Genomic DNA, 72,089 nt, shown 5'->3' with positions numbered 1-72,089 from the left:
TATTTAGTTTTCCTCTTGACAAAAAGGCCATTGGTACAAAGTGGGCTTACAAGTTGAAACGCAAGCCAGATGGTGAGATTGGTCGCTATAAGCCTCGACTTGTTGCAATGGGTTATGAACAACAAAAAGGCATAGATTTTGAAGAGACTTTTACTCCCACTTGTTGTATGACTACCATCTATGTGCATTGGAAGCTCATTTTGGTTGGGATGTACATCAGTTTCAGACATTGTTATTGTTGTCTTGAATGGTGACATATTTGAGGAAGTTTATGTAACACAGCCTCGCGAGTTTGTCAAGAATAGACACGAGGATAAAGTGTGAAAATGTAAGAAAGCTTTGTATGGGTTAAAGCAATCTTCTCATGCTTGTATTAGAAGGCTGACACTCATTTGGTCAAACGAGGTTTTTGTAACAGTCCAACAAAAGCACATTGTATGTAAAGCGTGAGGGTGATGTACTTCTCATTGTGGTTCTCTATGTGGATGATTTGTTGATCACTGGACGAAATGAGAGACTTATTTTTTAATTTAAATCTGATTTGAATGCTACTTTCAAGATGAAATATTTGGGGTTGTTGCATCATTACTTGGGTATACAGTTTAAGCAGTGTAATGGTGGTGTTGCCTTGTGTCAAACAAGTTATATACATTGCTATGTAATTTTGGACTTGAGGATGGCAAACCTATTGCCACTCCCATGGAAATAGGTTTGAAATTGAGTCTTCATGATAATGGTGATCCTGCCGATTTCACTCTTTACCAAATTGTTGTTGGCTGCCTTATTTATGTATGGCACATAAGGCCAGATATTCAGTTTGCAGTCTCACAAGTCAAAAATTCATGCATAGCCCAAGGTCTAAGCATTGGCAGGCTATCAAGAGGATTTTTTGCTACTTGAGTGGCACGTTACATCTCTACTTGTTTTATCCCAAGGGAGGATCATTGCCGCCATATTTACATGCTTTTTCGAACTTAGATTGGGCTGGTTGTTTTGACATGCGAGTGTCCGAGTGGTTTTTGTTTCATGCTCGATACTTCATGCATATCATGGTTGAGCAAGAAGCAACCTACTATGGCCACTTCCAGTTGTGAGGCTGAGTACAGGGCAGTCTTCACAGCTACGGTTGACTGTGTATGGCTCAGACGCCTCATGGTTGATTTGAGTGTTGGACATAACACTGCCAACACTATCTACACTGCCAGTCACATTGGCAGTTGCAAGGAACCCAGTTTTTCATGCTTGCACAAAGCACATTGAGGTGCATTACCACTAGGTCAGGGAGACGCTCTCAGCAGGAGATATCAACTTGGCTTGTGTGCCAACACAGGACAACCTTACATATCTTTTCATAAAGGTATTATCTCGTGAGAAGTTTGAAGCTTTCTGCAAAGCTTTGGGCTTTCTCCCCTTTGTGGACTGATCATGTCCTCAGGGCATGGAACTTCCCTATATTCTAGGTGCCAGCTCTCGTTCATCGCATCACTCCCATGGAGGATTTGTTACCATATACTTGTGATAGTGATGTGTGTGAACACACTTAGGGCCGTCGAGGCATTTTTTCTCTCACTAGGAGGCTTTTTTCCCCCGTGCATTGTATATACGTTTATCACTCTAGGGCTATCTTATTTTTCTATTGAACACTAAGTAATACACTCTCTGTTGTCTTCATCTTCTCCAAGTTGTGTGTGTTTTCTTGCAACCCTAATCCCAACAACATGCACTACTTGCTCGGGGATTTTCAATGTCTTAGGCTGCATTAGAGCTTGAGCCGTCTCTATGAGCCTTTTGCACATTTTCATTCAATTGGTTTCTATTTTTGGATTTGGATAGGCAAGCAATCTTTGGTCCAATGTTTGATTGCTCTTCAACCTCACCTCATAAGATTGCAACATGGCATCTAAATGCTCGTTCACCTTTTAAACCAAGATTGGTCCACTTGTTACAGTCTCTGACTATTCCGCTCCCTTGGTGTTTTCCTTATTCTCTTGCTCACATGTGAGCTATTCCTTTGTTTGGTTTAGTTGAGTTTCTAAGTTTTTCTTCTCCTTCAGTCTCTTCGCTTTCATTCTATCTCATTTTTCTTTCCATGATTTTTGTTGAGTCCTCGCTGACCTGCTTTCAAACTCAGTTTTTTCTTTAGGTTTCAACTCATCTGCCACTTGCTTGTTTTTGGCTATTTCTTAAGCTTGAGCTCTTGTCACCACTTTGATCAGAATTGTCGGCTCTAACTCGGATCCGCTTGAACAAGGTACAACTTCTATGACATTCACAGTCGCTTTGTTAATGTTGTCTAGATTTTTAGCACAGTGTTGGAGTAGGTGATCCTTTCCACACCCCTCACAGAATCTCCACATTCATAGCATGGACCTTCCGGTTGGGCAGCTAGTGGTGCTCCATCGGTTGTCCTATTCTAAGAGGATATCCTCTAGGTTTGTAATTTTGGTTTGCTATGAACATGAGCGTATTTTCATCCATCTTGAATTAGTTTCTAGATGTTTGATCCACATATGAAGGTTCCATAGCTTCATCTGTGCTTGCCCAAAATGGACTATCCTCGATAGCATATGCTGCCCCCTGGGGTTCTCCCACATGGGTTTCTACAAGCTCCTCGTACTAAACGGCTGGTGGCACCATTGGTTGACTTATGAATGGTTCTGCCAGCTATGTGTATCAAAAAATAACTCGATTGTCATTAAAAAAGGAGATTGTTGACCCAATAAAAGTTGTGGTTTATCTCCTCCTTGTGTTGTATTATTGGTTCCAATTTGGTACCTCAAAGGTGGTGGGAATCTTTGCACCACTGGAGGTCTTACGGCCTTTCTCGCACATAATTTCGGTTGTCGAGGCATTCACTCATATCACGATTGGTGTATTTTTGCTCAATGGTACACCATTTCAACACTCTTGGAGCATTTGCTGCTTGTGGTGGCTATGTTCTTGGATTGGGATTCTATATGTATGTTTGGTTCATTCTATGGATCACTTCTTCGACCACTTGATCCACGTTTTGTGTGATTGAAGCAGAAGCACTATGTTTTGTAGCTGACTCGTTGGTTTTAGAAGAGGCACTACTAATGTTTCTGTCTACGTCCTCCGTTACCTCTCCATATGTCTTGCAATTGTCGGCTAGATACAACACTTCTCTAGTGACTTATTCAAATGTGGTGCATGCCTCAACTATAAGTCCTTTTTGAGAGTTTTGTTTCTCAAGCCCTCTATGAAGAGAACTAACAATCGATCAAACTCTCATAGGCTCAATGTGTTGTTTGAAGTGAAGCAAAGCTTCCTTCACCTTTTTGTTCTCCTTTTTCTTAAACACATAGATTTGGGAAACTCTGTTGTTCTTTATTCCTTTTTTGGAGAATTCCTCGGAAAACTCTCACAATAGTTGATCAATGTTTAGGAAATCGTGACTATTTAGTGGTTGGAACCAAGTCAAATCTGTTTCTTCCAAGGTCAAACCAAATCCTTCGTACTACTATGTATAAAAATCCGCAACTTGTTCCGCTCTTAGGACTTGCTTAAATATGGAAACATGTACATATGGATCTCTGTTATTGTACTTATATAAACCCACATGCATGTTGTCAATGTTGACTCAAGTAACCACATTCACTCGCCTAAGCTTTGCACTAGCAATGTCCAACTTCGGTGATTTTTCCTCAGGCTCGACATCAACCTTCTCCTTCGCGTCTATCAATCCTCACTTGTCCACAATAAAGGGATGTGCACCACTAAATACATCTTTCCTTCCTCATCAAAGTATCGATTGCCACTATAATTTACAGGCACTATGAGCTTGAGCTCACTATGTCTCTCTTTTATTTTCATGCAGTAACGATCCATAACATCTTTGTATATTTTGGCACCCTGTTCATTTTTGAACCGGTACTGTAGGTCCAAAAGTTTCATGTTTGGTTTCTATTCTGATATAGCTTGTCTGATTGCAAATGCATCAAGAAAATTACACTTGCAAAATCCTGACATGCTATCTTTTATGGTGCATCAAACCTTCCAATCAATAGCAATTTGAACTGCAAACTTTGATCTACACAACCTGTATAAAAAATACTTTGGTGGCTATAAGTCTACGGCTGCTCTGTTAGTCAAATTCTGCTCAAATCAGAAATTTATTGCACTTTCGACACAAAATCTTATTTTGCTTATAATTTTCACAAATCAAATCCAATTTGATTTCTGAAAAAACCACTATGCTTCTAGGGATTGGTGCTAGCTCTCGTATGAATCTGGGCTTAACCTCCGACAAGACATGGATCACAATCCATGTATCCCAATGTCAGAATGCACTGAAACTTGGCACACACGTCCCTCGCAGTTCATTGATCTGTGCTATGTGGTTTTTATGTGGATTGGATCACTTTAGATCACCCAAAAGTCAAACCTTAGGTTTGTTTGCCGGTTTTTGATATTCAATGGCTTTTGCCCTGTTTAGACCCACTTCTTGAAGTTTTTTGGTACCCTTCCTTTTTAACAAATTGTTTATATTGGTCTCTGCTACAAGACTATGTGGTCTCTATCCAAAAAATCAATAGGGGGTCATGGATCACGATCGATGTCCCATCAGATCTGGACTCAAATTTGGCTTGGTGATTACTATTAGTCTTTGCAACACTAGATCCAACTCATTTTTTAATTTAAAAAACTTTTTGTTGATCAAAAACAAATTTTTGTATTTGCCTTGCGACTTTTTTGATCTACAACTGGTCTTTTGGTGATTTAGTCAACTTTTTGTTGTTTTTTGTTATGGTTCCCTTTACAAAAGTTGTCCCAAATGTTGTCAGCTACTCGCTGCTCAAATCTCAGCTCCAAATGATCAAGGGGGACATGGACCGCGATCCATGGTTGACCACTTTTGAATATGAAATTTGTTTGAACATGAAATTTGGTCAACTATATGCTTGTACCCTATAGAGATTAGATTTTCACTTATTTTTTATTTTGGATTTCAAAAAGCTCAAAATTTTGGTCATTTTCCAAGGACTTTGAAGGTTTTATCCAATTTCTTAATTTGAATGTTTTTTTTGTGTCAAATTTTCACCAAAAGTGTATATCCACCAATGATATGGAACCTCATTGGACCAACGGTATCGATTTCTGATCCAAATGTCACTAGGGGTCATGGCTTGAAACTTTCCAAATTGATTGTTTTGGGTTTGTTTATCCCTTTTTGCACTTATTTTTGGGTCTGTATCAATTTTTGAGTTATGACCATCAAATTTTCAAAATTTCAAAGCTTATAATCTTTGCTACTAAAATATGATTTTGACAGTTTCTTCTCCGATCTTTCCAACCCAATTTGATGGTTTGTGAGATCTAGGGCTTAATTGGCTAGTGGCCGGCTTTACAAGGCTCAGACTTAAAATAAGACTTTACAACTTGAATTTTACATAAACTAACTCAAAAATTATCTGACTAAAATCAGAGACTTTCATATAGTTACAAATCTTTTCTACAAAGATAATGATGGGATATCAAAATTTTAGCGCACATAATGAAGGGGTCGACTAGGAGGGCGCCCGTCTGGTACATCTGCCAAGAATTCCCCTGCTTACTTTCTCTAAATTGGATGAATTTTAGTAAGTATCTAGAGGTTTAGTAGTTTGGGATGGCCTATAGAGCTTGGTATGTTGAGAATTTTGATTTGGGGTCATTTCAACCTCTGTTTTACTACAAGCACTACTATTATGCAGGCAATTTCTTCATTTTGTGAAGATTTTTTGTCGATTCAATTTTCTAGAGAACACGTTCCTTACGGTCCACTTCGGGTTGTGATACATAGCACATGTTAATCCTACTTCATTTTTCCTCTTTTGAAGTAGTTTTCACATTAGATGCGGTCACTCATCATGGCTGAAAACGAAACAGATGTTTTCAAGATGTTTATTGCTAAGGAGATGGGGATAACTACTCAATGTGGGCTTAAATGATGACCGCATGCTCTTGTGTTAAAGGGTGTTTGGAATATTGTGCAAAATTCTACGTCCAAGAATCCCCATTCATGAACAGTGAACACATCACCTTCAAAATACTCCAAGATAATGAACTATTGGAACACATCCTCTCTATAATCCGACCAATAACAATGGATTGTTGCATTGATCCTTAGTGTTTTAGATATGTCTAACTTGTTCCTTGCCAGATGCATGTGCCTTGAACTCCAACCCACACGTTCAAACATCGATAACTTGAACTCCAACACAAGGATCTAAATTCATTATATGGAGCACTTATTGCCAGATGCATGTGCCTTGAACTCCAACCCACACGTTCAAACACCGATAACTTGAACTCCAACACAAGGATCCAAATTCATTATATGGAGCACTTATTGCCCCTCTCTGCCACTCACAAGCCTCTCTTTGGCTGAAGCTAGCGGCGGCAACTATCCTTTGGCTAGAAATCTGGTGTTCTGATCACTATGGTCGCCACCACGTATGCCATGCTGATCTCCTCTATCAAACCTTTATCACACATATCTTTGTCCAACTTGCCTTTGCTTTTGTCTCTTTGTGAGTTCTTGTTTTGTGTCATAAATGCAACATCTCGTGAAACAAAGATACGGTTTGTTTGCAAATAGTATAATTTGTAACCTTTTCTTTGAGGACTGTAACCAACAAAATGCATTTGATACCCTTATCATCCAATTTTTCACGTTGCATTTGTGGCACCAATGCATAGACTAAACAATTCAAAACACGTATATTTGGTCAATAGGGTTAAGAGTTTTGGCATCTCAAGTGAACTTTCCAAAGTGATTTTATTATTTATTTGGCTTTTGAGGATTTATTTCACTTACTTGTCAAAGTCTGGGTGGGAAAATATATTGAGGTAGCTATATAAGCAACCCTCAGCCCCCATTGTATTGTATCAGTTAATCATTGCCAAGTTTGTGCAGTAGAGTATCTCTCTCTCTCTCTCTCTCTCTCTCTCTCTCTCTCTCTCTCTCTCGTGTTCTCCTCATTTCTCTATGCTTCCGCATCGTTGACTTTGACATGGTACCAGAGCTTGGTGCTCATTGATCGTGGGAGAGGGTGTCGCCATGAAGAAGAGGAATAGGAGAAGAAGATTGGACAACAAGTGAAGCAACTTCGAGAGTAGCATTATAAAACGCTCCTAACATCGATAATTTTTGCTTAATCTTGTGTTTTTCTCTTGGCTCTATGTGAAATGTTTTGAAACAATAGCGCATTTGTGGCAATTTTCGGATGTAAGGAGAGGCAGCGTTTCAAAATGCTCGGTGCAAAGACGGTTTGCTTGCATTTTAATATGCTTGCAAGGTTGGTGTATGCTTTGTGGTCTAAAACAATTGCCCGCAAGAGGAGTCCGCGAATGCCGTTTCAAACGCTTGAAAGCGAAGCTAATACGTTTTTGCATGCAGCTTGAGATGCAAGTTTTATTAGAGCTGATGTGCAAGCGAAAACCGCCATTGAGGAGGGTTGCCAACTGTTGCATGCTGTGGACTTCATGGCCTATGAGCATTTTGCTATGCTATCTAAAACGCAGGGTGAGAGGATTTGACATAGGAGGCAGCATCTTGTAAGGCGAGCAAGCTATACTCTTGGCAGTGACATCTTGAGATGCCCCATTATGGCAAGGTCCAAAAATGGCTCCAATGGCCATGCTTTTGGCAGCAAAAGCACAACAAGCGGATTGTTCTTGTGTAGCCTCGGCATTGACAAGAACCGAGACCAACTAAAAGCTATGAATAGCTTAGTTAGCAGCCTATTCTCAATCACAGTTCTCAAGGAAGCCATGGATTTGTTTGGCTCGGAATTGTGAAGCCAAAAGCAAATGGATGAGTTCTCTAGAGGACAAAGGCAAAGGAAAGCTTGACAAGGATGGCGGTACTAGTGTTGTCCCAAGACGGGCACCACGTGCCAATAGAAAAGAACAGACTAGACATACTTTTATCACTTCAATAACTGAACTGAGAAAGAGAGAGAGAGAGAGAGAGAGAGAGAGAGAGAGAGAGAGAGAGACGACACTCGACACGGAGTGGCGAAATTCCACCCCAGAGAGTATTGGCCCCAAACCTTGGTGCCCCTTTTGGTATTTCTTTATATTGCATCAACACAGTACAAATCGATACTCCATACCTTGGTGCCCCTTTTGGTATTTCTTTATATTGCATCAACACAGTACAAATCGATACTCCAGACTCTGCACCTTCGCCAAGAGGCATGCCAGAGAATGAGCCCTAACCTCATATTTAAAGGCCCTAGGCCCCAAAAGCAGTTTACATGAAAAACCTTCAAACTCAAAAGCTTCTAGTCCAAAAGCAATGCCAAAAAGCTGATCACAAAAATCCGTACAACTTGCCACATCATCAACCAACGCAAAATGTGGAAATTCGTACCGCATGCCACATCATCAGCTAGCGCAATTTTTGAAAATCTACCACGTCATCAGTTTGTGTGTGTGTGTGTGTGTGTGTGTGTGTGTGTGTGTGTGTGTGTGTGTGTGTGTGTGTGTCCTGCTTTATTTTAATCCTTAGTCACTTGGGGCCCCATCGAACGGGGTCCCCATAAGTTGGTAGGACTTCTTCTTCTGTTACTTGTTCTTCTTAGGGTTTAGGCCCCTCGGCCCACGCTGCAAGTTGGCTCATTCTTTAGGCTTTGACATGTCAGCAGTTTGTTACATCTCCCCTTCTTGAAAGAGAATAATCGTCCGTGAATACAGCATATCTGCAAAACAACTCAAGTTAGCTCAAAAAATTTCGAGGGACAATCAATTTGCTCTTTTTGTTAAGGAGTTAGCTTCTCTTTTTGGCTCTTTTGATCAAGGAGTTAGCTTCTCCTTTCGGCTTTTTTTATCAAGGAGTTAGCTTCTCCTTTCATCCAGATCGGAACTCTTGATATTCCGACATAGTAAAATTAGCCATCACACGCAGATCGTATTGATCTTCCACGGGTGTCTTGATGCCCTAGACTTACATACCCAGGCAATCTCATCCAACTAGGAATATTCAGTAGTTGGCACATCACAATGCAACAAAAATGCTTACATATGCATGTTACAAGACATAGAAACATAAAGTCGTCGATGAACACTCCTCCCGCATAACCTAACAAGGTCCGGGCCGAGAGATATTCAACAACTGTCACAAGACGGGCATCATGTGCCAATAGAAAAGAACAGACTGAACAGACTTTTAGCACTTGAATAACCGAACAGAGAGAGAGAGAGAGAGAGAGAGAGACGACACGCGACACGGAGTGGTGGAATTTCACCCCAGAGAGTATTGGCCCCAAACCTTGGCGCCCCTTTCGGTATTTCTTTATATTGCATCAACATAGTACAAACCGGTACTCCAGACTCTGCACTTTCCTCGGGAAGCATGCCAGAGAATGAGCCCTAACCTCATATTTATAGGCCCCAGGCCCCAAAAGCAGTTTTACCTAAAAAGCCTTCAAACTCAAAAGCTTCTAGTCCAAAATCAATGCCAAAAAGCTATCAGCATAAATCACAAAAATCCGTACAGCCTGCCACATCATCAGCCAGCGTAAAACGCGGGAATCCGTACAACTTGCCACGTCATCAGCCAACGCAATTTTCAAAAATCTGTCGCATCATCAGTTTGTGTGTGCAGATCTTGCTTTATTTTAATCCTTTGTCACTTGGGATCCCATCGGACGGGGTCCCCATAAGTTGGTAGGACTTCTGCTTCTGTTACTTATTCTTCTTAGGGTTTAAGCCCCTCGGCCACATCTACAAATTGGCTCCATTCTTTAGGCTTTGACACGTCAACAATTTGTTACATCTCCCCTTCTTGAAAGAGAGTAATCGTCTACGATTACAGCATATCTGCAAAACAACTCAAGTTAGCTCAAAAATTTTCGAGGGAAATTCCGCTGTCCAACCTTTGTTATCATGTACCAGAGATAATAATTTAATCTCATAGAAAACTTATGACACTTTGTTGCCTCTTTTTAATGCTGGCAACTCAAACATAAGTTCCATTGAGCCACATGTACCTATGGGTGTTTCTGAAAATATTAAGGATTAGTAGTGATGTATGTATACATGATGTACTTCATGTAAAAAGGGCTCATAATGAAGTGTCTAGGGGTATGCCAAAATGGCTGGTGCACACTTTATGTGACAATAAATTGGATACACCTATGTCTAGTCATACTTGTTCTGGTTCTCGTCATGCAACATATGCGTCAAATTGTTATGTTGTGGTTGTTTCTAGCGTATGTGATGAAGAGAAACCTCTTTCTTTTGATGAAGCACAGGTATTCAAAAAATTGGATGGCTACAATGCAATCAGAATATGAAGCACTTCTAGAGAATGAAACATGGACTTTATGTGATTTGCCTCCAAGCAAAAAGGCCCATTGGTATGAAGTGGGTTTACAAGTTGAAACTTAGACTAGTTGGTGATATTGATCACCACAAGGCTAGATTTGTTGCAAAAGGTTATGCATAGCAAAAAGGCATTAACTATGAAGATACTTTTTCTCCCACTTGTTGTATGACTATTGTTCATTTTTTATGTGCATTGGCGGCTCATTTTGGATGGAACCAATGCACATTTTGGATGGAATATATCAATCAGACATTGTTATTACTTTCTTGAATGGTGATATATTTGAGGAAGTGTTATGTAACGTAACCTTGCGGTTTTGTTAAGAAAGGACAAGAAACAAAAGTGTGCAAATGCAAGAAAGCTTCGTATGGGTCGAAGTAGTCTCCTCGTGCTTGGTATAAGAAATCTGACACTCATTTGGTTAAACAAGGCTCTCATAATAGTCCATGAAAGCCCTTTGTATGTCAAGCGTGAGGGTGATGTATATCTCGTCGTCATTTTGTATGTAGACGATTTGTTGATTACTCGTTCGAATGAAACGCACGTCGTTGAATTCAAGGTTGAATTGAATTCTACTTTCAAGATGAAAGACTTGGGGCTTTTGCATCATTACTTGGGCATATAGTGTAAGAAATGAAATAGAGTTATTGATTTGTGTCAAGCAAGATACATAGAGATATTACTACTTAAGAACTGCAAGCCTATTGCTACTCCAAGGGGAACACTTTTGAAAGTAAGCCTTCATGATGCTGCATATCTTGCTATTGTCACTCTTTATTTGGATGCCTATTTATGTGTGCGATACAAGGTCAGATATTGAGTTTGCAATTTCACATGTCAACAAATTCATGCATAGCCCATGGTTTAAGCATTGGAAGGCTAGTTCAGCATGAAGCACTCTACTCTGGCCGCTTCTAGTTGTAAAAGTTGAGTACAAGGTAGTCTTCACAGCTATTGTAGAGTATGTAGGGCTCAAGGCGCCTTCTGGCTAATTTGCGTGTTGGATGCAACACTACCAACATCATCTACACTGACAATTGCAAGGAGCCTACTTTTTCATGCTCGCACAAAGTACATTAGGTGCATCATCACTATGTCAGGGAGAAATTCTCAACAAGAGAGATCAGCTTGGCTTATGTGCCAACACAAGATAACCTTGCACATTTGTTTACAAAGACATTGCCTCATGAGAAGTTCAAAGCTTTTCCCAAAGCGTTGGACTTGCTTCCCTTTGTGGATTGATCATGTCCCCATGGCATGGCACTTATACACTACATGCCAGCTCCCGTTCACCCATCACTCCCAAGAAAGGTTTGTTACCATATATGTGGTAGTGATGTGTGTGAACACACTTAGGCCCGTCGAGACACTTCTTTCCACACTAGGAAATTTTTCCCCCGCGCATTGTATATACGCACATCACTCTAGGCCTAACTTATCTCTCTATTTGCACACTAAGCAATAGACTCTCTATTGTGTGCGGGTTAATCTTCTTCATCTTCTCCGAGTTGTGTGTACATCCCTACAACCCTAATTTCAAGAAAAAAAATCTTGACAGTCGATCAACACACGATTGAGTTCATCACATTGAGAAACAAAATCTGACTTTATAGCTTCTCATACAGAAAGAGTAAACAAGCAATAACACAAATAAATATCCTTTGTTTCATTTGATGTTATAATAGAAAAAGGTTTCATTTGTTGTACATATAATAGGAAAGAACAGACAATGCGATCTCCAAACAATAACACATGATTGACATCCACCTCAAACTGTAAAGTATTGTGTTGATAACAATGCTTTAAAGTAGGCCCTAAGCTATATAACCATTTCATAACTTGAAAATTGATGCTCATAGAGAATGGCTTTGGACTTCCGGTGGCATATCCTTAACCATAGTGTCCATATAGCAATCCCTTGCCCTTACATAAGAGAGACCGTATAACTGTGAGTTCTCTTTGTTTGTGGAAGCTTCAAGCATTTCACCAAAGCATAATTGAAAAAATTATGCATTGCCATATCATCAATGAGCCTACACACGTGGTCATTGATATAACCTTGTAAATAATCCACTTCATATGAACCCAATGACTGCTGCCACATTGAAATTGTTAGTAAGCACTCATCTGCTTCGATGGAATGAGAAACTTCTACTTGAGTATACTTTGCAAAGCAAACAGGTTTAACTATAGTAACTAAACAAAGCCTTATTCTTACCTTTGCTTGCATCTTGTCATTGCCCTTGGCTTTATCCTATTAATTATTATGCACGTTCAGCAAGCAATCACACTTATTATGTTTCGTCCTCCAATAAGCATTCAAAACATAAATTATCCTTCATGGCCCTAGCAAAATCTAATGTCAATAGAGGAGAGGCCCACAAGGGCCCTTAGCCTTCTTTGGTGTCTTTGAATCATGAAAGGACGCTTTGCAGTTATGGATGATTATTGTGAGAAGCAGGGCGAGTATCTAATCCCCCTTCGCATCCACAGAATAAACTAACACTTCATATATGGCATCCTCCAAAGTCTTTAAATACAAATGGATAATCTTAGCTTTTACATATGGGTGCTAACATTGTAAAGAATTGTGTACCTTTGATATTCGTTTAGGTTCTCAAGTTTAAAGATGACTCTCAATAGAAAATATATATAATTGGTGAGGGACGGAGAATGCATGACACATACATCCCAAGCTGCCAATTTTAGTCATCTTTGTTGTTGGGCAAAACTCCTTTTGGAACATGACTAGGAAACGTCCGCAAGTGTTGGTATTTCATGTGGTTTGAGAGACATCGACCACTTGTAGGCCTTGCCTTCAAGTGTTGACCTAATCATTAAATATCTGAAAACATCGAGGTTGCTCGTTAGCTGATGAACAGCAATCCATTTATGTAAAAAAGGTGTTTATTACATCCTTGTTAAACTCTTTATCTTCGCCCCTATACACTAGCGGCTTCAAGTCCTTCATCCAAGAAGCAATCTTCAAGCTTGTATGCCCGCACAAAGTTGACCATGAGGTGGAAGCCCACCATGAACACCTTGATTTGCCATATGATGGCTTTGATACCTCTCGAGCCATTTGCATCGTAAAATTATTGATGAGCTTTATGAGTATAGTCAAATTTGCAATAATGGCCACCACATTACGCTCCATTGATGTGTGTAACAAACCAAAGCATTGAGTTCGTGCACGTCAACAAACCCATAGTCGCTGTTCAATTCATCCCCCTCTAAAGCCCATACATCTTCCATAGTTTCTTTCGTACCCCAAGAGGCGCAAATTCAAAACCAAAGCGTTGATTCACTGGTAAGCCTTAGTCGGCCAACACCATGCCATAAGATGTTACAAAAATACTAATGCAAAATTGTATGCCTTGATTGGAAACTGCTTACCATGCACATTTATGATCCAAAATTGAATGAGAAGACAAGACACAATTGTTGAAAAACCAAAAAGAGCAAGAAGTCGTACAATAATTTTTTTTCAATCCTCCTATCAAGAACGTGAAAGGGGACGGTCCTTTACTCAATTCCCTTCGAACTTACTATTCCTTGGATATACGAATGGCTTTGCTACCTTCAATGCGTGAGAAGTCCCTAAGACAGTGGCCAAATCAAAGCACCCAAGAGACTTTTAGCTTGACCTCCAAGACTATGAATGTGAAAAGGCCAATCTATGGCACGTGCAGAAAGCAAGCAAGTAGCGTGGGGAGATGGAAACGCTCACAGCACTCCAAGTAGAGCTTCTCGACGCACGCATATGGAGAGCCCTTCACAACCCTATAAGCCTCGCCACAAGATCTTTGTGTGTGTGTGTGTGTGTGTGTGTGTGTGTGTGTGTGTGTGTGTGTGTGAGAGAGAGAGAGAGAGAGAGAGAGAGAGAGAGAGAGAGGTTATGTTGCATGCATGCAAGCATGCAAGGCTCCACACCCCCCCTTCTACTCCCTCTACTCCTAAGCTCTGATACCACTAAAATGGCATGCACGGATCTAAGGTTGCCTTCCCAACCCAACCATCTCCTTACACAGGCTTTAAGAGGTGCTTATCCCTTCCAAATAGTAGCCATGTTACATGGTTGGGCAAGGACCGCATACCATCGGGCAAGAGCCACATGTAGGCATCACCATGGCCACCATATTGTCAATTCATTCGTGATTTTCTATTTAGTATTTGTTATAGAGCGAGTATCTCCTCGCCAGTTCTATTTTCAATATGTCAGTCATTCTCATTCTTGTGCCTTTTTAGGGCACCGTGCAAACATAAGTCCTTGTTCCCACATTCAAAACACTTTCCCGTTTTGAAATATTCATCTTTTTGTTCTTTTGTCAATCGAGATCATGTATCTTTATGACATTTGTATTCTTCTATCAATCGAGGTCATTTATCTTTCTGACGTTTGCCTCTGGTATGACTTGTTAAAGGTTCATCTGATAGATAAGTCAAGTTACCCGAATGCATACCAAAGCCTCGCTTAACATGTCCCATCAACTTCTGTATGGACTCAGATTTTTGTAACAAGCAGTAATCTCATATCTCTTTGGGCAATCCACAAGAGAATCGCTCGATTTGCTGCTTGAAACTGATCTTCTTAAAGGATGTAGGTAGAAAAACATCCCAAAATCTCTCACAAGTACGTATCCAAAGCAAGTAAAGAGAGGAGAGAAGTTTTAGAGTCGTCAGAAGAATCCCAAAAGAGGATTTGAAGATTGTTCCAACAACTCAAAACTTAGAGAGAGAGAGAGAGAGAGAGAGAGAGAGAGAGAGAGAGAGAGGCTTCTATATATTGAGGACTATTGGGACAGACAGATATATATATATATATCCCAAGAGAGGATTTAAAGATTGTTCTGAAACTCAAAACTTAGAAAAGAGAGAGAGAGAGAGAGAGGGGGGGGGGGGGCTTTGAACCAGGTTCAAAAGTAGCCCTTAAACTCTGTACATGTTCCTCAATATACAGTTATTTTCTAAAACAAATATGTACAAGGAAACCTAGCCCTCTTCAAAATTGGATGTGCAGACACTTGTGGCTCCTCATTGAACATGACACTACTTGACAAACAAGATCAAGGGTACCTGTTATTTTTCTTCCATTTTTAATCACTATGTCTACTGTGGATATTGAAACACCATTGCCTCTGCTATGCTTTCAGCTTTTTCCTCTCCAAAATACTGTTCAACAATTGAAAGAGCAAACTCCATCGCCGTTCCAGGACCTCGACTTGTGATGCTTAAGCCATCAATCACGACCCTGGACTTTGCAGCACTTTGGTCTGAAAGCCTTGCCACAAAGCCGGGATGGCAAGTAGCTCTTTTCCCCTACCATAAATAGAAAGGTGAAATTTTGCCAAAATTGCTTTTAAACAACTAGGAAAGAAAATGCTGAACAAATGAGGTGTGCTTTGGAAGCAAACCTTCAGAAGGCCATAGGCTTCAAGTACAACAGCTGGTGCTGCACAAATGGCACCGAATGCTTTCTTCTCTTCTGCTTGTTTTGTAAGGAGGGTTTTCAGTGTCTCACAGTCTCGTAACCTTTCAGCCCCTGGCATTCCTCCCTGTTGAAATTACAGGGCACATTTGTTAGAGCTGTCAAGCTCCTTCATTGCTGCTTCCATACATCTGAAAGGTCTCTTATCAAAACAAAAAATTGACTAATGCACGGGTGACGGGAGGGTGACTCAAGTGTCGGATTATGACCCAAAAGCATTTCCTCATTAGCTTTAGTGCGCCACCAAGCAAAGGGAGCGCGGAGTCACAAATGAGCTACCAAGCAAGAGGCCAGTATAACAGGACAGATTATGAAACAGAAACGTCCTCCACATTCAAGGATGCCGAGGGTCATGTGCAAAAAAAGTGGAGAACTCAAGGCTTGTGTCTTCATATTTTGATTGTGTGACATCTTATCATCTCCAAACAACTACTTTACGGCACTAGCAAGTTCATTATGATGCAATTGGAATACTCCCTTTGTTTGTCAGCAAGATCATGAAGGCTTTACGATAGGCACATATGTGGGTGTGAACATGTCTAAAACAGGCTTGTTTTGTGCACGAATCTTTCTGTGTGCGCTCATTGTCCCTCTGCTTCTTTATAGAAAATATTTACACACGTTAGTCCTTGTACTGCCATCATGAAAAATTGCAGGTGTAGATAACTAGGAAGGTCTCCACGAACAAATGCAGGATTGATCAACAGGAAGAATTTATAAGAGGGGGGAAAAAAAGATTCAGAAAAAGAGTTGTATCTTACTGGCAAAACAATAAGATCATAAGAGGTGTCCTTAACATCTTCAATGAGCTTATCTGCAACTATCTTCACTTTCCTGGAAGCTTCAATCTGCAGAGTATTCTCTACTGAAGCCACAGTTACCATCATGCCAGCTCTTCGCAGAATGTCAATGATCATAACAGCCTCCATTTCCTCTGATCCATTGGCAATGGGGACTAAAACCTGAAGGACATAACAGGCAAGTAAATCAGCTTTGAACTCACTCCAAATGCAGGAACAGAAGTCCCATTTCACAGAAAAGGCCTACCAAAATTACAAATCTGAAGCTATCATGCCATTAAACAATATGAGGCAGCACACAGAATGCACCTCCAAGCAAACTAGAACAAGGATACTCATTATGCTAAATAGTACGAATATCAGAAAGATTTCCTGGTTTGGAGAGGTTTACAGGTCACCAAATTTGTCCTTTCTATGTCTTCCCAGAAGAAAAAAAAGCTTGGGGAATGCATTCAAATGGCACCACCTGCTCAATGGATGACCATACAAATTGTATTTACCAGCGAGTTACAGCTTTCCAAGCTTCAGAGTTTGATCATGGACATCATACCCATAGCTAATAAAGACCTAGCATGTGATATCAAATTGTCGCTTGTAGCATTTTGTTCAAATAGGTAAACTATGATCGTAATAACAACCACATAATCTATACGGTGCTTGCTTCATCTCGGAGATCATGTACACTGCCTTATTAGCCATTTGAGCCCTTACTCTAACAAGTTGCACGTGCACTTGTCCTTTTGATTCCCCAATTTCTCTCTCTTCCATCACTTGTTTCGAAGTCCCAACCCCGCCCCCCCCGGCGGGTCCGTGGCAAACACAGGCACCTTCCCACATGTGTGTGTGTGTGTGTGTGTGTGTGTGTGTGGGGGGGGGGGGGGGGGGGGGGGGGGGGGTTGCAAGTGTGTTGCTTGTCAACGTGTGTGTCACGAGGCTGTGACAAGTTACAATGTGACAAACTTGGGCACCCCAAGTCTAGATTCTGTCGCGACACGAGAGAGATTCACTTAAAATACTTCACAACTTTAAAATCACGGTTCAATTTGGTCGACGCGGCCCGCCGTAATTCCATGCCCAGAGAGATTGGCCCCAAAAACTGGCGCCCCTTTTGGTATTTCCTTTATATTTATCTTTGAGCGAAGTACAACTCCCACAAGGTCCTCCGCTCTCAGAGTCTGCGTCCAAATGCTCTGAGAAGTGAGGCCCTTAGGGCTCTTTTATCCTTACAAGGGATGCCAAAAGCAGAGCCCCAAAATCAGTCAAACTCAAAAGCAAAAGTTCCAAAAGCTTCAAACTTAAAAACAAATAAGCCCAAAAAGCTACTGGCTCCAAAAACTACCCAAAAAGCAGTCAATGCAATTGACGGAATTTCCGTACAGCCATCAGCGCAAATCGCAAAAATTTGTACAAGCTGCCACGTCAGCATGTCAGTAGAAAATCCGGGTTTCCGTACAACTACTACGTCAGTCTGTCAGCACATAAAGCGGGCGTCCTTGCAGTCTGTCCGTACTGCCACATCAGCAATCCGCGTGTGTGTGTCCGGGGGACATGCCACGTCACCAGTTTGTGACATACAACCACTAATTTTATTTGTTGGTCTCCTTCCCTTGATATTTATTTGATTTTTGGGACCCTATTTCTGAAATCACAAATGGCCCGGACTTTGCATGGCCAGTGTGAAATGGTTGTTGGCCGAGAGCTTCACCCACAAGAGTTAAGGCCAGGCAGCCACGAGATGGTTGGGCCGATCGGCACTGAAGTCCAACTAGTAAAGAAGTGGCTAGGCTCTTTTAAAGTCATTAAGGTCCCTTGGTAGGACTTTATAAGTTGGTGGGTACTAGGAATTAAACCAAAAAAACCAAACTGGACAACATGGCACTAGGAGAGCAACCTACATGCCAACTCAACTTCCAGAAGAGCTCATCCCAATTGGGGTGCCCAAAATTCAAGAGAGGGCTGATTTTTATTCATTGTGCTCTAGAGTATGTGTGTGAGTAGTGGATGCACGTGATCACAGCTTTAATCAAAAGTCTGCCTTCTCCCTTGTCTCATGTAGCGATACGATTTTCTCTCGTGCCTCTCTCTCTCCCCTTTGCACATATGGTAATGCCCCACTAGTTGGGCTTCTCAGATCACCATGTACAGTTCTGGGGTTTTAAGCGCGTTTGTCAAGGCAAGACCCTTCTATACAAGAACCGGATTAGCTGATTGCTAATCCCCCACAAATACGCACAGTTCCATCACAAAGAATTGTTAAAACAGAGTTTTCTCGTGTGAAACTCATCCAATTCAAAGGAGAACTGTCCCATTGCGTGCGGGAGCTTCTGAGACACACGTAGACCTATTTGCTCCGCTCAAAATGATGCAAAGCAGAAAATTACAGCCTGCTGTGTTAATTTGCAGGTTTAGGGTTTCGCACCTAAACTGCAAGATAACACCAATGGAGCCTCGGAAAAGCCTTGGGAGCTTATACAAGAAGATTTAGAGAGATTTCTCGCCAAGAAATCTCGTCAAAGGGCAAGTAGCCCTACACTTGCGGAAGCTCAAGGGCTACCCACATGACTGGTCGGCACGCGAATCGGAGCACAAAACAGAGGAATGCAGCTTCAATTTTTTGCAGGTTCAGGATTTTGGCCATTTTTTATGCCTACAAGTCCCAGGAGCTTCGGGGAAGCTAGGGAATCACCGAATGAGTGTTTTTGTCTAAATTGGAGGCCAAAAACAAAGAATTCAACGTGTTGTAATTTGTTGCCGGGGTTGGTAAATTGCTCTAGAGTGCGTGGAAAATCACCGTTTGCTTGATATTTTGTCCGTGGAGACTTCTACTACCATTATACTATCGGGATTGGGTTAAAGTTGGGGAATTTCAGCTCGATAAAAGTGAGACAGCTTGTAGAAGTTTACAAGTTTTTCTCCAAGTTCAATAGGAATAAAGAAATTCCGAAAGGTACGTCTTTCTTTGGGGCCAACAGGGTGTCATCATCTTCTTGGGGAGCGCTCTAGCTACCAAGTCGTGGATTGTCTTGAAGTGATGAATTACAATCACAGGTTTATTCATGAAGTTACTTTGTGTCATAAAATACAAGTAAAGTTAAACAACATATAGATCGGGTGAAAGCGAAAGTTTACCGCCCTTTCGTGAGGCTACAAGCCGGTTTCATGGTTCCGTTGCCGGGACAGTATAACTTTTTCCTCAAGAAGTAAGCCGTGGTCTGTTTTGGGGGAAGAGACAAAGTACAGGAACTTGGAATTTGACTATGGATGACAAGACGAATGACACGAGAGGAGGTGTAACAGGAGAGCACCATGTGCCAATGGAAAAGCACAAGCTGAACAACTTTCAACACTTCAAATAACAGGGATGCACGACACACAAGACGCGGAGAGGCGCAGTTTCACCCCAAAAGAGCACTAACCCCAAACCTTCGCGCCCCTTTCAGTATTTCTTTACATTGCTTCAACTCAGTACACGACAACGTCAAGGTTTCGGGCCAGTGCTCTCTTGGGGTGGAACTCCACCACTCCGCGTCTTGTGTCGTGCATCCCTTTCAGTTCAGTGTTATTTGAAAGGGGCCCCAAACCTTGGCGCCCGGTATTTCTTTATATTGCTTCGACTCAATACACGGGGGTGTCACTAGTCTACTATTTCACCTAAAAGAGTGCCAAACAATGAGCCCTTGCCACATATTTAAAGGCCCTGGGCCTATCCAAACGTAATACATGAAAAGCATTAAGTTCTAAAAGCATCTAGTGTCCAAAAGCTAGCGCTAAAACAGCTAGTGCAAAATATGAAACAGTCTGCCACTTCAGCAACCAACAGCACAAAAATCCAAACAGTCTGCCATGTCATCAGTGCAAATTGCAGGCATCCGTACAATTGTCACGTCATCATGTTTTTTTACATAAGATAGTCAAGAACAATTGCTTCTCAAGTGAAAGAGGCCAGGTTCGACAGTGATGGACAACAGCATAGCCAAAAAGATCCTAAGTAAAGATAGAGTCGTCACCTGCATCCTTATAAACAAGACAATAGATTCATTAGCTTTGAATACGTATTACAGGTGTCAACAAACCTACCAGTTGTTATCCATGTCCTACTTAAAACCTTTTTCATTTATACCTACCATCCATGTAGTGTTAAATATCAGCAAATATCCATTCTCAAAACATAAGCCACAGATGAAAGTGACACATATGTGTGTGTGTGTGTGTGTGACACGCGCACGTTGGTCTTGCTTTGATTAAATGCCTTGTCACTAGGGCCCATTGGACGAGGGCCCATAAGTTGGTGGAAACTTCTTTGAAATTAGGCCACTAGACAAGGTTCTGTAAGTTGGTAAAACTTCTTCTGCTGCTGCTTCTTAGGGTTTAGACCCCTCGGCCAGCATTTGTAAATTGGCTCTGTTCTTCAGTGGCATGACATGTCAAAAGTTCGTGACATCCCCCCTTCTTGAAAGAAGAGCAATCATCCGCAATTACCATATATCTACAAAACAACTCAAGTAAGCTTAAAAAAATTATAAGGGTCATTCTGAGGGGTATTCCAAGGGACAATAAGTTTTCTCATTCCAAATCGGAGCTCTTGATATTCCGGCATAGCAAAATTAGCCATCACACCCAGACCGCGCCGATCTGTAACGGGTGTCTCAATGCACTAAAATTCCATACCCAGGCAATCTCACCCAATTAGGAGTATATTCAATGGTTGGCACGTCACAATGCAACACAAAAACTCACATATGCATGTTACAAGACACAACAAACAACACCGCTAAGCACTCCCTCGAGACAAATCGTCTGCAATATGAAGCTACTCAATGACTAACTCCTCACTACCCGCAAATAACCTAAAAAGGTACGGGTCATGAGCTCTGAGGACTGATACAACCAAACGCTCCCCAAACCGTAACCTGCGTCGCTTGGAGATTCCAAGCGTACTACCAAACGTCCCCCAAGACATCCCATCTGCATCATTCGCAGGTTTTCCAGTATACAACGAAACACTCCCCAAACATCCCGTCTCTGCGTCGTTCCGAGGTTTTCAAGCATACAACGAAACGCTCCCCAAACATCCTGTTTACGTCGTTTTGAGGTTCAGACAATATTAAAACAACACTTTTCACTACTCTACCCAAGAGTAAATCACGAAGCATTGAAACCAGTATTAAAATCAAAGTCGAAACAATTCAAATCGGTACCAAGAGAGGTTTAAAACAAATGCTATCCATTTCAAACACACTGTAAACAGTACGTTCTCAAACAGAGTTCAAAAGTAACTACAAAACATCTAGAAAATTCATTCAGGTTTTGTTCGGACAGCCGAACTTTGAGGACGACTGGCTTGTCCTTCTGCATCAGGATAATGGTTCAGTTCCGGATCTCGAGGGTCGCATCATTCTTGTCGTGCCAAGACATGCCCAAGAGAACATCGCAATTGCCCAACTTCATAATGTGGAAATCGGGTTTTCCATGATATCCTTGAATAGTTACTGGAAGAGCCCCAATGAGCGGTATCACTTTCTGAGTTTGTTTGATAGCTAGCCGAGTTCCCAACCTTGTGAATCGCAATCAAAGTCCATCTGCTTCAGGAATTTTGGATGGATGAAGTTCTTTGTAGCTCCACCAGGGTCGAAGAAGTATTTGTACTCTCAAAGTTTATGCCATAAATATTAGGTACTAGTTCAATAGCGAGTCTAGCTCAGTTAGCCAAAGGTGGGCCTAGAGATCTTTCTGCCGTCAGAGCCGAAGGTTTGCTCTGAAGACGTCGAGGCTCGTTGAGGACATATATTAAATGTATGCCCTGTTTGAAAACACTAGAAGCATCGGCCTTCTTGTAACACGGTTTCTCGTTGACGTTGTGTCATTCGAGGCCTTTGAGGTTGGGTTTCACGAGATTTGCTCATTGTTGCTGGGAGTTTTGGTTTTGGTTAGTGGCCGAGGTTGCTTCTGCGGTAAACTCCAACTTTCCTTTCATGAGTTTGTAGCTGACCACGGCATGGTCCATAAGCTCTTGCATGGTTGAGACTTGCTTGGATAGACAATATTCCTACAATGGTGATGGTAGTCCAATGATGTATCGCTAGCACTCGTCCTCAAGGGAATGAACTTAAAGGACACTGGAAGGTAGACGTCAAGAAACATTTAGTTATAATCGTCCATGGCCTCTGTGGCAAGCAGTTGCCCCATTCTGACAAGATATAGACTTCAAACTTCAAAGAGAGAAACCATGTACCTGCGTGCAAATACCGTCTTGAAAGCTTGCCAGATCCTTGAGCATACGGTGGTGTCGCGATTGAACTCTACAATTGCAAAGCATTATCTTTAAGAAATCCCGTTGCTCGAGAAATCTTGGATTCTTCTATATAGTTCCCCAAAGCATAGATGTTGTCGAATTGTTGTAGGAACTATAGTGCTTTCTTCCCATCTTTTATCCTAGAAATAAAAAATTTACTATTGTGGCACCATCTTTGAAATCCTTCCGCTAGTTAGGCACGTACCCCGGGTGTGATTTGTAAGGGTATCCATATGGGCTCCAACCATTGTAGCCTGGCGGCAATGGTGGTGGGGGAGGTGCTGGCAACACCGGTGGCAAAGGCGGTTGCACTGGATCGAAGTCAGATGGCTACACCATATTCCTGAAGACAATTTGTGACAATAGTGCTAGGGTTCATCTGTGCTCCCTGGCAATTAGCATTCTGGCTGCAGGTTGGAAAAACCAGCCATACTAAAATTGCCTTGTGGCATTCCAAACTGGCCTCGTGTGCACTGAAACCCTAGCTGTAAGCCGATATTACCATACATGGGGTTTGGCATCATGCCTTGTATACCCCCAAACACTGTTCCTGTCATGTATTGTTGATTTCCACGCGCATAACCAGCCATGCTCTAAAACACTCCAAAATACCTAGGATGTACCGTGGGTGGTGAAAATACCTGATGCATAGCCAGGAAGGTAGTTCCCTGTCCATTTAGAGCAACACTTGTACACTCAAAGGTGGTTGGCTGAACTGGTATAGCCGACCTCAGGACCTGCCTTTGCTCTTCCGACTTGCGAGGAAAAGGTCTTTTCCCTTTCTTTGCTGGTCCCTTTGCTGGTTCAGCCGTGGCTTTGCCTTTCCATGCTTTGGCTGGCTCCTAAGTCGCTCTAGGAACCTCATTGAGAACGTACTTCTTCGCTAAATTTTTCTTGGCTGGTCCTTCCTTGACGCCAGTATTGAATTCACAATCTTCTCCCTTGAGCAAACCATTGCCAGTGTTTGCTATCTCGATGAGCTGCGTCAAAGTATTGACTTTGGTCTTCGTGCAGTACTTTCTCAATCTTTTGGGTAGGCCACAACAGTATTTTTCAATCTGTTCTCTCAATGGCACAAACCTATAGGAAGTTACTGGAAGTAGAGCTTTCCAAAACTTCCGATTGAAGTCGTCCAGATTCTTGCATGTAGCAGCATTAAGCAGGTGCCATTCTGTCATGACATTTGCTTCAAAGTCATCAGATAACCATGCTGATGCAAAAATCTGCTTGAAGTAAATCCATGTGGACGGAGCTTGCCCTTGAAGCAATAAAGTTGTCCACCATTGTCCCGCATTCCCTGTCAAGAAGGTGGCTGCCTTGTGGACCTTTGAAGCCTCTGTAAAGTTTCCTCCTGCATAGGCCTTGTCAAACTGCTGGAGCAATGAGAGAGCCTTCTTCCTGTCATCAAACCCTGTAAAGGTCGTGAATGTCACACCTTTGCCACCTTCTTTGTACGGAGTTGGCTTCTCCAGCGGCGTTTAGTTGTCATATGAAAGTGACTGAAACATGGGAACACTGTTAGGGTTTATCTGTGTTCCTTGGCCGCTATTAAGTTGACCTGGAGAGGCCATATTTGGCGATTTGTAATTCCAGCCATACCAAAATTTGCCTGTGGCATCCCAAATTGGCCCTGAGTGCTTTGAGACCCTGGTTGCATGCCAATGCCACCATACATGGGGTTAGGCATCATCATTTGAGCACCCCCGAACATTGTTCCTAGCGTGTAAAACTGATTTCCAGGTGCATGACCAGCGATGCTCTGGAATACTGATCCACCTCCAAAATAGCCAGGGTGTACTGAAGGTGGTGGGAAGACTTGTTGCATAGCCTGTAGGTTGCTTCCCTGCCATTAGAACCAGCTATAGGTTGCTGAAAGGTGGCTGGCTGAACTGGTACAACTTGAAAGACTGGCGTTTCAGCCACCTGTTCTTGCACCTTAGGCACAGGTTTTGGAGACTGCATGGTCTCCGTCAAGTGTACAGGTGTTTCCATTGATTCTGCAGTATGAATCACCTGTGCTTGAGTCTTAACAGGCTGTTGAATATGATCCAGTGACCCAACTTGCTGAGACGGAAGAGGAGGTTGCAGAAAGGCTAAAAACCTCGGGTTCTGCATTACCTGTGTGAACATAGTCACAGCAGTAACCAACTGGGTCCTGAATATATCATCATCCGTCTGTGGTGGTCTTGAAGACTCACCCACTTCATGTGTCTGTTGACCCTGTGAAGAGGAAACCTCTTCAGTCACATCATCTGGTCTGTCAGCCATAATTGCAATTCCCTGTGTCTGGTCTATGATCCCCTGTGTCTTCAAGCCCAAACTGACCAAGGCTCACTTCTATGGGAAAAAGTGATTTAATCCCGCCGATGGAACCATGTAACCGGCCTCTGTAATCCAAAAAGGACAGTAGACCTTAAACTTAAACTTTATTTGCTTTCACCCATTTAATTTGTCGCCCACTTTACCTGTACTTTCAAGACACAACAAAGGGGAAAGGGATACAGGTTGCTAGATTGCACCTGTATGAGAAGACCAACACCAGATTAGCCCCTAAATAGGCGCCCCTTTCGGTATTTCTTTATTCTTTAACAGTTAAGAGGAAGTACAAAGAGTGCTTATAGCACTTAACCTGTAACCCGCAGTTCTTAACCTGTGTGTGGGAATTTGGGCAACATAACGGTGCAAAACCTTGCCCAAATCAGTCTGCAAGTAGGGAATCTTAAGGAGACCACTGTCCTTATCCCTAATCAACCATAAACTGAGCAAAACAGAGCAAAACCAGCCTCTGTAATTTCTGGTTTTTTTCTGATTTTTCACTGTTTTCAGCTCCCTGTAGCCCATGTACTGTCCCCTGCACCTTGGGGTAGCTGTCCCTTGAATCTGGAGAGTTTTAGGGCACCTAAACAGTCCCAAATCAGCAGCCCAGCTGTGCTGAATTTGCACCTGTTTGGTGAGGTATTTAGCCTCACCGGTTCCTGCTTTTGGTGTAGCAGTTAGCTACACCTGTTCCTGCTCAAGAGGCTCTTGCCTCAGCACAAAATCATGAACCCAGAACTGTATACATTGGTCAACTAAGTAGCCCACTAGAGGAGCATCACATACTGCTCATAGAGGGGGGAGAGAGCAGTGAGTAGCGTGCAGGGCATCACTCCTGGCACCGCACTGTACATAAGAGGGAAAGGAAGCACTCCATAGCTCTTAATGAAACCGGCCTGCACTTTCAAAAAGGGCGGTAGACTTTAACTTAAACCTTATTTGCTTTCACCCATTTAATTTGTCGTCCACTTTACCTATACTTTCAAGACACAACAAAGGGGAGAGGGATACAGGCTGCTAGATTGCACCTATATGAGTAGACCGACACCAGATTGGCCCCTAACTTAGGCGCCCCTTTCGGTATTTCTTTATTCTTCAAAAGAGGGAATAAACGTTGTGGTTCCCTACAAGCTGCCCCGCACAAACTTGGCTGAATTTCAACTATTCCGGCCCGATTTCGGCAACATAATTGTACTAGGACCCTTCACAGTCAGTATTCCCACGCATTGACTGACTTTCCCGACGCATACGGGCACTTTGCAAAACCTGGCGAGAATCTGCAGCACGCTGAATTCTCTGTTTTCAGCCCCGAAAATGCGCCAGATCACCTGTACAGCGGTCCCCTCGCGTCCCCGAACCCCCTGGGGGTATTAGGGACCGTTTAGGGCCAAAACCCTAAACCTGCAAAAATACACAGCAAGCTGTAATTTACTGTTTCGGGCTCCGTTTCGCGTGCCGGACGCATCCGTAGCAAGTCCTCGAGCTCCCGCACCTGTAGGGCTACTTGCCCTTTGAATCGGACGAGATTTCTGGCGTGAAACCTCTCCGAATTCACATGTACCTGCGGGGGGATTAGCCGCTAGCTAATCCAGTACCTGTGCAAGAGACTCTTGCCTCGGCAATCGCGCATGAACCCACACAACTGTACATTGGTCAATTGAACAACCCACTAGTGGGGCATAACATACTGCCATAGGGAAGAGAGAGGGCAGTGCGTAGCGTGCAAGGCATCACTCCTGGCACCGCACTGTACATAGGAGGGAAAGGAAGCACTCCATAGCTCTTAACCTGTGGACCAAAGCTGAAAACTGAGCCTTCCTTCTCTAAATTCAGCACCAACTCCTCCTTGCATTGGAAAGTGCACCAGAATGTGCCACTTGGCGCATTTACGAGCATTTTCCCATTCCGGGTTGCCGCCTAAAAATCTCCCAACCGGTTGCCCAGTTGACTTCACGGCAGAGTAAGAAAATGTTCTCCTTGTCATTCCGGAGGTAATGACGCAAACACATTTTCAGGTCCCAAAATAGCAGTTCCCTAAATTTTAGGAGATGCTGCCATTGTATCTTTCTAGGTCATCTGACCCCCTTTGTACCCTACAGCCACACCCAAAACTGAAATGTAGCCTCTGTAGCAAAGGATTCCACTTTGGCTAGTCAATGACCCCACTTTGGCTAACCATAGTCCTTGTCCAACCTTAGTGCTCTCTTGCCCTTAGGCCTGGACTCCCTCTGGACAGTTCCACACTAGCTATGCAACGCAGGGCAACTAGATTTCTCGAGGGGTGTTTCCAAAAAGTGAAAGTAAATAAATAATAAGAAAGAAATCAACAAAAAGGATAGTAGTCACATGCTGGTGACACTTAACCTGTGACAAAGCTACAAATGAGTCTCCTCTCTCATTTTAGGCACCCCCTCTCTGGCAGGAGTAGCGGAATGCTCACGGAGTGCCACATGGCACACTTTCCGACTTTGGGCATTCCCGACTAAAAATATCTCAACTGGTGCATCAACTGACTTTGCAGCAGAGCAATAAAATGTTCCTCTTGTCATTCCAGAGCTAAAACGCGAACACATTTTCAGGTCCAAAATAGCAGTTCCCTAAATTTTAGGAGATGCTGCCATTGTATCTTTCTAGGTCATCTGACCCTCTTTGTACACTGCAGCCACACCAAGAATTGAAATGTAGCCTATGTAGCAAAGGATTCCACTTTGGATAGTCAATGACCCCACTTTGGCTGACCATAGTCCTTGTCCAACCTTATTGCTCTCTTGCCCTCAGGCCTGGACTCCCTCTGAACAGTTCCACACTAGCTATGCAATGCACGGCAGGTAGATTTCCAGAGGGGTGATTCCAAAAAGTGAAAATAAATAAATAATAAGAAAGAAATCAACAAAAAGGATAGATAGTAGTCACATGCTGGTGACAGAAGCAGCACAAGTTCTCAACAACTTACATATCCTCGCTGAGTGGGGCAAAGTTCTAAAGTTCAACCAACTTAAAGGTACCCATCTTCGGGGCCTATTATTTAGGCTTATAATAAATAAATCAAGACCCCTACAGACACATAAAGACATTGCGTAGCAAACTGATCGGATGTGGCAGCATATCTACAAACGCTACGTAATTTGTGTTGACAGGCTGATGACGTTGCAGTTGTACGAATGCTTGCGTTTTGCCCTTCAGGCTGCTGACATGGCAGCTGTACGCATTTGCGTTGGCAACTTTGGAACTAAACGCTTTTGGACCATATGCTTTTGACTTTATGCTTTTCATGTAGCTATTCTTGGGCCTAGGGCCTTAAAAAAGACCCATGGGCTCTCGCTCTGGCAATCTACCCGCGAGGAGAAATGCAGAGTAGAGCCATGGGAGTTGTACTGAGTTGAAGCAATATAAAGAAATACCAAAAGGGACACTAGGGTTTGGGGCCAGTGCTCTCTTGGGGTGAAACTCCGCCACTCTGTGTCTCGTTTGATGTGCATCTTTTTTCAGTTTAGTTCTTATTTGAAGTGCCTAAAGCTGTTCAGTCTATTCTTTTCCTTTGGCACTCCCGTTACAGTGGTATCAAAGCTCCAATCGTGTGCTTTTCTAAAAGCATACCGGTCCTATAAAAGAGTAGACAAAGCAAGATGGCACTTCCAAATTTTTATCAAAGAATCTTCGTGTCCCTACCTTGCACTCACTAGCCACTCCCACCCAAAGAATCTTCGTGTCCCTGCCCCGCATTCACTAGCCACTCACACCAAAAGAATCTTTGTGTCCCTACCCCGAAGTCACTAGCCACTACCACCCTTTCTCCGTCGCACATTGAGAGCGCTCCCGTCTTCATCGCTCTGTCTTAAAGAGCATAAAGAACCCAAGACCACTTGCAAGAGAAGGGTTAAAAAAAAATTCAAGCCACCGTTTTTCTCAAAGGTAGTACCATGAAGTGGTGGGTATCAAGCTGCACACTCCAAGGACTTGGCAAGCTTTCAAAAAAAAATTTGCCCGAAGTTACCTGCCTTCAAATATCTTCCTTCCGAGTGCAACTTCTGGCAGAGTGGGGCATCCTAAAATGCTTGCCACGGAAACCTAGCAAAGTACAACTTGCAGTCTTTGGATATCTTTCAACAAATGTCTCTTCTCGAGCTGATAACCTCTGAGGTCCAATGTGATTGCTATGTCTTGGGACTACCATCACTGCTACAAAAACACTCCTGTCCAAGAGCTTATGGACTATGCTACGATCGGCTACAACCTTGTGAAAGGAATCTAACCCTAATTTTTGGTGCAAGGTTCAAAACGGAGTGCCCGTCAACTTTCGAGCTCAATTGACGTCAAGAATGCTTCTTCAGTTTGATTTAGCAATTTTTTTAATTTTATTTCAGAACTTCTTTGGTGATGTTGCTTGGAATTTGTTTGAAATGGATGGTATCTGCTTTAAACCTGTCTTGGTGACAATTTGAGTTGTTTTGACTCTCGTTTTTATATTGGTTTCAATGCTTGGTGATTTACTCCCCAATGGAGTAGAAAGAAATGTTGTTTTGGTATTGTTTGAACATCGGAACGACACAGACGGGATGTCTAGGGAGCGTTTCGTTGTATGCTTGAAAACCGCGAAAAGTTGCAGAGGGGGTGTCTAGGGAGCATTTCTTTCTACGCTAGAAAACCTTTGACTGACGCAAACAGGATGTCTGGGAACCATTTAGTTGTATGCTTGAAACCTCCAAGCGACGCACGCTACAGTCTGGGGAGTGTTAGGTTGTATCACTTCTTTGAACTCATGGCCCGAACCTTCTTAGTTGCGGGGGGAGTGACGAGGCAGTCGTTGAGTAGCTTCATACTGCAGACCATTTGTCTCGGAGGAGTGCTTAGCAGCATTGTTCGTTGTGTCTTCTAACATGCATATACAAACATTTGTGTTGAATTGTGATGTGCCAACCACTAAATCTTCCTTATTGGGTGAGATTGCCTGGGTATGTAATTTTAGTGCATCAAGACACCCGTTGCAGAGTAGCGCGGTCTGGGTGTGATGGCTAATATTGCTACGCCGGAATATCAAGAACTTCAATGCTGAATGAAAAAATTGATTGTCCCTCGAAACGACCCTAGGAATGACCCTCCATTTTTTAGCTAACTTGAGTTGTTTTGCAGGTATACGGAAATCGCAGACGATACTTTTCTTTCAAGAAGGGGGGATGTCACAAATTGTTGACGTGTCAAGCCATTGAAGACCTCAGCGGACTTGTGGATCCCATTTGAGAGGCCTAAATCCTAGAAAAAGTAGAAGCAGGAAGTTCTCACCAACTTACATATCCTTGCCGAGTGGGGCAAACTTTTAGAGTTTAACGGACTTATGGATACCCCATTTGACGGGGCATATAATAAATAAGCAGGACGATTACACACATAAAGACATTGCGTAACAAATTGATGATGTGGCAACAGCTGTACGGATGCTCCGTAATTTGCGGTAACACGCTGATGATGAGGCAGTTGTACGGACGCCCGTATTTTGCGCTGCAAGCTACTGATGTGACAGTTGTACGGATTTGTGCTGATAGCTTTTGGGCCTAGGACCAGATGCTTTTGACTTGATATGGGAGTTGTACTAAGTTGAAGTAATATAAAGAAATACTGAAAGGGGCGCCAAAGTTTGGGGCCAGTGCTCTCTTGGGGTAGAACTTCGCCACTCCATGTCTCGTGTGTTATGCATCTCTTTCAGTTCAGTTCTTATTTGAAGTGCCTAAAGCTCTTAAGTCTATTCTTTTCCATTGGCACGTGATGCCCTCCCATTACAACTGTACCCATGTGCAAACACTTCCTTATGATAATTTGACAGTGCTTGACAAGCGGCACGGTACACACAGTTTCATCACGCAACTTGCCAAAACGGAGAGTTTTCTCGCGTCAAAACTTGTCCAATTCAAAGGGGAACTATCCCATTGCGTGCGGGAGATTCTGAGAGACGCGTAGACATGTTTGCTCCGCTCAAAATGATGGAGAACAGGGAATTACAGCCTGCTGTGTTTATTTGCAAGTTTAGGGTTTCGCACCTAAACTGCCAAGGGAGCCACAATTTAGAGAGATTTCTTGCAAGAAATCCTCGTCTAAATCAAAGGGCAAGTAACCCTACACGTGCAAGGGCTCAAGGGCTACCCACAGGACTGATTGGCATGCCAATTGCAGCTTGCTGTAATTTTTTGCAGGATTAGGGTTTTGGCCAGTTTTGATGCCTATAGGTCCAAAAGCTTCGAGGAAGCTAGGGAATCACTGAACAGGTGTTTTGATGCAAATTGAAGGCCAAAAACAGGAGAATCAGCGTGCTGTAATTTCTCGCCAGGTTTTGTAAAGTCCTCTAAAGTGCGTGGAAAATCACAATTTACTTGGGATTTTGTCCGTGGAGACTTCTACTGCCATTTTGCTACTAGAATTGGGTTAGAGTAGGGGAATTTCAGCCTGATAAAAGCGGGACAGCTTGTAGAAGTCTACAGGTTTTTCTCCAAGTTCAATAAGAATAAAGAAATACCGAAAGAGGCACCAGTCTTTGGGGCCAACAGGGTGTCGTTGTCTACTTGGGAGCGCTCTAGCTACCAAGTCGTGGATTGTCTTGAAGTGGTGAATTCCAATCACAGGTTTATTCGTGAAGTTACTTTGTGTCATAAAGTACAGGTAAAGTTAAACAGCATATAGATCGGGTGAAAGCCAAAATTTACCGCCCTTTAGTGAGGCTACAGGCCGGTTTCAGTGTGAGATAAATAGATCCTTCGATAGTCATGCAGCAAGCACACTACATCATGTGGCATGTTTCAAAGACAAACATAACACCCAAAAGGAAGCAAATAACAAATAGGTAGCCATGCATCACATGTAACTATTAAATTGACTCGTCTTCCAGTTACATCATACAACTCTTGCGACCTTTTTTTTCGCAAAAGAAATACCCTCTATCAAATCGTAACCTTGAAGGCACTGAACTCATGCCAAGGCAAGAACCTTGCATGAGTCAAAAGCTTATGAACAAGCTAGTTCAAAATTATGTTCTGTAAAATGCAACAATCCGAAGAAATCTATATGCAAAGTTTATCTGTCAACATACTTGGTTTCAGATTGCATGCTATGGCATTTTGCATAATTGATTTCAGTTCTGTCCTGTAAAATGTAACAATCCAAAGAAATTTATATGCAAAGTTTACCTGTCAACATCATTGGTTTCAGATTGCATAATATGGCATACTGCATAACTGATTTCAGATTGAATGATACAGCATATTGTCCCAGACACATTATGTTATGGCCCTCGCCAAAGTAACATGACACTACGTTGTGCACAATCTTGGTTTTGCTTTTGAAACCTCCCTTCTCTGACCCTTGTAACTCTCCTAAAATTTCAGTGACAATGTAGAGGGGGAATCCACCCAGCTTGAGCTTACCAACCTTCCAATTGCATCATCAAATTGATGTGCAATATGCAACGTGCGGCAAGCATACAAGAAAAAAACCATTACAAACGGTATTCAAATGAGAAGATCAGATTTTATTACAAGTTCCAAACATACAAAAGTCTATAGACTAAAAAAGCACCTGAGTTGTCTCCTGAGTATTTCACAAATTCCCAAGGACATGAGCTACATAGCCTACAAGCTAGAGTTGCCTGCTCACTCACTTGTCCACAGTGTTCCATATGAGCCATTTGAGGAAACAACTCCGCACTGCAGATAATGTTGTTGACACAACATGTTAGTAGACTTCATTGAACTTTTGATTCGTTCCCATAAGCCGGAACCTATTCTAGGCTTTCATGAACAGCGCACGTGACATCATGTTAGAAAGTAGGCACTTGTCAGTGGAAAGATCTAGCCAAGGTTCCACCAGAGAAGCATTAGTTTTCTCAAGAGGAGATTTCCCACTTTGATTTTCAAGGACAAAAACTTTTTCAGGAGGAGGGAGTAATCTCATGACAAGGATCCCATGGAGGCACAACCCCAAGGGATGAGCTGGCCAGAGAGAGGCTATATATAAGGATAGGCCAATGTATAGGTAGGCTCCGTGGTAATTCGCCAGTCTCCATGTTTGTCCTCTACAATCCAAAAGCTCTTGGACTCGTGGCTATGATGTTTAGGTGATCAGGGCTACCCGAGGTCTAGTACCCTTGCCTTGTTTGCTCATACCCCTTGCTTCAAGCCTCGAAACCCTCCACAATGGTCATTCTCACTCATGTATGTGCTTGAATAGGAATTCATAAAGTTTTATCTGTTGGAGAGTCTTTTGTTAAAGGCCCACCCTTCTTGTCCTCTTATCAGATATTATGACGGTGCATGTTACTTGTAACAGCAGTGATCTGTGATCAGAGGATCCGACATACATTCCAAGATGGACAAAATAACGTTAGAAAGTCCATTATGATATCCGCCTCATGCACTGGAACTTCATACAAGTATGTAAAGCCGCACATGATCAATAAACAGCAGCATCACAGCAAGTAACATTATCAGAAACAGCATAATAAACAGAAGACTTCAGTACCCTAGGAGCTGCACTTGCTTTCCACTCAAGTGGATTGAAATTCTCCTTGGTTGATTCATTCCCAGCTCTAGATCTGAGAACCTGAAAGAGCCTTCAGAGTCATTGAGCTTCCACAAGGAACTGAATCACAAACTTCCAGAATTACTACCAAAGGTTTAGCAATCTCCTCAGACTTTTCTTTCCCATAGAGCTCTTCCACCAGTGCTAAGGCAAACTCGATTGCTGTTCCAGGACCACGACTGGTGATAAAATGGCCATCCTTCTGAACCCTTGATCCAACAGTCAACGAAGAGCTCAATTTGTCAATGAAGGATGGGTGGCACGTCGCCTGCATGGTACAGTGCATACAAAGTGATCACAGCCCTAAGAAAAGATTTACTATTTAATGAAAATCTAACATAAAAACCAATGAATTAAGAGATTGGCTACGGATAAACTTTTTGAATCTCAAGAGAGAAATCACACCTTGCGTCCATCTAAAAGGCCCCATTCCTGCAGTGCCACAGCTGGAGCAGCACATATAGCAGCTACAAGCTTTTCTTGTTCAGATTGGACAATGGTCAGCTTCTTTAGAGGAGCACAGTCCCGTAACCGAGATGCACCTGGCATACCTCCCTGTTGAGCAAAGCCAGATGGTATCAGAAAAAATTTGGAAAAACATGGAGTCCACAAAAGAGGTTGCACACATACTGGCAATGCTATTAAATCAAACTTCTTGCCATCGCAAGAATCCATCTTGTCATCTGCTACCAATTTCACACGCCTGGAAGCCTCAACTTGAAGGTCCTGCTCTACTGATGCTACTAAAACATCAGCTCCAGCTCTCCTCAAAATGTCCACAATTACAGATGCCTCAATTTCCTCTGTGCCAAACGCAATTGGAACAAGTACCTGGATTATAAGAAAAATGGAAAGCCAATCAATCAATCTCTCTCTCTCTCTCTCTCTCTCTCTCTCTCTCTCTCTCTCTCTCTCTCTCTCTCTCTCTCTCTCTCTCTCTCTCTCTCTACGCAGAATGCGCACAGCCACAGAGTAGAACAGCGCAAAGGTGAAGGGGAGGCAAGCGAGGCCTGCACGCGAAGCAGGGAGAAGTGCAGGAAATTGATGCGCGCAACCCAGGACGCGACAGGCAGAAGCAAGCAAGGGGAAGGAGGAGTGTGAGCAGAAGAAGCAGAAGCGGGGGAAAGGGGAGCACGCAGGAAAGGAGCAGGCAAGGGACTACAGCTGAAGGAGAAGTCCTACGCGTAGCATGTCCCAGCAACACTACGCGTAGCAAGTCCCAGCATACGCGCCGCATCACCCCTGCCCTTCACCTACGCGTAGGAAGTCCCAGCCTTACGTTCAAATCTAGAGAAAATTTTAAGCCTTAAGGTAAAAAAGCCTTAAGATAAAATCTTTTAAGTTTGCCTTATTCTCCCTAGTACCCTACCCCACATTTGGGGCTCGGGTTCGATGGATCCGCCTAACGAAGGGGAAGGGCCGGGTGTAGATAGCTATACCACCCCAAAAAAAACAACAGCTACATTTAAGCGGAGAAACAGAGATACTGTACTATCACCAGGATCATTACGAGTGGGGAAAACGTCCAAGCTACATGATGAACTAATGATGGAGAAGGTCCAGATGATGCTCAAATTAGAGCTAAACTACATGAGAGATGACATCGGGAAGGAAATGCACGCGAGCGTTGAGAGCTACAGGAACTCCATGTATGGAGACATGATGAGAGAACTAAGAAGAGAGATCCGGGGGATACAAAATGAGGAGGTTCAGATCTTGAAAACGGAATTACGAAACCTAATCAAGGCCGAAGTAAATGTAACAGAATGCGTTATGCAAAAGAAACTCGATGAGGCAATAGCAAGTTTTGAAGCATGGAGAACAAATATGGAAAAGCACATGAGGGAAAAAGATGCAATAATCGAGGAGCTAAAAGGAGAACTTGCGGCTTGCAAATCTGCAACTAAAGAGAAGGGAGACAACCAACCTTCGGTGTTGAAGGAGCTCGAGGACATGAAGGATCAAATGAAAGCTCTACGGGAAGAAGATGAACAGAAATCGAAAACGGTATCTTCATGGGCAGAACGTCTTTTTAAGACACAAGAAAAGGTTGATGAAGCAGAGAAATGCATTGAGGATGCGAAGAAAGGGAAGGCCCAGATGCTCGAGACCACACCTACTTCTACCATTATTAATATGACCATTGAGGAAGAGCAGAAAAGGAAGAATCGGGCTCTGCATGTGCGGGTAACAGGAGTCAAAGTCAAAGAGAATGTAGATGAAGAAGTGAAGGAACTGCTACAACGCATGGGCATCACAGAGCCTACTCACACAAGTGCATGGAGAGTGGGCAAGAAAGGAATCGATGAGAAGGGAAACGTAAAGGATAGGGCATTTATTCTCCGCTTCCCGAATATAGAAATAAGGAAAGAATTTCTAAAGAAGAGGACAACTCTTAAGAAAACCGGTATCTTCCTGGGAGATGACCTTACATTGGCACAAGTGGCATACATGCAAGAGTTGATGCCAGAGATCAGGGCAGCAAGAGAAAAGGGGAAAATCGCCTTTTATAGAGGAGGGAAAGTAGTGGTTCTGGAAAAGCGCTCAGCATGACGGTGCGAGACCTATGGGGCGACGCTCCAGATAGCGGCGTGGAATTGTAATGGATCATATAGGCTAGATGTAGGTGCCTTTGAAGACAGCTTTAGGGACAAAGACATAGTTTTCTACTCCGAGACACACCAGATACCGGGACAGCGTATGCCACATGTGAAGGGTTATTTATGGGAAACAACTTGTCGACCAGACAAGAGATCTCTACAGGGTAGCCGGGGTTCAAGAGGAGTAGCAGTCTTATTTAAAGAGGAGCTGAAACCACTACTACAGATTATCAGGAAAGATGAGCAAGCAAGGTATATGTGGGTGAGAATGAGAGCCGAGACAGGTAGATTTCTATATATCGCTATATGCTACTTCCCTCCAAGTACATCAGTCTACTCCTCACCTATAGGACAGTCCCCTTTCTCCATATTGAATAATGACATATGGGAGTTCTCTAGAGATGGAGACATCGTTCTCTTAGGAGACTTTAATGCCAGAACGGCCAACTCTCAAGCAGTATTCTATGATACTTCTGAAGAAATGATCAGAGAAGTGGATTTATCACAGAGGGGGCTTACTAGAAACTCACAGGATAAAGAACACACTGAATATGGGAGACATCTCATGGAGATGGCAACCATACATGGTTTGGCCATACTTAATGGTCTAGAGAATTTCCCGTTATCTGGGGGATTCACATGCTTCCCGCACAGGCATGGGGCCAGTACAGTGGATTATGTCATGACTTCACCAAGCTTTATTTCTAGTATCAAGGACATTAAGGTGGGACCCAAACCAGTTGGGATTGCAGTGGATCATGCTCTCTTGACCTTATCAATCTCCTTCCAATACAATGCCTCGCAAGTACAAAGGAAGAAGACACACACAAGATAACCCCAGAAACTGATTAAGTCTATGTGGAAAAGATCTATAATAGGATGTGGGCAGTCGAGCCAGTATATACTGTAGTGGAGATTACTTCTCGGTTAACAGAGATACTACATGGAGCAGCACAAGAGGCATACCCACATACTCAACCTGATCAGAAGAGAGGAGCTGGGAACATGCCTCAAAACAGCTGGTATGACAAGGAATGCAGAGAGACGAGAACCCAGGTCCAGAAAGAGCTTACACTTGGGATCATCACATATAAGCAGTCTCGGATTGCTCTTCGGCGTATAGTACGTCGCAAGAAAAGGGCATTTTTAGCCAAACTGGAGAAGGATATATATCAGCTCTTCTTGAGTTAGGACTCACATGAGGCATGGCGCTTATTTCAAGAGCACTCACCGCCTCCGACGATTACTTCTCTTGAGATCTGGGGTCAATATGTAACATCATTATATATGGTATCTGGATAGCCTCGATTACCAGATCTGCTAGAGCCATGCCCTACTACTAGTACTTTCTTTACTACGAAAATGGTGGAAAAAACCATTGATAAGATGAAGACAAGAAGAGCATATGATCATGATGGTTTAGTAGCACAACATCTGATCCATGCCACGGATCTACTTTCAGAAGTCCTTGCTCGTCTGTTTAATCGGGTCATGTGTGAAGGATTACCTGAATCTTGGAAATTATCTACTATCGTACCTATTTTCAAGTCAGGGGATCCTATGATACCCGGGAACTACCGTACCATTATGGTAGGTCACACACTGACCCGACTGTACGCATCCATTCTTGAACAAAAATTGAGTAGATGGGCAGAAATGAGGGCATAAGAGCAACAGGGCAAGCTGGATTCAGAAGGGGTTATTCCACTTTAGATCATATTCTTACGCTCAGAGCCATTATTAAGGAAGGAAGAGCAAACGGGAGAAGGATGTATTGTTGCTTTGTGGATTTTAGGAAAGCTTTTGATACAGTACCAAGGGCCAGATTGATGCGCAGGATGCAAGAGTTAGGGGTCCCCAAAGAGATTATTTGGGGGATCATGGCCTTAGACGGGTCAATAACTGGGTATGTACGTACTCGAGAAGGGGATTCCGACATTGTTCATTCCACTGTTGGAGTAAAGAAGGGATGCCCACTGTCCCCTACTTTATTTGGTATGTACATAGATGAGGTATCAGATTACATTGATAGAGAGGGTGACAGAGGGGCTCAACTTGCAGGGTCATGGATCCCTTTGTTGTTGTATGCAGATGATATTGTATTGATAGCAAAATCACCAGATGGAATGCAGAGGCAGCTAGATGCATTACATAAATTCGCGGAGGACAGTGGACTGTCGGTAAACTTGGGTAAAACCAAAGTTATGGTGTTTAACACCACACCGTAGTGGGTTAGGAGATCGGCACCTACATTTGCATATGGCCAGGATACAGTAGAGTACACAGATGCATACACATACCTTGGGGTGGTATTTGCAGGACCGAAGTTTACTCTTAAGAAAGCAGCGGATGCTAGATTATCCAGAGCCTCTGCGGCCTTGGGAGGGTTGGAGAGGATGTGTTCACAAGTGCAATTTCAGGAACCACGAACAAAACTTTGGCTCTTTGATACTATGGTGGCTTCGGCTATGCTTTATGGGGTCCAGATTTGGGGACCATCTGTGGACCAGGATAATTGGAAGTCAATGGAGAGACCTTTGGTATCTATGATTTCCCGAATGACTAGAGCCAAGGCCTCCGTACCACACGCGATTACCCGAGCGGAACTAGAGGCCCCTCCGATAGAAATTGAAGCTCTTACCAGATTAGTGTCCTTTATACATGGTTTGTGGGATACAAATAATTGCCAATATACTAGACTGGCCCTCGAATCCTCTCGAGAATTAGCAATGAAAGGGGATACATCATGCTGGTATGCGCAACTGTCCTCGTGGTTTTAGAGACACAGGTTCAATATGGAAAGATTAGCCCCCTTCCAATACTCTCTTGAGGGTCCATCACTGGCAATTACACGAACGGAGATTAATAAAATCATCCGACAGGATCTTATACATTTGGATACTAAGAGGACATGGGTAGACCCTACACAAGAATTGGGCACGAAGATGGCCGACTACAAAGAAAACTTCCTACAACTATCTGAAGATGGATTTGTGATTCGCCCGAGTTACATGGATACCCACCTGTCTCATGGTTTGAGATGTGCTATTGGTCAGATTCGTACATCCTCACACCACTTGGAAATTGAATTTGGCAGATTTAGGGGAATCCCACCTGAGAGCAGAATTTGCAAGTTATGCGGAATGGAGCCGGAGACAAAATTACACTATATATGCCACTGCACAGTATACTATGAGATACGGGGGCGTTTTCATTGCCTCTTTAAAGAAGGCTTTGGACCTCTAGATAGAATCATGCAATACCAAGATCAAAGATGCTTAGGCTTGTACCTACTGGAACTACATCGGCACAGGGATAATCTAATGAGAAGACAAAGAGCACTACAGCCTCAGAGGCAGATCACAGATTTCTTCGGATCGAGAGAAGCACGAGTGGAAGGAGAAGCAAGAGGCCAACAGCCAGCACAAAGGAGTACCCATATTCATACCAAAGGCACCCTAATTGACAGAGCAACTGAGCTTAGGAAATCGAGACGACCACGACCAAGATGCAGAAGCACACTTCACCGGGGGAGACTACAACAAAGGATTAGAAGCATTCTAGCCAGACACCTAGAATGCTCCTAAGAAGTTTATTTAATACTTTGTATTTAGTTTTTCACATTTATTTTCACACTTTCACACTTTTCACACTTAGTACTTTAGTACTAAGGTACCCAGACATTGTAACAGATTCACCACTTTTGTATCAGTTTGGTCTCATAGGTCATTCTGGCCTTTTGAAGACGTTAATATAACATTTCATTTTCTCTCTCTCTCTCTCTCTCTCTCTCTCTCTCTCTCTCTCTCTCTCTCTCTCTCTCTCTCTCTCTCTCTCTCTCTCTCATATTGTGTTGATATCAGAGTCGCCAGAGGGCATGCAGAGACATTTGGATGCATTGCACAACTTTGCAGAGGATAGTGGACTGTCTGTGAACCTTGGTAAAGCCAAGGTTATGGTGTTTAACACCACACCACAGTGGGTCAAGAGATCGGCACCTGCACTCGTATATGGTCAAGACACTGTGGAGTACACAGATGAATATACATATCTGGGGGTGGTATTCACGGGACCGAGGTTTACTCTGAGGAGAGCAGCAGAGACTAGACTGTCCAGAGCCTATGCGGCATTGGGAGGGCTAGAGAGGATGTGTTCGCAGGTTCAATTTCAAGAACCATGAACAAAGTTATGGATCTTTGATACTTTGGTTGCTTCAGCTATGCTTTATGGGGTCCAAGTGTGGGGACCATCTGTGAATCATGACAGTTGGAGGAACATGGAGAGACCCTTGGTATTTATGATATCCCGGATGATTAGAGCCAAGGCCTCCGTACCACATGCGATTATTCGAGCGGAGGTAGCCGCCCCTCCTATAGAGATTGAGGCTCTTACCAAATCAGTGTCCTTTATGCACAGTCTATGGGATACACATAGAGGCAGATATACTAGATTGGTTCTTGAGTCCTCTAGACAGTTAGCGATGCAGGGAGATGCATCATGTTGGTATGCGCAGATGACCTCATGGTTTCAGAGGCATGGTCTCAGCATGGATAGATTGCCTCCCTTTCAGTATTCCCTGGATGCACCCTCCCTACCAGTCACACGGACGGAGATCACTAGACTCATTCGGCAGGATCTTATACAGTTGGACACCAGAAGGACATAGGTAGAGCCGATGCAAGAGTTGGGCACCAAGATGGCTTTCTACAAAGAGTACCTTCTCCAACTTTCGGGAGATGGGTTTGTGACTCGTCCAAGCTACATGGACACTCATTTGCCTCATGGTCTGCGATGTGCTATTGGTCAAATTCGCACATCCTCACACCAGCTGGAGACTAAGACGGGTAGATTCAAAGGGATACCGCCGGAGTCTAGGATATGTCAACTATGCGGTAGAGAGCCAGAGACAGAGCTACACTACATATGCCATTGCACTGTGTATTATGAGATACGAGGGCGCTTCCATTGCTTATTCAAGGAGGGTTTTGGACCCCTAGATAGAGTCATGAGGTATCAGGATCAGAGATGCCTTGGCCTATATCTACTTGAGCTACACCGACATCAACCATAGAGATAGTCTGTTGAGGAGACATGGAGTACGACAGTCGCAGAGATAGATCACAGACTTCTTTGGATCGAGGGAGCCAAGAGACCAACCACCAGCACAGGGTTGTACCCGCATTCATACGAGAGGCACCCTCATTGACAGGGCGACTGAGCTCGGGAGATCGAGACGACCACGACCGAGACACAGGAGCACACTACATCGACGGAGACTCCAGCAGAGGATCAAAGGCATTCTAGCACGACACCCAGATTTTCATTGAGGGCTTATTCTACATTTTCAGATTTCACACTTCATTTTCAGTTCTCATTTTTACTTTTTGTACTTGTACTTCAGACATTGTATTAGATTCACCACTTTGTATTTGATGGTCTCATAGGTCATTTTGGCCTTTTGAAGATGTTAATATATCATTTCATTTCTCTCTCTCTCTCTCTCTCTCTCTCTCTCTCTCTCTCTCTCTCTCTCTCTCATAACAGGTCTTGAGTTCAGCTCTCCTCGTCAGATAGATCTTTAAGGTCTCTTGGGATAGTTTCCCACGACATTAAAATACTCTTCTTCACGGGTGTGTGTGTGGGTGTGCTAATAAGAGAAAAATAGTATAACCTTTCTATCACCCAAGTGTGGCAGATTGGTTATGCCATTTCCCTCTTGAATAACAGGTCTTTTCGACTCTCCTCATCGGATAGATCTTTAAGGTCTCTTGGGATAGTTTCCCACGACGTTAAAATACTCTTCACGGGTGTGTGTGTGGGTGTGGGTGTGGGTGTGTCTGCTAATAAAAGGAGGAAAATGGTATAATCTTTCTATCACCCAAGTGTGGTAGATTGGTTATGCCATTTCCCTCTTGGATAACAGGTCTTGAGTTCAACTCTCCTCGTAAAATATCTCTTGGGATAGTTTCCCACGACGTCTCTCTCTCTAGATACACCAGATACCGGGACAGCTTATCCCACACGTGAAGGGTTATTTATGGGAAACAGCTGGTCGACCAGACAAGAGATCTCTATGGGGTAGCCGGGGTTCAAGAGGAGTAGCAGTCTTATTTAAAGAGGAGCTGAAACCACTACTACAGATTATCAGGAAAGATGAGCAAGCAAGGTATATATGGGTGAGAATGAGAGCCGAGACAGGTAGATTTCTATATATCGCTATATGCTACTTCCCTCCAAGTACATCAGTCTACTCCTCACCTAAAGGACAGTCCCCTTTCTCCATATTGAATAATGACATATGGGAGTTCTCTAGAAATGGAGACATCGTTCTCTTAGGAGACTTTAATGCCAGAACGGCCAAATCTCAAGCAGTATTCTATGATACTTCTGAGGAAATGCTCAGAGAAGTGGATTTATCACAGAGCGGGCTTACTAGAAACTCACAGGATAATGAACACACTAAATATGGGAGACATCTCATGGAGATGGCAACTATACATGGTTTGGCCTTACTTAATGGTCTAGAGAACTTCCCTTTATCTGGGGGATTCACATGCTTCCCGCACAGGCATGGGGCCAGTACAGTGGATTATGTCATGACTTCACCAAGCTTTATTTCTAGTATCGAGGACTTTAAGGTGGGACCCAGACCGGTTGGGATTGCAGTGGATCATGCTCTCTTGACCTTATCAATCTCCTTCCAATACAATGCCTCTCAAGTACAAAGGAAGAAGACACACACAAGATATACTTTCACGCTAGCGACTGATTCAGTCTATGTGGAAAAGATCTATAATAGGATGTGGGCAGCCGAGCCAGTATATACTATAGAGGAGATTACTTCTCAGTTAACAGAGATACTACATGGAGCAGCACAAGAGGCATACTCAACCTGATCAGGAGAGAGGATCTGGGAACATGCCTCAAAACAGTTGGTATGACAAGGAATGCAGAGAGACGAGAACCCAAGTCCAGAAAGAGCTTGCACTTGGGATCATCACATATAAGCAGTCTCGGATTACTCTTCGGTGTGTAGTACGTCGCAAGAAAAGGGCATTTTTAGCCAAACTGGAGAAGGATTTAGATCAGCTCTTCTTGAGTCAGGACTCACATGAGGCCTGGCGTTTATTTCACGAGCACTCACCGCCTTCGACGATTACTTCTCTTGAGATTTGGGGTCAATATGTAACATCATTATATATGGTATCTGGACAACCTCCATTACCAGATCCGTTAGAGCCATGCCCTGCTACTAGTACTTTCTTTACAACGGAAATGGTGAAAAAAGCCATTGATAAGATGAAGACAAGAAGAGCATATGACAATGATGGTTTAGTAGCACAACATCTGATCCATGCCAAGGATCTACTTTCAGAAGTCCTTGCTCGTCTGTTTAATGGGGTCATGTGTGAAGGATTACCTGAATCTTGGAAATTATCTACTATCGTACCCATTTTCAAGTCAGGGGATCCTATGATACCTAGGAACTACCGTACCATTATGGTAGGTCACACACTGACCCGACTGTACGCATCCATTATTGAACAAAAATTGTGTAGATGGGCAGAGAATGAGGGCATAAGGGCAACAGGACAAGCTGGATTCGGGAGGGGTTATTCCACTTCAGATCATATTCTTACGCTCAGAGCCATTATTGAGGAAGGAAGAGCAAACGGGAGAAGGATGTATTGTTGCTCTGTGGATTCTCGAAAAGCTTTTGATACAGTACCAAGGGCCAGATTGATGCGCAGGATGCAAGAGTTAGGGGTCCCCAAAGAGATTATTTGGGGGATCATACGGGTTAGTAACTGCGTATGTACGTACTCCAGAAGGGGATTCCGACATTGTTCATTCCACCGTTGGAGTAAAGCAGGGATGCACACTGTCCCCTACTTTATTTGGTATGTACATAGATGAGGTATAAAATTACATTGATAGAGAGGGTGACAGAGGGGCTCAACTTGCAGGGTCATGGATCCCTTTGTTGTTGTATGCAGATGATATTGTATTGATAGCAGAATCACCAGATGGAATGCAGAGGCAGCAAGATGCATTACATAAATTCGCGGAGGACAGTGGACTGTCAGTAAACTTGGGTAAAACCAAAATTATGGTGTTTAACACCACACCACAATGGGTTAGGAGATCAGCACCTACATTTGCATACGGCCAGGATACAGTAGAGTACACAGATGCATACACATACCTTGGTGTGGTATTTGCAGGACCGAAGTTTACTTTTAAGAAAGCAGTGGATGCTAGATTGTCCACAGCCTCTCTTGAGGCTCCATCACTGGCAATTACACGAACGGAGATTAATAAAATCATCTGTCGGGATCTTCTACAGTTGGATACTAAGAGGACATGGGTAGACCCTACACAAGAATTGGGCACGAAGATGGCCGACTACAAAGAAAACTTCCTACAACTATCTGAAGATGGATTTGTGATTCGCCCGAGCTACATGGATACCCACCTGTCTCATGGTTTGAGATGTGCTATTGGTCAGATTCGTACATCCTCACACCAGCTGGAAATTGAATTTGGCAGATTTAGGGGAATCCCACCTGAGAGCATAATTTGTAAGTTATGCGGAATGGAGCCGGAGACAGAATTACACTACATATGCCATTGCACCGTATACTATGAGATACGTGGGCATTTCCATTGCCTATTTAAAGAAGGCTTTGGAGCTCTAGATAGAGTCATGCAATACCAAGATCAAAGATGCTTAGGCTTGTACCTACTGGAACTACATCGGCACAGGGATAATCTAATGAGAAGACAAAAAGCACTACAGCCTCAGAGGCAGATCACAGATTTCTTCGGATCGAGAGAAGCACGAGTGGAACGAGAAGCAAGAGGCCAGCAAACAGCACAAAGGAGTACCCACATTCATACCAAAGGCACCCTCATTGACACGGCGATTGAGCTTAGGAAATCGAGAGGACCACGACCGAGACGCAAAAGCACACTTCACCGGAGGAGACTACAACAAAGGATTAGAAGCATTCTAGCCAAACAGCCAGAATGCTCCTAAGAAGTTTATTTAATACTTTGTATTTAGTTTTTCACATTTATTTTCACACTTTCACACTTTTCACACTTAGTACTTTAGTACTAAGGTACCCAAACATTGTAACAGATTCACCACTTTTGTATCAGTTTGGTCTCATAGGTCATTCTGGCCTTTTGAAGACGTTAATATAACATTTCATTTCATTCTCTCTCTCTCTCTCTCTCTCTCTCTCTCTCTCTCTCTCTCTCTCTCTCTCTCTCTCTCTCTCTCAAGAGCCTCGGACGAAGCTCTGGCTCTTTGACACTCTGGTGGCTTCTGCATTGCTTTATGGAGCTGAGATTTGGGGACCTTCATTGGATTATCACGGGAGGACAGGCTGCAATGATGGATGGGGGGACATGGAGAAGCCTCTGGTCTCTATGATCTCGCGGCTCATTAGAGCCAAGGCCTCAGTACCACGTGCTATTGTTCGAGCAAAGCTAGCGGCCTCCCCACTAGTGGTTGAGGCGCTCACCAGATCTGTCTCCTTCATACACCGCATGTGGGAACTTCCCAGAGACAGATATTCCCGCCTTGCACTTGAGTCCTCTCTTTAGTTAGCCATGCAGGGAGATACAACATGCTGGTATGGGGAGATGACATCATGGTTTCAGGCGCATAGGTTCAGCATAGACAGATTGCCTCCCTTCTAGTAGTCACTGGATGCACCCTCTCTGACTCTTACGCAGTCCGAGATCACCATGCTCATCCGCCAGGACTTGACTCAGCTAGACACCAGGGGGACATGGATACAGCCAGCACAGGACCTGGGCACGAAGATGGCTTTCTACAGAGAGCATCTCCTCCAGCTTACGGTTGATGGTTTTGTGACGAGGCCCAGATACATGGACACCCACTTGTCTCATGGGGTACGATGTGCTATCAGCCAGATACGCACATCTTCACACCAACTGCGGATCGAGACTGGGAGATACAGCGGAGTACCAGCAGAGGCCAGGACATGCCCCCTGTGTGACATCGAGCCTGAGACAGAGTTGCACTACACATGCCACTGCCCCGTGTACTACGAGATACAAGGCCGCTTCCATTGCTTGTTCAGAGAGGGCTTTGGATCATTCTCCAGAGTCATGCAGTACGAGGATCAGAGATGCTTGGGTTTGTTTTTGCTCGAGCCACGCAGACACAGAGAGAGCCTGATGAGAGGAGAGGCTAGCCAGTCTTGGAGACAGATCACAGATTTCTTTAGAGCTGCCAATGGACACCCGGAGGAGTTACCACCACAGCAAAGCTCGTCATCTCACACCAGAGGCACACTGATCGACCGAGCGACTCAGATGGGGAGATCCAAACGCCCACGACTGCGGAGGACTACACAGCATCGACGGAGGCTGCATCAGAGGATTCGGATCACTTTGGCTCGACATGCACGATGCCCAGTCAGACTATTGACCATGGAGGAGATTGATGAGATCCGCCAGCGACCGATGCTGGATCTCTTGTGATCTAGCTATCCCAGCTAGCTACTTAGTTCACACCTAGTAGTTTAGGATTCCATAGTATTTTATTGTGACATTTGTCATTTCATTTTTGTCATCTTGTTACTCTGACTTTGTATCAGATCCACCACATTGTAACTCTCTGGTCTCATAGGTCACTTTGGCCTTTTGAAGACATTAATATAACATTTCATTTCATTTCATCTCTCTCTCTCTCTCTCTCTCTCTCTCTCTCTCTCTCTCTATATATATATATATATATATATATATATATATATATATATATATATATATATGTATGTATGTATGTATGTATACACACACACACACACACATATATATAGGGGTGGAGTGACGTCACCACTTAGGTCATGAAAGACGCCACGGCTGTACCAACACATCGTGACTGGAAAAAAGCGTGAGCATCAAATCTATAATGGCGTGCCCTTGAAGATTCTACCTAAAAGCTAAAGCCACTTTATTCCCTCTCCACTTTGTAAAGTCACTTTAGAAAAGTGATTCCCTCTTTAGAAAAGTAGTTCCTTCTCCACTAATAACAATTTCCACCTTCATCTAAACCTTTGTAAGAACCAATGATGGAGGTAGCTACCATGCAAGCAAGCTTTGAAAAAATTCCATCAATGTCAATTTTAGCATTAAATCCGTTATTTACCTATGTTAGATTGCCTTAAATATGATCCTCTGGGACTAAATGTGCTACTTTCAAAGCTGCATCTGCTTTAGCTTTACTTCTTGCATGAATCTTTACTTCTTGCATGAATCTGCTCCCAAAACTCATCATAACTAATTATCTGCAATTGATCCCCATCATGTAACTTGCTTCTTCTCAATCATCTGCTCTATTTCAAAGTCCACAAACTGATCACCCACTGGTATAACTCCTGCTTCAAATTTTGCCAAGCTATCCCCGTACGTGCCGATAAGCTCCTCTACTTGATCACACAATTCTAGAACTACAAATTGTTCAATTCCTTAATCATGCGCTCAATCGAAATGCTTCTACGCTCCATCTATGACCTATAGCATGCAAGGTATTTGTCGCCAACGTAGCCATCAAAACCTCTTTCAGCATAAACCTTATCTTAAGCTTCTTCATTGCTTCGTCCACTTTTTCATGCTTCATTCGGGCTTCAACTGGTCGAGCAAATCCTTGCAATAACTCTGCTTGTTTAAGTCCATCCAAACCAAATTGCTCATAAGTAACTTGTTGATGTTGCTGCATGAAAGCATCAAATAGCTGCATCATTTGTACTTGCGACATAGCCATCTTCTCAGGCACAGTTTTCCACCTCGGCTCGCTTCGCATCAGGTTCACCAAAGATGTCGAGTTTAATATGTGCGGTTAGTGAGCCGGGATCAACACCAGGTTGCTTGTTGTGGGAAAGGATGTGCGAAAAGACCCAAACAACGCTTTCGAACTAGTTTTTAAGTGCTAATAACTTATAAATTTCAACATACAGTCTTATTAGAAATGGGTTTTAGTTTACTGCTACCTTTCTGCTTAAACAAGAGCGGAAGCGAGTAGAACGGCCCTTTGCCAACAGATCAACACAAGGTTGCTTGCTGTGGAAAAAGATGTGAGAAAAGACCCAAACAACGCTTTTGAACTATTTTTTTAACTATTGATAACTTATAATTTCCACATACAGTCTAATTACAATCGGATTTTAGTTTACTACTGCCTTTCTGCAGAGCGAGTAGAATGGCCCTTTGCCAAGAGAGCGCGAGAGACTCTTAAACTCGCCTTGCTCTCTTCTCTACGCAAGCCACAGAAAAACCTGCAATTCTCTTTATGTTTGTCGTGCCAAGCCTTGTCGTGCCAATCCTTTTGGTCTTTTGTTTTACAGTGATAACAACTTTTACAAATCTTTAAAAAAAAGTAACGCTGCCTTCAGATCAAAGCTTCTCTGCTCAACTCCGATTTCCATGCAATAGCTTTGCTCATCGCTCTCTATTCTCCAGCGCTCGTCAATTTTTCATGCTCTGGTCGGCTCTATTCACCCTTTGCTGCTCGCTTTCTTGCAACTATTTGCGTTCTACCCTTACAAGCTCTCATTCTTTGCAAAGCTGCTTGTTGGCCCTCTAAAATCTTGTGTGGCGAAGGCAATGTCAAAGTTGCACGCCCATCAATGCAATTACAGCCATTCATGATTGCGATATTGGTGCTTTGATCCAAGAAGTACCCATCTAGCACTAACATGAAGGGTGCACAAGAAAAATATCGCCCCACCTCCACTATGATCTCTATCTTCTTCTCCACTCCCCACGACAGCTTCCTTTTTTTTTATATACCGCTGCGCGTCCCTTCTTATTAACTGCAACTCGTGGTTTTTTGTTTTAAAAAACCTTCTCCTCGTCTTCCAAACTGCCACTCGTCGGTCCTCTATCGCTTATCCTTCTGCAATGCCGCTCGTCGGCCCTTTCCTCCTCAAATGCCCCTCTCCCTTGCTTCTTGCTTTTTTCTCTCTCGGTGCGCTGCTCCTTTTTGTAATAGCGTTGTTGATCCCCTTCAACCTCCTTGCTTGCTCATCCAATCATCTCCCTCACTTTGACAATCTGGTGGAGTGGCAATTCCTGAAGATTGGACCAACTTGCAGATCCTAGCTGAGGGGCCTAAACCCTAAAACATAGAAGCAGAAGAAGCAAAGACCAACTTAGTGAAGACGACCGAGGGGCAAAGGGTTAGGATTAAAAATCCAAACCCTACCGTATTGCAATACACTGGCCGAGGGGCCTAAACCCTAAATAAAGCAGAGCACACACACGCACAGACAATTTGCGTAAAGATGATGACATAGTAGTGCTATACGGACCTACCCGCAATTTGAGGAAGTTGGCTGCTGACATGGCAGCGTTGTACAGACAGCCATCATGGCGTGAGTTTTGGACCATATGGTATTAGAAGCATTGATTTTCATGTGAAATGCTTTTAGGGGCCAAGAGCCTTTAAATATGTGCCAAGGGCTCACTCTCTTGCATCCCAGTTGCAGAGAAGCAGAGTAGAGTCCCTCAGACAGTGTACCTTGGTGAAGCAATATAAAGAAATACCGAAAGGGCGCCAAGGTTTGGGGCCATTTCCATCTAAGACCAGAACTCTGCCACTCTGCGTCTCTCGCGTGGATTCTCTCTCTCTCTCTTTCAGTTCAATTGTTTGAAGAGCTAAAAATTTGTTCCAATCTGTTCTTTTCAGTTGACACGTGGTGTCATCCCGTTACACTAACACCACCGGTGGTACAAACCCCAGGATTACTCTTCAAGGATAAAGTGATTCCGATTGAAGTGGAAATCCAAAGGCGGAGTATCATGCTGCTTGCAGTGCTACATGTGAGTTTGTTTGGTTTGATGTAGACGCTTTTCCGGCGGTACGAGCCATGTATTTGCACACCCGATAAGCTGGTATGAGGAAGATCCTTGTTCCTAGGTCACTGTGGGATCAAATTGTTGGTTTGATGCAATTTCTGCCATGTTTTTAGTCTATGGTTGATGTGGAGTATTTTTCTAGAGGGCCCCCCAAATACTTCATTGAGTCATGAAGTATTTTTTTAGAATTAATTGGGCATTTGCGAGAGGTCCCTCCTGTCAAAGTCGACAATGCGGAAGCGTCGAGACCAAGAGGAGTGAGCAAAGAGAGTCTCTCCTGAACCAATCAACCTTGGCAATGAATAATTGAATGTGTATACAATGGAGGCAAGCGGTTGCTTATATAGCAATCGATCTCCTCTGTCAAATCTTTATTACCGTAATCTCTGTCCAGCTTGCCTTTATCCTTGTCTTCCTGTGAGTTCATGCTTCTGCCTTTGGCTTCAAACTCTCGAGCCAAACAAAGCGTCGAATCACAATCATGACTGTGGTCGTACCTCCCGGGTACCGAGGCAGCTAACTAAGTACTGGTACTGCCATCCGTGTCCAGCTGACCTTTGCCGTTGTTCTCTAGCAAACTTTGGATTTGCTTTTGACTTCACAAACTTGAGCAAAACAATTTACCGGGTTCCTTGAGAATTGTGCCGGTGCACACACCGCTAAAGGGATGGTTGACGATTTGTTATCCATAGCCACTTGTTGCTTTTGGTCATCGTCGTCGCGGGTACCCAAGCAAGGAGAGGCCATTGTTGAAGTTGCAAAAACTGGTAATCTGGTACCTTCTCGCACTCCAAAGTGGTTGCACGAACCAAGCCGCAAGATACCCAAGCCACAAGAACTCCAATTTGTCCCTCTCTTCTGCTACTGTCAAGCTGCTCCGCACCGAGACAGTGTCAGAACTCTAACACCCTCTCTTCACCTTTGCCTTGTCATCTCGCCTCACCGCGCAATCGGTCACCCAAGGACAACCACCCATGCCCGCTGGAAACAACGTTTTAAAACGCTAGCAAAAGGGGTGGCAATGTGGGATGGCGTTGCAAAAGCAGTGTCTTGAAGCGCAGCAGGTCAGAGGCGGGCAACGCTGCACAAGCGGGGTAGCGTATTGAAACGCACGGCGGGTGCAGGGCCCAGGCATCAACGTAGAGAGCGCCAGCAAGAGCGTTTCAAAACGCTGGAACCAGAGGGAAGTGGGATAGGACACAGTCGTAGAGGACGTTTCAAAACACCAACGCGGGGGAGCTTTTGGCGCCGGGATTGGAAAGCGGTTTAGAACGCAAAGGACTGCTTCATTTTGGGCAGCGACAACAAGATGGAGTAATACGCAGGCTCTTCTCTGCATGGGACAGCTTCTTTTCCTCCAAGGCCTTCAAGCGACATAGAGCTCCACCAAGGGCTCTGATACCATGTCAAAGTCGACGATGCCGAAGCATAGAGACCAAGGGGGGAGAGAGAGAGAGAGAGAGAGAGAGAGAGAGAGAGAGAGAGAGAGAGAGAGAAGAAGAAGAAGAAGAAGAAGAAGAAGAAGAAGAAGGAGAGTTTTAACGTCGTAGGAAACTATCAGAGAGAAATGAAATGAAATGAAATGATATATTAACATCTTCAAAAGGCCAAAATGACCTATGAGACCATCAGATACAAAGTGGTGAATCTAATACAATGCCTGAAGTACAAGTATGTGAAAAATGAAAAATGAAGTGTGAAATGTGAAATGTGAAATAGGCCCTCAATGACACTCTGGGTGTCGTGCTAGAATGCCTCTGATCCTCTGTTGGAGTCTCCGTCGATGGAGTGTGCTCCTGTGTCTCAGTAGTGGTCGTCTCGATCTCCCGAGCTCAGTCGCCCTGTCAATGAGAGAGAGAGAGAGAGAGAGAGAGAGAGAGAGAGAGAGAGAGAGAGAGAGAGAGATATGAAATGTTATATTAACGTCTTCAAAAGGCCAAAGTGACCTATGAGACCAGAAAGTTACAATGTGGTGGATCTGATACAAAGTCAGAGTAACAAGATGACAAAATGACATAATGACAAAATAAAATACTATGGAATCCTAAACTGCTAGGTGTTAACTAAGCAGCTAAACAGCTAGCTGGGATAGCTAGATCACAAGAGATCCAGCATCGGTCGCTTGCAGATCTCATCAATCTCCTCCATGGTAGTAGTCTGACCATGGCGGATCTCATCAATCTCCTCCATGGTCAGTAGTCTGACCGGGCGTCGTGCATGTCAAGCCAAAGTGATCCGAATCCTCTGATGCAACCTCCGTCGATGCTGTGCAGTCCTCCGCAGTCGTGGGTGTCTGGATCTCCCAAGCTCAAGTCGCTCGGTCGATCAGTGTGCCTCTGGCGTGAGGCGACTCGCTCCGATGTGGTAGTAACTCCTCCGGGTGTCCAGTGGAAGCTCTAAAGAAGTCTACGATCTGTCTCTGAGACTAGCTAGCCTCTCCTCTCATCAGGCCCTCTCTGTGTCTACGTAGCTCGAGTAAAAACAAGCCCAGGCATCTCTATTTTGTGACTCTAGAGAATGGTCCAAAGCCCTCTCTGATTCGAGCCAAAGTGATCCGAATCCTTCGATGCAGCCTCCGTCGATGCTGTGTAGTCCTCCGTAGTCGTGGGCGTCTGGATTTCCCCAACTCAAGTCGCTCGGTCGATCAGTGTGCCTCTGGCATGAGACGACTCGCTCCGCTGAGGTAGTAACTCCTTCGGGTGTCCAGTGGCAGCTCTAAATAAGTCTGTGATCTGTCTCTGAGACTGGCTAGCCTCTCCTCTCATCAGGCCCTCTCTGTGTTTGCGCAGCTCGAGCAAAAACAAGCCCAGGCATCTCTGATCCTCGTACCGCATGACTCTAGAGAATGGTCCAAAGCCCTCTCTGAACAAGCAATGGAAGCGGCCTCGTATCTCGTAGTAGACGGGGCAGTGGCATGTGTAGTGCAACTCTGTCTCAGGCTCGATGTCACACAAGGGGCATGTCCTAGCCTCTGCTGGTACTCCACTGTACCTTCCAATCTCGATCTGCAGCAACTGGTGTGAAGATGTGCGTATCTGGCCAATAGCACATCGTACCCCATGAGACAAGTTGGTGTCCATGTATCTGGGCCTCATCACAAACCCATCTTCCGTAAGCTGGAGGAGATGCTCTCTGTAGAAAGTCATCTTCGTGCCCAGCTCCTATGCTGGCTGTATCCATGTCCTCTTGGTGTCTAGCTGAGTCAAGTCCTTGTGGATGAGCTTGGTGATCTTGGACTGTGTAAGAGTTAGAGAGGGCGCATCCAATGAGTCCTGGAATGGAGGCAATCTGTCTATGCTGAACCCATGCGCCTGAAACCATGATGTCATCTCCCCATACCTGCATGTTGTATCTCCCTGCATGGCTAACTGTCGAGAGGACTCAAGTGCAAGGCGGGGATATCTGTCTCTCGGAAGTTCCCACATGCGGTGTATGAAGGAGACAGATTTGGTGAGCGCCTCAACCACTAGTGGGGGGGCAGCTAGCTCTGCTCGTACAATAGCACGTGGTACTGAAGCCTTGGCTCTAATGAGCCGCAAGATAATAGAGACCAGAGGCTTCTCCATGTCCCCCCATGCATCACTACGGCCTGTCCTCCCGTGATGATCCAGTGAAGGTCCCCAAATCTCAGCTCCATAAAGCAATGCAGAAGCCACCAAAGTGTCAAAGAGCCAGAGCTTCGTCTGAGGCTCCTGAAACTGAACCTGTGAACACATCCTTTTCAATCTACCGAATGCTGCATGGGCTCTAGTCAATCTAGTCTCTGCTGCTCTCCTCAATGAAAATGCTGACCCACGAAAACCACTCCAAGGTAAGTGTAAGCATTTGTATACTCCACCGTCTCCTGGCCGTAAGTGAATGCGGTGCTGACCTCCTAATCGACTGTGGGGAGGTATTAAATACCATGACCTTGGTTTTACCAAGGTTGACGGACAAACCACTTTCCTAGGCAAACCTATGCAAAGCATCCAAGTGGCGTTGCATCCCCTCCGGAGAGTCGGAGATCAACACAATATCATCAGCATATAACAATAGTGGAATCCATGTCCCTGCCAACTGTGCACCTCTATCACCATCTCTCTCAATGTAGTCAGAAACCTCATCCACATACATACCAAATAGAGTAGGAGAGAGCGGGCAACCCTGCTTCACCCCAATAGTGGAGTAAACTGGTGTGGATATACCCTCAGGGTTGCGTACATGCCCCACTACTGAACTGTATACTGCCATGACCCCGCAAATGAGCTCTATGGGTACTCCCATCTGCTGTAATCTAGCTCTGGCACTGTGTCATGCTTGGCGGTGTGAGCGGGATGGAAACACACAGAACGCCTCTATAATGACCTGACACACTATCTTGGAAGGATATACACACAGACTATGGGGCACCACTCGGCTTACACAACCCACCTGGCCGAGACAGGGAACACACCGATAGAGTGAGAGGAGAGAGACTATCCACTTGCCCACTCCACACAGAGACACACACACACACACCCAAAAAACTCAGCTCAAAAGAGGAGATCTTCTGATATTTAGATACAAATGAGCTTGGGCCAACACCAAGGGGGCAAATAGCTCCACAGTATAGGTAAAATAAGCCAAATACAATCACAAACTGGAGCAGAAGCTTCGCTCATAGGAGAAACTTACACAGTCAAAACAGAAGAAAAACAATGAGGAATTTGGCAAAATGGACAGCGCCATCGCGTCCGGAACGGCCCAAAACCCTAGTCTACAATGTCAAAGTGCTCAAATCCAACCTCGGATGAGTAGTTTTTGACCAAAACAAGCTCCAAAAACACCAAAAAACACAGTTGCGACTGTTCCTCCTCTTCTCTCCACTCTTTTTCTGGTCTTCTCTCTTGTTTTTCAGTTCCCACACTTAGCTTTATTATTTGGGCACCCTTGGCCTTTTAGTTGACCTCAAACGGACCCCAAATAGGCCAAAAACTGACCTCGCAGTACATAGTTGTCACCCTTTTGCATCATCCGCACACCTGGCACTCAGCTTTTTTCAATAATGCATCCCGTAACCACGTGAAGTGGCTCCAAAAGATGGTCCTCATGATTACCTTTCTGCATAATTATCACAAGGAAACACCCACGTTGTGTCCGTACTCATCCACGTGCAAATATTGACCCCATTCGACCTCCTGACGCCACTCGATGCCATCTGACGCACCTGCTTACCTCATGTCGTCGCCCCGCGGATAGCTTCCTCGCGAAGTTTTACGCGCTGCCAACTCCTCATTATTATAGGAAAAACACACTGGTACTGGTAATAGTGAAAATCGATGCACTATGTACATGCTGTTCTACATGTACACATGTGGGCCCCACGTAACTACCTGGCTCTGGAAAATGGCCAATCCTTTATTTGATGCACCATGCATGTGTATGTACATATGCGCAAGTACTTGCTCCAAAAAACTCCTGATATAATTTGCCCATCCCCTAGCCTGCTAGATCATTCATGATCAGCAGCAGCAAAAAGAGATATGAGACTTGCCTCATCACAGGTCTCCTCATCCCTCACCAACATTACTTGTTCTGTAGACAGCTCATCTTGCTCCACCATCATTAACCTGGCATGATATAATTTAAGACGCAATCCATTTACCCTTGACTTATGTAGAATCCCATCCAGGTTAGCCAGCTGATATGTACCATTTGGAAAACACTCCACTATCTTGAAAGGGCCTTCCCACTTAATTTGAAACTTCTTTTGGAAGGTGTTGTTTAGCTTACTGTTGTAGCGCAAACCAAGTCATGTTTCTTGATACCCTTACTTTTGACCTTTTCATTTATCTTTGCCAAAGCCTTATCCTGCATCTGTCCATAATGTTCCAATGCACTCATCCTATCCAACTGAACCTCTTGTAACTGTAAGAGTCTCTCTTTGAATGCATCACTAGGCGGCCCAAGCAACTTTTCTAGCATCTTTACTGCAGGCAACTCTACCTCCACAGGCAATAATGCTTCCTTTCCATACACCAAATGAAATGGAGTAAACCATGTACCTGTCTTCACCAAAGTACGGTAAGCCCATAATGCACTAGGCAATTCCAAATCCCAATTCTTTCCTTGGTGCTCTGTCACTTTCGAAAGGATTTGTACCAACTCCCCATTGAACCTTTCATTTAGGCCATTACACTGTGGGTAATAAGGAGTGGTATACTAGTGCTTAATCTTCATCTTCGCGCATAAGAAGTCTAGCAGTTTAGCTCTAAATCCTTGCCCCTTATCTGAAAGTAGCTCTAGTGGCACCCCAAACTTGCAACATATTTCATCGTACACAAATTTTGCCACATCCTTTGCAGTGATCTGTTTTACTGCGATAGCCTCTGCCCATCTAGAGACATAGTCCACTGCAATCAAAATATAGCTTTTGCCCCTGCTTGTGATAGGTAACGGGCCTATTACATCAATCCCCCACTTTTCAAACACATCAAATGCCATAATGGTTTTTCGTAGCTCTGGCTTCAACACTCTCTTCCCAAATGCTTGACACCTATTGCAAGACCTACACCAATGGTGAACATCCTTGTGCAAACTAGGCCATACATACCCCTCTTGCAAGATCTTATGCAAGGTGATCTTTAGAGCAAAATGGCCGCCGCATGCGCCTTCATGATTCTCTTCCAACACTCTATAAAGCTCCTCCCGCCAAGGTACACGTCTCAAGACGAGATCAACCCCTTTCATGTATAAGACATCACCAATCAATTTGTACCTGTATGCTCTACGCACAAAACCATACTTCTTAAACTTCTGAATCTCCTTTGGAATGATTCATGTTAGCAAAAACTCCTCTTCTTGAGCCAAACTTTCCCGGCCATGATAAAGAGGTAAAGTGGTCCTCAACACAAATAGCTCCCCAATCATGCTTTGAGCTGCTTCATGCGCCTCTTCATTTAGAGCACGTTCAATGTGTCTGATGCTTCATGCTTCAAACCTTTTTAACAGGCCTTTAATTTTGAAACACATTTCCTTCAATGAGGTGTTCTTACTCTTTCATACACCCAACACTTGCTTCACCACTACAAGGCATCACCTTTTATGCTCAACCTTCGAACCCCATGCTTCAAACAAATGTGTAATCCGGCTTCCAAAGTAGCATATTCAACCTCATTGTTACTATGAGCATCCAATTTGAACCCTCTCTTGCACACTAGCTTCCCCTCTGGATCGTAGAGTGCTATACCCCCTGAAGCTACATCATGGCTCTTTCTGTATGAGCCATCAAAAAACAAAACATGTGCATTGCTGATCTGTGGCACTTCTTCAACTACCTTTCTCATTGCCTCTTCCTTAACAAGAAGAGGATTCTCCTTGTAAGTCAACAAATCAGCTAGGGTAGCTCTTGTACTGTCTTCCACTAGAAAAGAGAACTCAAACTCTTGCAGCTCAATTACTCATTTCTTCACCACATTTGACATGTTAGTGCCATTAATTAACTGTGGCAAAAAAGCATAACTTGTCAAGAAAACAAAAGGTCGTGGTAGCAAGTAATGACGAAATCGTCGACAAGCAAATATTACACTGGCCATCACTAGCTCTACTTCCGAGAACTTTCTCTCTGCTACCAACTTCACTCGACTTGCACAATACACTGGCCTCATATAATGACTGCCCTTCCCCTTTTACAATAGCATGGCTCCAATGGCATCATCCCCTACTGATGGATTTATATAAAACACTTTCTCCCAATCAGGAGCCTGCATGGCTAACAACACCTCTTTCACCTCTTGAAACACTTCTTCACACTTGTCATCCCATTGCAATGAATCATGCTTTGCCACTTGTTGTAATGGATAAAGAAGCTGTGAAGACAATGGAATAAACCGTGCCATGTACTTCACTTTGTGTATAAAGGTTGCCAATTGCTTTGTACTCGTAGGTGAAGGAAGAAGAATAATAGACTTAACCTTGTCAGGATCAACCTCAATGCCATTTTCTGACACCATGTGGCCCAATAACTTCACCCTTGGCTGTGCTAGATGACATTTCTTTGGATATAGTTATCCTCCACATTCATCATATCGAGCCAATACCATCTGCAACTTCTCATGGTGTTCAACCCTACTACTGTAGACACAGAAGTCATCCATAAAAGCTTTAACACAACTACCAATGAATGGTGCCAATACCCAATTTGCTCTCTCTTGATAGAAATATGGTCCATTTGACAATTTTCTCCTTTTATTAGTGCGCACACACCCACACACACCCGAGAGAGAGAGAGAGAGAGAGAGAGAGAGAGAGAGAGAGAGAGAGTCTCATGAACTAATCAACCTTGGCAATGAATAACTGAATGTGTATACAATGGAGGCAAGGGGTTGCTTATATAGCAATCCCAGCAAATTGCCCTACCCAAGACTTTGACAGATAAGTGAAATAAATACCTAAAAGCCAAACTAAATAATGGGATTACATTGGGCAGTTCACTTGAGATGCCTAAACTTTAACACCTCCCTGCGAGAGCACGGGACAAAGAGAGAGGAGAAGTGAAGGGAGAAATGCAAGAGAGACAGAGAGTATTCATCAAGCCCAACAAGGGCAACTCTCTCTAAAAGAGTGGGCACAACTGCTCTCTAATCAAGATGCAAGATTGGGGACACCTGTGTTGCCCAAAATCTTTAGACTTTTCATGGATGTGAGAGCGACATGACCGCAAGCTGAACAAAAGTAAAGACATTGCACCGATTGCATGTTGTTTGTCAACTCAAGCCTGTAGAAAGCCTAACCATTGAACCAGGAGCATACCATTCACCACAATAGAGGGCCAAGTCCATTAATGATCGAAGATGCATGATGTATTGATATTGGTTCTCCAAAATTTTAGCTACTACCATCCAACCTCATAGATAGACATCTGCTGATATCTCCTAAATATCTCATCTCTCTCAATACCCCAAGGATATTTGAGCAATCCCCAAGTCCCATGACCGTCCGGAAACAGAAAATGCTAAAGCAATTGCTGGATTTGTCAGATCCAAGATCATGTAAGCACCATGAACACCCTGGAAGCGATTGGTCATTTGAATGAAGCACACCAAAAAAAAAAACCAAGCACTAGATAAGCCAAAAATTGAAAACGTAACAAATGTACAATGATGTCCCTGTAGACAAAAACACAATCACACAGCTGCAAAGAATTGTCAATGCAAAAGTTCTAACAACCAAGAATGGAGCAAAACATTGGATATCATTGTCTCTTTCAAGAGAGGATTAGGACTATTACAATAGGTCATGTAAGTATGAGGATCAACAATGCCTCATGCTCTTGTTGCTGAACCTCCATAGTCCAGAGATCAAAGCACGCTGAACCATCTTGCCAAAGAGCTAGGATAAACTCCTTCAGCTCCTACAATCCTCTCCTACATTAATTGATGCGGGAGAGAACGAGCTGATCAAGCTACATCAGCTGCATAGTTGCACCCTGTAGTTTCTAATCCTAATCCTAGGATTTCTATCTTTGTCATACTTGATGATGCAGCACTGCAACAGCTGTGCTGTACTTTGGGCTGCCGGCGCCAAGGTGCCCTTAACACTCTCTCTCTCTCTCTCTCTCTCTCTCTCTCTCTCTCTCTCTCTCTGCATACTTTCTTTGACGGAGGAGCTGCTGTCGCCGCTAAAGAGGCCATTGCAACTGATGCAAAAGCAAAGGACCGTCTGCTGAGGTTGCGATTGCACGATCGTAGCACAGGGGAAATGAAGAAACTTGAAGGTAATCTACTAGCGCCCATCACCGCTCTTACCGCCATTTCTACTATGGAATCTGGATACAATGCCACTTGGCAGTCCAAGACACTAACACTAGCCATTAAATGAGGGGCGGTGAGGGGATCGACAATCGAGGTCGACGGGCAAAATCTTGAGGCAGGATAAACCCACCCGGGAAGTGCAAAAATTGTAAAGAGATCCATGGTCGTAGTTGACGGGCAGATTTTCAAGGCAAGGTAAACTCGAACAATGCAAAAATCGAGGCAAATATGGAGGCTCCCCATCGCCTTGCTGCCTAATTTTTGAACCCACATCTTCACATCGGGTTATATGGGCTAACCACCTCACTCACACACACATCATGTACCTTCTCGTGTGTTTATAATGTTATATATTGAGCCAACATGCACTGCCTAGATTTTGGAGTTTAATTCGTGTCCGTGTTTAGTTTTAACACGACATTTGTGGCTACGATTGGCTCGAATTTCGTGCACGGACTTCTCCACCGTGGATCCTCTCACCCCCTTCATTCAATGCCGGTGTTACTTAGTGTTGAGGCTTGGCAGTGAGGGCCTCACATTCAAGAAAGGGGCTATCCATGGATCTCCTCTCATTGAAGGAAGGGGCTCCGCATGGTTAATGAGATATTGATCAGGAAAACAAATCTAGGAATAACAAGTGAGAGCCTCATATTGAATGGATCATCTTGCAACAGTTGTACATGCGGAGGGCCTTCAAAACACACAAATTGCACACGTCTGACGATAAAATCAATAGATTTGCATACCTGAACGACCGTGTGCACACAGAATCCAATACAACACCGATGAGAGAGAGAGAGAGAGAGAGAGAGAGAGAGAGAGAGAGAGCATGAGGGAGAGGGGAGTGCAAGTGCGTTACACCGACACAGAGAGAGTAGAAGCGAGAGAAGAGAAGAATAACATAGAACATTGGGTGCAATCTTCCCCCCCTGCAAGAGTGAACATTTTCTTCTTGCACGTATTTATTTATAGATTTCTTGAATGCTCAAAATGAATACAAATTGTCCGCCCGGACATAAATTGACCATTGCTCATAAAGAACACTTTAATAATACAATATCAATAAACGTGTTATCTTTATGCATTTTTCATTGACTGCTTTTGCTTTTGCCACCTATCATCTGCAATAATTAAATATATTGTCATATTGCCATTTCCATTACGCATCCTCTCATTGAAGGAAGGGTTGATGGCGTATTGATCATGAAAATTGAATCAAAGAACAACAAGTAATCTCGAGAGGAAAAGTATATTCAAATCTATACCACTAGGACGAGGTTTCAACGCCTTACCAACGTGCACGTGTGTGAATTCTTGGCCTCAACACGAGTCCATAGGATTATGAATCTAGAATAATAATCTTGTGAAAAAAATTAATCACAGAGTCTCAAGATAGTTTTATCCCAATATTAGTTTATAAGATCAACGATCTGGGTTAAGTGATGGAACAACCTTTGCATCCCAACAAATCATGGCATAAGCTGATGGCTATATAGCATGAGCATGTAATGCTACTTAGCAATGAGAGAAACCGATTGAAGAGAGGGCTCCCCCTCATTTGTTTGGTCGGGCATTTACCAATGCTTTGATACATGTCAAGGCAAGGCATATAAGGACAAATTTTGAGCTATTTTCTCATTTTCAACCAAAAGCCCAACTCAAGGCTAAATAAAATGGGAATTTGGGGAGAAAATAATACACTCTAACAAAGAGCACTTTGTGAAGAAAAGGGGTACATTATTGTGATTTAATTTAAAGGACTCATTGAACATTACACCTACTACCTACTCGGTCTATCCGCAACCCAATTAATTTTTCTCCAAGATTCCCATCGAATCTTTCAATTCGAAATGAAAAGAATAACAACCACCCCCCAAGCCGGTTTGTGGCTCTGTGCGCTCTCTCTCTCTCTCTCTCTCTCTCTCTCTCTCTCTCTCTCTCTCTCTCTCTCTCTCTCTCTCTCTCTCTCCACACCATCGCCCTCGCACAGGCGTCTCCCTGCTTCTGCCATCACTCTCTCTCAATGCCATTTCACAGGTCTCCCTGCTTCTGCCTTCACTCTCTCTCAATGCCATTTCACAGACGCACTCAACGATGCCTGCGACCATGAAAAGGTAGCGAGCCTAAAAAAATCCGCAGAGCTCTCCTTGAAGCTTCCCTCGCTGCTCTTTCTTCACATCTGCTGCTCGCTCCTCAACATCAGCCTCGACTCTCTGCAAGTCTCTCCACCTGCAAGGCTGCACCCTCTCTCTCTCTCTCTCTCTCTCTCTCTCTCTCTCTCTCTCTCTCTCTCTCTCTCTCTCTCTCTCTCTCTCTCTCTCTCTCTCTCTCTCTCTCTCTCTCTCGCGACCTGCAAGGCTGCACGGACGATGATCCTCATGATCAGAATGAGCTTGTTACACATACAAGCCTGGACCTTTGGGGCCACTCGGTGCAGCTGCAAGAAAGAGCGGGAGCAACCAGCGTCACTACCGTTTTCTTGACAGACGACAACCCTCTTTGTATTCACTCCTCACACCTCTCTCTCCTCCACGTCCTCCTCTAGCTCTACTTGCCTCATTCCTCGCCATTTGTCCATCGCTATCATATGTACTCTTGCCCTCCGCCATGGCCTCAACGTTTGCAACATGTAAGATAGCCCACCAACTCACCATCTACAAGTCCAAAGTTGAAGCACCAAGACAAAGACACAGATCTACTGATCCTGCTCCTACAGAGCTGCAAACCACCCTCCTTTGCCACCATACCTAGGAGAGCTCAAGCCACCGCCTTGCTCTGGAATGTTTCCTTTTCCTGAGCAGCAAGCGGAGATCAGTCTCCAATACAATACCCAGATGTCCACATTGCCTGCAGACAATGCAAAAAGAATCTCTATCCCACATACTGCGATTGGACCAGAGAAAAACGATCCCCCGTTTCTTTCCCTCTCTCCCTGGGCATCTCCTTGTTCGCCTGCATGTTGACTTCTCTCACATCACTCAAACCTTCAATCAATGGGACCGCCTCCATTACTTGCTCCACTACACTGCACCACCCCCGAACCAAAGCGCCCCATCGGCTGTTGGCAAAATCCTGTCGCAATGTGCTCGAGCAATGACTTGCTGGCAATCCCGTCCGCAGAATCTCTCTCTCTCTCTCTCTCTCTCTCTCTGACCTGCAACTTAGTCCCAAACAAGAGTCAAGACCCTCGCGTTGCTCCACACACCTGGCATCTCCATTCTTCTCTCCCCCTCGACGTGTCTCCTCCTTGCTTTTTCAGTTCTAAGCATTAAAGGAATCCTCCAAGATTCCCTCTAATACTAAATGGTTTCAAAATTGGCACGGCCTACTAGATCCATATCTTTGGGTAACATTTGACATACACTAATGTTTAGAGAGATTATATCACTAGTTTAGCTTCCATGCACTACTCCCGTAGGTCTTTTGCATGGCTTTTTGGCTTTCTAAAAGAAGCCTTAGAGACGAGTTGAGTTAGGCATACTTTCATACTTTGGTGATGATTGAAACTCACCTTAAATGTTATTTTGGTTTTAAAATATTGAATGGATATTTTTATTTCACCTTTCATTTCACATCCTTGACATGTCTTGACTTTTCTTTCATTCTATTATTTTAGAATGCCAAAGTGAAGCTTCACCTTGCATAATTCTAGTATATTCTATACATACATACACACACACACATACATACATACATACATACATAATATATATTATATATATATATATATATATATATATATATATATATATATAGAGAGAGAGAGAGAGAGAGAGAGAGAGAGAGCGGTCGACAATGTTTGGGAAAGTCTTTTCTCCCAAGCAGCCAAGACTCTTGCATGTGAAGATGCAAATCGGAACTACTAGTATAAATTTTCAAACTTGTAGGATTTTGAACTTTTTTCTCGTATGTTTTATCAATTTTTTTCTCTTACCATTGCTTGTAATTGGCTAATCTCAATTTTCAATTGGCTCGAGGCTAAGTTGAGGCACACCTATCCTGAACACTGGCGGCCAAGATTCCTCCTCGCAAAGGCAAACCAGAAATACTAGCATAAATTTTGAAATTTGGAGGATTTTTTCACATATTTCATTGGTTTTTCTTCCCTTTACCATGGTTGGTAACCAACTAGTCTCGATTTTCAGCTCGCTCAAGGCTAAAAGCCGAGGCAATCCTTTCACAAACATTGATTCTAGCTATACTCAACCTGATTTTTTATCATTTCTTATTGGTTTAGAAAGCCGTCGTGACCCTTTCACTTGTTTTTCCTTGAAGCTTGTTAAGAAATCTAAACTTGCTCGCTCTCTCTCTCTCTCTCTCTCTCTCTCTCTCTCCAATGGATAGCATAGTGGCACACGAATGTGCCAGTGTTTTCATTTAGAGTGAAGCAACAACAAAATTATAATGGCACAAGTGATATAACTTAGAACATGAGGCAATAGTAAATGTAGCATACCAATGTGTCGGTGTTTTAGAGAGACGTAGCAACAAAACGATTATGGCACAAGTGTTCTAGCTTAGATTGTGAGGCAACATAGCAAATGTTTGAAATACACCCCCTCCAGAAAAATGGTGTCAATTAGAGATCTAGTGAAAGTCCATGTCATATTCTAAGTGTCCAAAGGTCAAGGGTGATCTTTGACGTCAGATGTAGACACAATGCATCCACCCACAACACGTCCCATGTAAGCATAACGATGTCACGTTGTACATCAAATGTCACGTCGTACGTCAAATGTCACGTCCCATGTAAGCATAACGATATCAGGTCTACCTTTCTTTGCATGCTCAACCCTTCCATGGCCATCCTCCCTAGCCGGTGCACCTTACAGTGGCATTAGAGCCAAGGTGGAGGTGGGCACAAGGCCCCCCATGTGAATGCGGCCCTTACGGGCGCCCGACTTTACTGTCACAACCGTCTACAACCCACCTTCAATAGCCAGCATCGACCCCGCCATCCATAGCCACCACAAGCTATCGACGATGTCGCCCACGCAGCACCTACCCGCGATCGCCATGGCCATGAGCTCCTTGAGCTCTCTCCCCACTACTTGAGACAATGAGGGGGTGGTCTCCACATGGTACAAATACCCTACCCCACCAGGTGATCATAGTGCATGTGGGACAATGTCCTTGGCACGTGGCCTCCCCCAACGGCCTACCCTCCTTGTAACCTTAATAACCCCTTTTCTTAATTAAAAAAAAACCTCTTTCACACCAACTTTGGAAGGGACATTCTTTCTGCTTGCCTACCAAATTCCTCCAATGCTAAGACCAAGTGGTAGCTCACCATGTTGATAGGCAGCACCTACAACAACAGACCCAAGACAAGGCATCCCCAGGTGGGGTAACCAAAGGGGGTGATCTCTCTATGTAGAGAGTTTCAAAATGCTACCAAAAACTTGAGGGTGCTGACAATTGCACTAAAACCCCACTACGCAGCATACAGTGTTTTAAAACGCTATCTCATAGCAGCTAGGAGATGACAAGCTCTCTTAGCATTTCAAAACGCCTTTAACCAATGCAGAAAAGCAAGCTAATCAGCGAGCATCTCAAAAGGCAAAATTTGATTGAACCTAGGAGTTTTGTAAGTGCTTCAAAACGTTGCAAATAAAACATTTAGCCAAGAAACGATGGTATCTAGCAAGATAAGCGAGCTAAATTTTGTAGGTTCTGTTAAACACCGTACAAAGGTAGTAGCCTACAAATAAATGAAAGTTGCAGATCTCCGAGTGGTGGCAAAGAGGATTTTCTCAAGGTGGACTAAGCAACAAGTGCAACGAGGGTGCAACAAGGGAAATTCTGAAGCTCTTACAACATATCAAAGCACTGCTACAACATGGAGGATCTTTTGAGGGTAGTTGATATATCTAAAAAGAACTGGTCTACTGATTATCAAAATAGGGATAACAATGCCAAAGAAGAGCAAAAGGGTGACTCCAAAATCAAAGATCATCTAGAAAGAAAGCCAGTGGTGCTTTTAAAACGATATTTAGAAAATAAGATTGACAAAGCTTGTTGGTCTTTCACTAGAGTATATGGTCTTTCACTAGACTACATTTAGTTTTGGCTTTACGCTTGGGTTCTCACATGCCCAATAGTCTTAACATAAGCCCTCTTTCCATATCACTATTACTAGTATCCATTTTTGTGATGTAGCAACAAACAACCTTGACAATTAGATGGGATAGCCATGAGCTTCCCTGACTCCAGATTTCATAAATTTGAGATATAGTATGTCTAATCACCACAAAAACATCATGTTTATTGGTCTTTTGTATAAATAGCCCCTTTCTAACTAGGTAATCATTGGAGCACTCGCTCATGTAGAGCCCTTGTGTTTTTTAACAATACTTCCCAGTTCTACGAGTTTCTATCCTCAAAATAAAAGGAGGGAAGTCTCTTCTTGTGACAACACAAGTTCTTATTTATGTGGAACCTTCCTCTGGTCTACCTTTTCACTTGAGACTTTGTTAAAATTAGGGTTGCAAGAAAATACACAGCTTGGAGAAGACAAAGGAAGCTCAAGGCACACAATAGAGAGTGTTTTACTTAGTGTGCGATGGAAAGATAGATAGCCCTAGAATGATGGGCGTATATACAATGTACGGGGGGAAAAACCTCCTTGTGAGGGAAAAAATGATCGGGCGGTCCTAAGTATGTTCACACACATCACTACCACATGTATATGGTAGCAAATCCCCCCTCAATAGGTTGCTTTTGAAGTGCGCAAGCGGGAGCGTGTGTGGGTGTGTGCAGCAATGGAGAAGAGAGGAGAGGAGAAGACCTTGTGTTTGCAGGGGCTAAAACTCACTCTCTACATGTGAGCCCCCTTATTCTATTATGTACATAATGAATAAGTATAGTGGGCGGGCACCTGGCCCAACCAGCCACATGGGGCTTTACCCCAACAACCTCCCACGTAAAGGCCAATGCCGCCGTGAGAGAGAAAAGAAAACCGTACAAAACCTATACAAGGCCATCACAAGTATGACCTCAGCCAACGCCCACTGGGTCACTCAATCTGTGTGCATCCAGCTCTAATTGTAGAGGAAGTATAGAGCGACCGAAACCATACTCCTCACTAAAGCCGCACACATCCTGCAGGTATCTCACCTTACGCTACAAAGTACCCCTATGCTCAAGGCCAATGTCAATCACTACACGAATCACTGTCCCCACTTCAAATGCACCTATCACAAATGCAATCTCGGGTCTCAAGATGAGTATCTTGTAAATGAGACTCCTGAATGCTAATGCAATCCTAGCAATATCTGCCAATTTGACCATCTCAGTCAAATCTGGCTCAAAAATCCACTCATGGAAATCACCCTGACCCCCGAACTCCGATCCCTGGAATTCATCCTTGTGTCCATTGCATGTCACATGCGCACCAAGAGCATCTGTCAGTCATGAACCCTTGTGGTAAGAGCAATGCCTAGCTCTAACTCACATACATCAGACTCTAGCCTAAGCATATCCATGAATGAGTGAATCACGACTGAATCCTCATCACTCTAGCCATCCATATCTGTCATCATATCCACGAATGACATGCCCTGCTGCACAAATGTATGCACAACTAGCTAAACATGCTCACAAACTGGAGCATCATACAACCTATCCATAAAGGAGACGTGCCTCGTCACTTTGCATGGTTGCATACTCATGAACACTGTGCCGTCTCATACGTGATGTACTCGCATCGCATGGATCGTGCCAACACTAGCACCTCTAGCTATGACTAGCTGTCAACGATGCAATCTGAAACTGTGCTCATCCAGCACTACCTGGCATCCGTTGTCTCGTAACTGACTCACAGAGATCAAGCTCTGCATCAAACCTGGCACATGGCGTACATCTCGCAACACGTATGATTCACCACTCGGCAACAATAGTCTAACATCTCCTACACCAACTATGTCATGCACTAAACCATAAGCTAGACACACATGTCCAAGCATACCACTAGCATTTGTGCTAAACCACTCACAACTCGGCGTGACATGAAATCTAGCAATCACATCTAGTATCCAATGCGAAGGTAATGTGTCGTTAAAAATCGACATAAGAAAGTCAAGAGTAAACATGGAAGCAAAGGCGAAATCTCCGTCATGTGTAGCCACATACGCTACATCTACTCCCACATCATCCAAAGTGATAGCATCCCTCCTGTGCTGTCTCCTGCACTGTCTCATCCGCCGAAAACAACGCCTGCGTACATGCCCTGTATGACCACAATGCCAACACACAACATTTCTATGTCTGTGAGATCGTCCTTTGACTGTAGGCATCTCTCTAGACTCATTTGTGATAAAAGCATTGCACAATCTATGGCATAACTCTCTAGTTGTACATGCATCCAAACCAATGCGATAGACAGACTCACCAAAGTGTAACATAATCGTCAAACGTGCAAGCTCATCCAAGTCCTCCCACTCATCGTCAGTCATAGACTCTGGCCTAGCATCCATGCCCTGTAGTGGCAACAGTTGGCCCAACTGAGTCAATGCATCATGCATAACTCAAATTTTGAACCATCAAACGTTGTATGGAAAAGCACAAACCTTGACAATGATGTACATGCCAAATCCATGGCAATAACTTGTGACAAGACCAAGCACAAATCGATCAACTGACACTAGCCAAATCCTGGCTAACTCATACACCAAGTACTGTCAAAATACAACATAAGCTGGCATAAGCTGTCTAAGAGAAGTATCAGCAAATATGGCGATCAATGTAAGGAAACAGAGTGAGCAAAACCGCTCAAATGATGCCAAAATAAGAACCCACTCTAATCCAAGAGCACTATGTGGTAATCGATGAAACTATCATCAACAATCTCCCTCCTGAAGAGATTACCACATATATATCAAATGACGTAATTTGGTGAGTAAACATTCTCACAATGTGATGCCAAAACACTATGGCAAAGCAACCACTGAGTGCCAAATGCAATCAAAACATGATTGCAAACCATGTGCATAAACAAATAAACTCGCAAGAAAAATCCGACAGAGTTTTGGTAGTATTTGGCTATCTAATCATAATAACCAAACATGCCATAAACATGCTCAAAACCATGAGCAAATCATGCCCAAAAAATCCGCACTCAAGCATACATGAGCTGCCCCAAAGTATCCCTAAACTTGGAAAACAATCCGGTAATCCGAAACACAAAGTGCATCAACCGCACTCTACAAGAGAGGCATATACTAGCATAAACGTGGATGTAAACCAACCAAAATATGGCACAAATTGATGCTCAAAACTGCTGAAAATCAGCCCACATATGCCATTGCAAGGCGAAGAATACCATCCGCCGAAAAGCGCACATCATGTGCATCCACATGGCAATATAAACGAGCATCAATGTGTAGCAAATGAGCATCCAAATCATCTGAAAATTCAGTTTACAATCATGCACAAAATGATTGCAAAACTCTCTGCAAATCTGTGCACCACACTCTTGAAATCTGCTTAATCGCACTAGTCAATGTACATAACCTGTGATGAATCCACTCTCGAACCTGAGAGTCCACAATAATGCATACATCCACGAAGTGTTCTCAATGTGTGTGCATAAATTTGTTGAAAATCTCAACCCACACTCTCTTCACTGAGAGCAAAACCGCAATACACACAATAAGAGAATGACAAAATCTCAATCTGAACTCTTCGAATGTAGAAAATCACTACAATAGGCATACATAATCTTCAACTTTCTGAATAACCTGCAACCAATCAGCCCATATCTCCCAAACCGCTCAGAATTTCCAGAAACTTCCTTCTGCAAAGTTGTAGACCACGCAAAAACGGTTGGGAATGAAGGGAATGGACATGAAACCTGTTGTTTTATAGGTCGAAACAGATTTGTAAAAATCTGCAGCAGCTATGTACCCTAGACGTGCAGGCAGTCTGAGTGACGTATCTCAAAATTGATGAAGATTTTGACAAAACTTTCTTATGCAAAGTTGAAGAGGACAAAAAACCAATCAAGAATAGAGAGAATCCGCTTGAATGAAGATGTTTGGTAGGCCAAAACAGATCTGCAAAATGTGCTGCAATTTTTGTCGCTTCTATGCCTGCTTCCTCGCTGAGCTCCAATGGTGCTCCCAATCCCTAAGCTCTGATACCAGTTGAAGTGCGCGAGCGGGAGCGCGTGTGAGTGTGTGCAACAATGGAGAAGAGAGGAGAGGAGGAGACCTCGTGTTTGCAGGGGCTAAAACTCACTCCCTACATGTGAGCCCCCTTATTCTATTATGTACATAATGGAATAAGTATAGTGGGCGGGCACCTGGCCCAACCGGCCACATGGGGCTTTACCCCAACAGCTTCTTTCTCAATCATGATATACATGAACTGCCAAGCATGAAACAAAAACCACTCCGTGGACACTCGCGTGTCAAAACAACCAGCCCAATCTGAGTGCGAAAAAGCATGTAAGTCCAATGGCAATCATCCCCCTGTTGGGATAAAACACTCCAAGATGTAAAGTGCCACTCAAGTAGCGGAAAATCCTTTTGACAACCTGCCAATGCTTAGACCCTGGGCTATGCATAAATGTGCTAACCTGTTGCATACATAAATGAGGCATCCAACAGCAGTTTGGTAAAGAGTGACATCTACAAGATCACCAGCATCATGAAGACTCAATTTCAAACTTGTTTCCATGGGAGTGGCAATAGGTTTGCAATCCTCAAGTCCAAACTTACATGGAAATGTTTCTATGAAACTTGTCTAACACAAGGCAATACCACCATCACACTGCTTAATATGTATGCCCAAGTAATGATGCAACAGCCCCAAATCTTTCATCCTTAAAGTAGCATTCATATCAGCCTTAAATTCAGCAATATGTCTCTTATTTGATCCAGTGATTAGTAAATCATCTACATCAAGAACAACAATGAGAATTACATCGAGAACCATGTTTATGCTTCCAAATGTGAACCCATGCATCTACCTAAGGAAGCCTTGTATGAACCATGACATGTTGAATCCATTGAGATCTAAGCATGATGTATCTTACGCAATCATAGAATGAAATTTGGTTTAAGGGGGTGATTGTTAGGGTTAAACCTACTTCCATCCTATGCCTATGTGAACAACTACTTAAGGTGCTACTCTCACATGCTCTAGTGGGAAGCAACCCTACACTTTGCATGACTAGCAATGTGCCACCTACATGCGACTACCTCTCACCTAAGAGTTCCACCTCCTATGCCATGTATTAGGACACATGTCTCAACATGTGGCTTAAGGCTACACTCTCTTAGTGCTATATAAGCACACAACTCATTGTACAAATATGGTCTTATCATATCAATCTACTATTTTGTATTGTTTGCACTTTAATTGCTTATGTCATTTTAAAATTAGTGTATTAATTTAATGTTTAAATTATGAATGCAACTAATCATTATTCACCTTAATCGAGCCTTACACTTTTATCCCGCGACTAGTCAGAAATGCATTAAATTCATGAGACATACACTCCCCCCATCAATCGGTACGGAGGGTGCCCATAGAACATTTAGAGCATTTTCAGCCATAGCCAAAAATTTATTGAAGCACATAAACACTTTGAACTTTGCCTTAAGCGGATACACCGGTGCATGCCTGGAGTAATCATCAATGAAAGTCATGAAGTAAAGGTAATTGCCCAAGGACGGAGTTTGCATGGGCCCACAAACATCACTATGCACAAGCTGCAACCTGCATGTATCCCTAACTGAACCATCCTTTGAAAACTTTGAACGATGCATCTTGCCTAAAATTTAGCCTTCACAAACATGCTTAATAGGTTCTTCAAGAGGTGGCAAAGAAGCAAACATATTAAATTTCTACAAGCGCAACAAACTGGCAAAATTCAAATGCCCAAAATGTGAATGCCAAAGTTTTGCATCTGAAAATAGCCTTAGAATCCACAACTGCATTGCAAAATTCTACCCATACTTGTCATACAAAGTAAGCTTATGCAGCCCACGACATAAAATGCATGCTGCAACAATCTCGTGACCAAA

General features: G+C 43.6%; 1 protein-coding gene across 1 annotated transcript; it reads right to left on the bottom strand.

Annotated features, from left to right (window-relative positions):
• Window positions 1–15,251: 15,251 nt before the first annotated feature.
• LOC147442162 (protein DJ-1 homolog A-like) lies at window positions 15,252–60,101 on the bottom strand. The gene is made up of 8 exons (XM_086528446.1): window positions 59,899–60,101; window positions 34,425–34,625; window positions 34,200–34,349; window positions 33,883–34,062; window positions 33,735–33,815; window positions 16,586–16,786; window positions 15,751–15,891; window positions 15,252–15,655 (listed from the first exon to the last, which is right to left on the bottom strand). The coding sequence occupies exons 1-8, from the start codon at window positions 60,058–60,060 to the stop codon at window positions 15,446–15,448; spliced, it is 1,326 nt and encodes a 441-aa protein (XP_086384572.1). The 5' UTR covers window positions 60,061–60,101; the 3' UTR covers window positions 15,252–15,445.
• Window positions 60,102–72,089: the final 11,988 nt, after the last annotated feature.

The sequence above is a fragment of the Adiantum capillus-veneris genome, chromosome 14 (assembly GCF_014529385.1).
Source record: "Adiantum capillus-veneris isolate H3 chromosome 14, ASM1452938v2, whole genome shotgun sequence".
Classification (NCBI taxonomy): domain Eukaryota; kingdom Viridiplantae; phylum Streptophyta; class Polypodiopsida; order Polypodiales; family Pteridaceae; genus Adiantum; species Adiantum capillus-veneris.
This window is presented reverse-complemented; position numbering and strand designations above follow the sequence as displayed.

Bases quoted from the DNA above. Each gene is read 5' to 3' on its own strand.
- LOC147442162 (XM_086528446.1), bottom strand. From the start codon at position 60,060: ATGGCGGTAAGAGCGGTGATGGGCGCTAGTAGATTACCTTCAAGTTTC. The intron at 16,787-33,734 runs GTACTGAAGTCT...TATGTCCTTCAG, and splicing joins AAGCAAGTGCAGCTCCTAGG to GTTTTAGTCCCCATTGCCAA. The intron at 15,656-15,750 runs GTTTGCTTCCAA...TATTTATGGTAG, and splicing joins AAGCCTATGGCCTTCTGAAG to GGGAAAAGAGCTACTTGCCA.